At 38.7% G+C, this 72,089-nt stretch overlaps 2 protein-coding genes across 9 annotated transcripts; both read right to left on the bottom strand.

The window, feature by feature from the left end:
* Positions 1–38,624: 38,624 nt before the first annotated feature.
* LOC147525338 (brefeldin A-inhibited guanine nucleotide-exchange protein 5-like) lies at positions 38,625–60,799 on the bottom strand. 8 transcript variants are annotated; one of them, XM_086606535.1, is made up of 12 exons: positions 51,649–51,788; positions 50,589–50,717; positions 49,841–50,007; positions 49,422–49,690; positions 49,121–49,299; positions 45,173–47,602; positions 43,866–44,174; positions 41,629–41,890; positions 41,452–41,546; positions 39,305–39,373; positions 38,997–39,113; positions 38,625–38,898 (listed from the first exon to the last, which is right to left on the bottom strand). In XM_086606535.1, the coding sequence occupies exons 2-6, from the start codon at positions 50,631–50,633 to the stop codon at positions 47,213–47,215; spliced, it is 1,050 nt and encodes a 349-aa protein (XP_086462661.1). In that variant the 5' UTR covers positions 50,634–50,717; positions 51,649–51,788; the 3' UTR covers positions 38,625–38,898; positions 38,997–39,113; positions 39,305–39,373; positions 41,452–41,546; positions 41,629–41,890; positions 43,866–44,174; positions 45,173–47,212. The 8 variants fall into 8 exon arrangements, with proteins under 8 accessions (XP_086462661.1, XP_086462668.1, XP_086462678.1 ...); XM_086606542.1 differs by having other exon boundaries at positions 41,452–41,540; XM_086606552.1 differs by lacking the exon at positions 41,629–41,890.
* Positions 40,080–40,592, bottom strand: LOC147525339 (protein FAR1-RELATED SEQUENCE 5-like). The gene has a single exon (XM_086579154.1). It carries the CDS (start codon positions 40,590–40,592, stop codon positions 40,080–40,082), a length of 513 nt encoding a protein of 170 aa, XP_086435280.1.
* Positions 60,800–72,089: the final 11,290 nt, after the last annotated feature.

The following is a 72,089-nucleotide window of genomic DNA, read 5'->3' as shown; positions in this document are numbered from 1 at the left end:
ATCTTGATTACAATAGAATTTAACGTGGTCATAGAAATAAGCAGTAAGTTGTGGTGAATATGACTCGTCATCACTTACCAGTAGATGACGCCATCCTAATCCAGGAGGATCCCGTGGTCGAAAACCGGTGTCCATAGGTCTCGGTGCCCAACACATCTTGAAAAGACTGTTCAGGTATGACTATAGGAGATGTCATCACAATAACTCTTTGAACAGTTCCACAAAAATCCTGGAATGACTGTCTGAAAATTGGAAATTTCGCGTTCAAAGAAAAACTGGTAGGCGCGTCAAGCGGGCTGGCCGGTCTCTTGGTAAAAATGCGACAGATGTTATGGCGCTGGTCACGCTTTGGTATGAGGGCTGGTCGCTCTAGCTCTCAGGTCGAGAGGCTGAGGGCGGCGCTCTAACAAAATTCTTCAAAAAGTAAAGGCGCGCGAGCGCCGACAAAGCCTTACAGCGTAAAAGTTACCAAACGGAGTTTAGATGAAAAGAAAGTAAAACTTGGAGTGGATGGTGCGGGATGATGGTGGAATGTATTGTGGTTTGTTAGTGTAGAAAGAAGGGAGTTTAAATAGGTTATGATCTTCCAAAACGAATCGGGAAATTCCCTATTTGTTTGAAGGCAATTTCCGGAAATAGGAAAATTCCCAAAACCGAAAACGGAAACAAGCCATTTTCATGATTTCCTAAAAATCCTGATATCTTTCATACTGGATTTAGAATAGTAACTTCTAAACTCTCCTAGATTTCATGCTACCACCACACAAGTCATAGATATGCCGATATCGGCCAAATTATCAACCTTTCCTCCAAGACAACGTAACATATATATGATCATATAACGACTTATGCTCGGTCTAAATATTTCCACCCCCAAACAAGTCGGGAAGGTGGGATAAATGATAAAACAAGCAGTACTCGAAAATAACCAATTATATTAAAGACAAAATAAAATATAAATCCAAACAACATTAAATAAACACATTACTATTTAAATTTAACTACTTGAATTAAAATCCTTCTAATAAAACGAAATATGAAATAACAGCGAACTCCAACGGGGTGAACACCTAGTTTTGTGATGATGATGGACCTTGAGATGGAGATTGGCTCTGGGATGGAGAATGGCTTGAACCATCTGTCCTTCGGCGACGACGCTCATGCCTGGCCGGACTCGGCTGAAAACAGAGTCCTCCACGGGTGGCATGCGCGTCGAAGCATCTCTATTCGAACAAGCGTTGGGCTTCCATCTCAGCATCGAAGCAATCGATAACCGGGTTTGTTGTTGCTGGTGGATAGTCTCCATGTTATACAAGATATCGCCCGTAACCCCTTCGAGTATTTCAAATCTCCTCTCCAAGGTTCCTTGCTTCTTTTGAACTACTATCCGCTCTATTTGGATATCTCCACAAATACCATAAACGCACCGCAAGGCAGTTTGCAACACTTGCATGCGTTCTACATTAGAATTACACTTCTCTAATGCATCTTCATCCATCCATGTCATATCTTCCCTTTCATCCTCCGACTCATCCATTTTTTCTTCAGACAACGGCCAAGTCTCTTGGATGCAATCCGTATAGATACTTGCATTAGAATGCAATTTGATCTTAATAGGAGCAGATCTTGCGACAGCTCTAAAGGAGAGCATGATCTTAGTGATCAATACGGGAAGAGGCGCTAAACTCTTCCCCACTCCTTGAATCACATTAAACATTAAATCAAGGATGCAGAAATTATACTTCTTTGTTTGCAAAATCCAGAAGAACATGCACATTGCAGGCCGATATCACTGACTTTGTCTTTCCCGAGGACGTTCCTACCAATCCACTGAGCTACAGCCAGTTGATTGGTTCTCAGGGTGGTCTGGCGGACGCAATGGGATGTCGGATTGTATTCACCCTCCACGACAGTATCCTTCATCAAAGCAGGAACTCCAAAGATACTTTGGGGTTCCCCGAATTGTCGCTACTAGGTTGCTTTCAAGCCGTAATTCCCTAACAATATTAACAACCGCCGCGTTACATTTTCTCTCCGCGATTCCTCCTCCTAACTTTATGAAAATCCTATCCCCTTCCAATTCTCGCTTTTTATAAAACTGTTCTACCAAATCATAGTGATAGAACTCCTCAGCTTGAGTACCACAATCCGTTCCAATGTCTCTTGAACATCTCCGTCATAAAATGGCTAAAACCGTCGGAAGCAAACGCTTTTCCGGCAAAATTCTAATACGTCCGAAGCGCCATTGAAATTTCTTAGACTACTAATGGTTTGTAGACTGTGGGGAGGCGAAGTTTGAAGAAAACTACTAAAACGGGCGTTGGTGGTGGTGGTGGAAACCGTAAATGGTGGGTGTTTTTGAAGTTGGGTTGGTGGTGATGATTGTTTAGAGAAGATTTAAGGTGGATTTGATTTCCTTGTTGTAGGTGTAGTTAGGTTTTTTCCCTCTCTATAATTATTTATTTTTTTTTTTTTATCTTGGTTTCCAAACTTGTAACCGGCGGTTTGGGGTTGAAGTGGAAACACCGCGCGGGTGGGTTGGGAAGGAAGGAGACGCTAGCGTCGCGGCGCATGTTTGGCCCAAGCCCGCTTTGAATTTCGAAATTTTCCAATTTTCCGCAATTTCAAACTCAATTTGCCGCTTTTCATCATCGGCCCGATTTTGGCGAATGAGTTATGGAAATGATCAGTAGAGAATTTCCAATCCAATGATCTATAAAACACTCAATTCCAACCATGGGTGTCGTATAAGAGGGTGGAAGAACGCCTCGGGCGCGTGTGATGTAAGTTATGCTTAACGAAGGAAATCTAAGTTTAGATTACGCCAACCTAATTGAACTAATGGGCCTAAACAAAACCAATGGAAAGTTCGAAGCAATCCCGATGGAAAGATCGATCGTCCACCCCAAACAAATTTTTAAACACAAAATTTGTTTACAACGTGGTCGCTTAAAGTCGATTCCCAAGACTTGTTGGATTGCTATTTCTATGATTTTAAGAATTTTAATTTTAATTTGATTTGTTTATTATAAGAAACACGAAAAACAATAAATACATAATTCACTCCATGATGAACATGACTCAAAACCGAGAAAACATGCAAAAGTGGAAAACGGAATTATGTGAACTGTGGACTTAGGATCCGTACTTACAACCACACACTCCATAGGGAGGGCCCGGTTACCTCGAATGGTGTACTTATCAAGATATGGAAATGAAAGCAAGTACACCAAATGACAAGGGTTAGTCCTCATAGACAGGGTCCTGTAAAAGGACTTCCTCTACATCAGGGGACAGAAGTTTGTGAAAATGTTTTAACCGTTGACCATTAACTTGAAAGGTACTGTTGTCATTTGGATTTACTAAGGTGATTGCCCCGTAAGGGGTGACTTCAAGAACTAGAAAAGGGCCGCACTCAACGGGTTTTTGTTTGTTCGGAAAACATGTAGACGGGAGTTGTAAAGCAAAACCTTTTGACCGACCACAAACTCTTTGCGCGAAGATATGCTTATCATGAACACGTTTCATGTTAGTTTTATAATCCTTCAGCGAGATCGCATTTAATCGCCACGGATTTCTTCAAGCTCATTCAATTGCAACTTCATGCGCTTGACACCGCCTCATCAATATTTAAGTTAAGGCTTTTATAGCCCACGAGCACGGTGCTCTAATTCAACGGGCAAATGACATGGTTTCCCAAATACAAGTCTAAAGGGAGACATACCTATGTGGAGTTTTGAAAGTAGTTCTATATGCCCATAAGGCATCCGATAGACGCTTTGGACCAAATCTTTTATCGGTTTACTGCTTGTTTCTAAAATCTTTTGATTTCCTATTAGAAACTTCTACTTGTCCGCTAGTTTGTGGATGATAAGGAGTTGCTACTTTGTGTGTAACTCCATACTTTTTTCACTAGGGATGCAACAACTCTGTTGCAAAATGTGTTCCACCATCACTAATGATGGCTTTAGGAATGCCAAACCCATTTAAAATATATTCTTTAATAAAAAATACAACGGTCTTATGGTCATTGCTACGGCAAGCTAGGGCCTCTATCCATTTTGACACGTAGTCCACGACAACTAGAATATAAATGAAACCATGGGAAACCGGGAAAGGACCCATGAAATCAATGCCCCAAACGTCGAAAATTTCTACGATCAAGATTGGATTTAATGGCATCATATTACGTTTCGTAATTCGCCCAAGTTGTTGGCAACGTATACACGTCTTGCAATGCACTTGGGCATCCTTAAAAAGGGTAGGCCAATAAAATCCACATTGCAGAACTTTAGCGGCTGTTTTCATCCCACTAAAATGTCCACCACACTCTTTGTCATGGCAGAACGATAGAACTTCATTATATTCCCACTGGGGAATACAACGAATAATAACTGATCCGCACAATACTTAAAAAGGTAGGGCTCATCCCAAGAGTATAACTTAACTCGCCAAAAACTTTTTACGCTCATTCCTTGACCAATTATAAGGCATAACATCAGCCGCTAGATAATTTACAATGTCAAGATATCATGGTGTGAAAAAATGGCATACGATGCTCATCGTGAAAAGAGTCCGGTATGGACTCGAATCACCGATCGCCGCTTATGAAGTCTAGATAAGTGGTCGGCAACCACGCTTTCGACCCTCTTTTTGTCCTTTATTTCTAATGTGAACTCTTGCAAGAGAAGGATCCATCGGATTAATCTCTCGCTTAGCATCCTTCTTTGCAAGAAGGTACTTATGGTCTGATGGTCCGTGGTAAACTAAAGTTTTAGAACCAACCAAATAAGGACTAAACTTATCTAAAGCATAAATGACGGCTAAGAATTCTTTTTTCAGAAGTTGAATAATTTCGTTGAGCATCGCTTTTAATGTTTTACTAGCATAATAAATGACAAAGTGGACTTATTATCTAGTTTTTGTCCCAAGATCGCACTAACCGTGATAATCACTAGCATCACACATGAGTTCGAAAAGGTTTAGATCAATCGAGGTCAGATAATTGGTGCAGAGGTTAGCAGCGGCTTTTAAAGTTTCAAAAGCCCGCTTACGCAGTTAAAATTAAAATCAAAGATTGCATCTTTCAAAAGTAGATTAGTTAAAGGCCTAGCTATTTTCGAGAAGTCTTTAATAAATCGCCTATAAAACTTGCATGGCCTAGAAAGGTTTCTAATATCACGGACAATCCGCGGGTTTAGGTAGAGTCGCTTATCTTATCTAGTTTGGCCTTATCTACTTCGATGCCATCACTAGATACAATGTGACCTAGTACTATGCCCTTTTTCACCATGAAATGACACTTTTCCCAGCTTTAAAACGAGGCTCTTTTCTTCACACCTTGTCAAAACCTTAGACAAAGTTAGACAAACAACTGCGGAAGGAGTCTCCATAGATAGAAAAATCATCCATGAAAACTTCCATAAAGCTTCTACCATGTCACTAAATATATGAAGCATATACACCGCTGGAAGGTTCCAGAGCATTACAAAGGCCAAAAGGCATTCGCTTTATAGGCATACGCTCCAAAGGGACATGTGAAGGTAGTCTTTTCTTGGTCATCAATATCAATAATAATCTGAAAATAGCCCGAGTAGCCATCCGTAAAATAATAAAAAGCATGACCAGCTAGGCGCTCGAAAGCATTTGATCTATAAATGGTAAAGGAAAGTGATCCTTTCTTGTCATAGCATTTAAACGCCTCAGAATCAATACAGATCCTCCATTTCATAGGACCTCAGGTGACAACATAGTCACCTTTTCCGCTACTTAACCATGGTAACTCCCCGATTTTTTAGGAACTACATGAATGGGGCTTACCCATTCGCTATCGAGAGATGGGGTATATGATACCCACGATCGAAAGTAATCGTAAGACTTCTTCCCTAACCACCTCTTTCATGGCGTGGTTCAAGCGACGCCGAGGTTTCGAGAAGTCTTCGCTATCCTCCAAATGGATACGATGAGTGCAAACATTAGGGTCAATTCCTTTAATGTCAGCTAGGGACCAACCAATCGCAGACCGATGTTCCCTAATCACCCGGATTAAAACGCGGTTCTTCATCCTTAGATAACAGAGAAGATATAATTACCGAATGATTACCATCCGGATCAAGTTGTATATATTTTAACTCGGGGAAGGGGTTTAAGACCGGGTGGGAGGAAAATCAATAGATGTTTTGGTCGGGTCCCTCATTTTGCATAATGAATACTTGCTTAGGTAGCAAGTCTTCATACTCAATATGTGGAGCAAACCGGGTGTCTACAATTGGTGTGGACTCAAGGATGGTGTTGACTTCCTCTAAGTAGGAGTCATTTACAAAATCTGACTTTCCAAAAGAAAGGAATTTGTACATATTGTTTTCGTGAAACGCGGTTGTTAAAATAATCTTGAGCTAAGCTCTCGATCATGCTAACCTCCCCATCTATAGATCTAATCCGTAATCGTTTCATCATTTTAAAAACATTTACCTCAACCGTGAGATGGCCAAAAGATAAGGACATCTTACCATCGCGCAATTAATAAGTGCATAAAGTTGCTAAAAAAGGGCTTCTAAGATGATCGGTACAGAGTCATTAGCTTAACTCAGATCGAGGATAACAAAATCCGGCAGGATAGTAGAAATCCTCGAACCTTAACAAGCACGCTTTTCCACTACACCCTTAGGATACTTAATAGACCGGTCCGCTAATTGAAACGCTATTTTGTAGGTTGCATGCATTTCTCAGAGACCTATTTGTTTATACAAGTAATACGGAGTAAGTTAACACTCCCCGTGTCTAATAAAGCGGTCGCCGTGGTGGGAATCTCCTAAGGTGCATTTTACAAAAGGGATCTACTGTGGTCCTTGTACTTAACAATTCCATTATTTTCGATAAAGTGGGAATTGTTCAGCTTAAAAAGGCGCCTTTAGGTATGTTGGTCTTACGCCTAGTAGTGCACAACTCTTTAAGAAACTTAGCGTGATTAGGTAGCTTTTAATAGCTTCGGAGAAAAGGAAGGTTTATCGTTAGATTTTGAAAACGCTCCTAATCTCCTCGGGTTGGTATCCCCGGTTAGCATGGCTAATTTTTAGGGAATGGTGGTTTCACTTCTATATTTAGCGATGGCTCGACATGATGTGTAACCTTGGCTTTCTGTTTTTAGGTTGTGGTTTAACCGGTACCTCTACAAAGCTGGTAGGTTCTTCAGTTTCTATTTCAAGATCTAGTTCGACATCCGTGTAGGAGTGGATCGATGGGGTAACTATAGGCATAGTTACTTTTGTTATCAACCACCTTTCCCAGAGCGGAGAGTGGTGATGGCATTCAGGTCACCTACTATTGTCGCTTTCCGCACTAGTATTACCGTTTACCTCAAAGGTCGTGGTTTGTTGTTTTGTGGTTTGGTATCGCTTTGTCCCGAAACACGCCTTTGGTCATTGGGCTAACCGTTGTATGCCCCGATTTATGGATTGTAATATCTGTTGGTTTGATTGAGTCATTGATTGAAAAGTTGTTAGGTAACCTGTATAAAGCAAGGCCGACACGATCCGGTTGTGTAGGTGTAGTAGTCACTGTGTGGTGCGACCGAACTATCTCACGCTGATTATTTATGGGTGGGTTTTGATAGTTACTATTGTTAACCGAACGATACCTCTATTGGTATTATAATTATTATAATTATTCTCGACCTTTGTGCTACACCTTGTCGTGGTTGCGCTTTGGTTGTTATAATTATTATAATTTCCTTGACCTTGTCCCCGCCCTTGCCTAGGTGGAGCTTGATTATAGTTGTTTGTTTGCCTAACATTTTGGTTATTAAACCCCGGAGTTGTAACTTGTTGATTGTTTCGCCAACTAAAGTTGGGATGTTGTCTCCATGGGGCATTAGGAATAGGATAGTTATTAATGGAGCAAACATTATCTTGCTCGATTGTTGTTGTTCATAGGCTTAGAGAGGACAATAGAGTCGTGGTGCTCGTGGACTCAAACAGAAATTACATGGGTTGGAGTTGACATTCATGACGGGAATAGGCTTTTGTTGAATAGAAATAGCCTCTACTTTTTAGTTAGAGATTCGATTAAATTTTGAAGTTCGGGTCGGTTTCATCTCAAACATACCGGGCTGCCTTAACTGCTGAAGAAGAACTAGCAGAGCGGGGATATCATCACTCCCCCAATTGTTATTGGCGTTTAGTTTGTTCTTCTAAAAATTTATAAGCCTCCGGAGGCTCCTTTACTTAGGAAACTACCCCCATTCATTATGTCAAGGACTTCTTTATGGTGATGTTGAAGTCCTTTGAAAAAGGCACTAACTAACGGTCTTTTGCTAGGTTATGGTGTGGACACTCTATTAGCAGATCGGGTGAACGATTCCAAGCCCCTCGTAAAATGATTCATGAGGGTTCCGGCCGGAAGAAATGAATCTTGGAAAGCATTTCATCCGTTTTTTTAAAGGGTAAAAATGTTCCATAAATAGTGAACAAGTTTAGCCCACGAGTCCACAGAGTTAGCGCTTTGGGCTTAACCAAGACGCGCCTTTATCGGGCTAAGGTGAAGCGGAAATACCCTCGCTTTAATTTGTTCCGCACCAACCGTAGGATGATGGAATGTTGTAAGGACTTGTTCAATCCTACGATGTGTTGGTAAGGTTTTTCATGGCCTAAACCATGGAAAACGGGTAACAAATTAAATATGTTGGGGATTCAAAATCCCCACTAGGTCCGCTAGAACGATGCAAGATTTAGGGCTATCGCCAAAGCTTTGTAGAAGTCGGAGAGAGGAGTCTCTTTCTTCACCCATTATGTCGTATGGTTGGTGGAATAGTAGTTAGAGGTGTTATGATTGGTATACTCGATGTATGTTTGTTTGTTGACGGTTAATTACGCTCGTGTTTTTCTCCGACTAGACCTTTAATCTAATGCAAGTCTAAGTCTAAAACCTAAAACAACCCAAACAATCTTGATATATTAGTATGAACCTCTAACCGAGAGCGAGGTATGGAAGAAAGGAATACCTGAAAGCCGCCCTTGCTTCGCTTTATGAATAGCATCTTGTTTACGCTGTTGTTCGTGTAAATAACAAGTTAGAACACTGAAAAACTTTAAAAAATCGGGTTCAAACAAACCTCAGAGAAATCCCGCAAAATTTTGCTTAGGGGTAAAGCGCGCCGAGAGAAGCGGGTCGCTTCCCTAGTCCAAGACGTGAGCTGGTCGTCGCTTTGGTAAGAGGGCTGTTCACGCCAAGTCCAAGAAGTTAGGTATGGTCGCGCCAGAAGAGGGCTGGTCGCGCCAAAGTCCAGACTATAGCGCAGCGCCGCCCCTTATAGGCTGACATCAAGGCCTCGCGGTAATTTTTTCCCGAATTTTTCAACGCCGAAACTAATAACCACAAGATGAATCAAACAAGGGTGGGTGGGTTTAATGGGACTTAAAATGACTAATTCTACTATGAAAACAATGCTAAAGTGCAATTAAGATGGCAGCGGCGCCATTTGATAAAAGTAAAATAATTAGTCTACTCACGAAATGAACGATGAACTCAAAACGTAAGTAAACTAAACTACTCTTTTATGAGGCTTATATTTATCAAAGTTTTCTACTCTCAATCCTATGAGATATAGTGGAGTAGAAAGTTCGCTCCACTCCTAGTGCTCTAGCATGGAATGTTTTCTAATCTAATTAGTCGGTCTTAAGTCAATGAGAGCTTTACTTGAAGGTGATATGCTACGATACTTACTGAATTTGATTACTTGATTTTAACTACTTAATGCTATGGAAATATGATTGTTTTGAATCTAGATAAAGGATTAGAGGGGAATTGAATCCACCTCTAATCCAACTTAATAGCCTAACATAGATTCTTGTATCTCGATTCTTATGTTCTTTACGGCAAGAAATTCGAAGTTCTAATCCCTAGTGTTCATGGCATTTCTACCGAAAGTAATTAACTAGCATGTGAGGTCGCCCACCCATTCTCATGGCTTAATCACGACCTTCTAGATTGGAATAGATTCTACAATGTCTCTACACTATACCACTAAGTTTTCATCAAGGCTTCATCAACCCCTCTAATGGAGGTTTTAGCCTTGAGTCATCAAACCATCATTTCCCATTTCATTATAACTACACATCATATTAAAATTTAACTTAACTAAATTAACTAACAATGGTTCAATCTATTTAAACTAAGAAATGATAATCAACAAGAATTAAAATCAAATCTATAAATTGAAATAACATAATTCGAAATTGAGAAAACAACTATTTTATTTATCTAATCAATCAAGAACAATAATTCAAAGACTTAATCTAAAACAAGAATTGAAAATGGAACTAAAGCTTAATTTAATTAATGAAAACAGATCTAGAATTATCTATATTAATTTAGGTCTAACTAGCTACCATTAACAAAGAGCTAAACTTCTATTTTTATACTTTCAGATTCAAAAATCGTGCATGGGCTTGGAGCCATGTTTTGGGCCAGAGAATCAGGCCCAAAACCCAATTCTTTCAGTCCAAAAAGGCCTCTTCAGCTGCAGTTGGCTTTCACAGACTTTTTGTCCACTTTTGCTCCTCTGATTGGGTCAAGGCTTAAACCATTAGAAAGCTCTTTCCGAGCCGGTCGTTTTGACATAAGGTAGGCCCAATTCCGAGGTCTGAGTCCAAAGATACGGCTTTCGGAAGTTCTGTCGACTTGTGTCTCCGCTTTCACCCGCGGTCGACTTTTCAGCTTTTGACCGGCTTTAGGAAGGCTTTATCTTCTTGAATCTTGGCCTTTAATCACGGAACTCCTTAGTAACCGACCTTTTCTCCTTTATCTCACTAAAGTGGCACATTTCTGCATTATAATGGACTTTGAAGCCCGAAATGCATAAAACACGAATCAGTGTTAACTCTTAATTATTACTCACATAATTGGTCTAAAAGTATGACTGTTAAAAGGTTAAAACTACAGTTTTGGGCTCTTATCATGGCACACCGGAACTTGCGGAGCGCTGGAGACAAAGTGAAGAAAGATAGTCTAAAATAAAATCAGTAACTAAAGAGAGCAAAAGGAATTGATAAAAGAAAAGAATAAAGAGAAGAGAAAGTAAAACTCACTTGGAAATGGATCAGAACTGGAATGTGGATGGGGAAGATGTCCTTTGAGAAAGAGTGGAAGAAAATTAAGGGAATGAAGAGAGAGACAGGGTTAGAGAGGGGAAAGATTAAAAGGGAAACTTGACCAAAGAAAGAAGAGGGTTCGAAACCTTAGGGGGACAAGGGTAACCAACGGAAACAAAGACATAATATGTGTCAAGATTGGCTCTGTATCTATGGTGGTATTTGAGGGTTAAAATATTCGAAAGTTTTCTTTTAGATGTTGATGATTTCGAATTAAGCAGTAGTAGAATAGTCAAATCTATATGCCAAAATGACATAATTTTATACACTAGTAGTAGTACTACTAGACTAGTGCGCAGACTGTCACCCCAACACCAGCCTTATTGGGCTCCATTGGCTATACCGCGCTGAATACTCTGCATTTCAAATAACTACTGTGGAGTCGTCCATAACTCCATTGGCAGCTGATTCCGCCATGGTGCGAGGGCTTACCTCAAAATGTATCGGGGGGTATTGTATATAGGGATTAAAGTCCACTAGTTTCTGTCAAAATACTTCTTCATTGCTTTGCGATGCGAGACTAGCTTTCTTAGAGATGATGATCATTAAGCAGTTCTTTTTACAATATGGAGTCTCATCTAGAAAACATAAATGATAAGCTCATGTTATCTAAAGGAAAATCATAAAGTCGATCAAGAGGAATAAAATCAAGCATAGATTCCTCCGCACCACATCTGTTGCTACAGAGGACGAGTTCTTGGCACCACGGACTTATAGTCCGCAGCTCCAAGAGGGGGCAACTGTTACGGTCAAGTTTGAACCTAATGCATGGGCTTCATAGGTCTGGAGAACCTAATGGGCTTTGTAGGTCCGGAGGAATGAATGGGATATTAGGACGAAGTCCAAAGAGGAGGAGTACGCAAAAACCACAGAGCGAAGGATATCGAATAATTGGCTAGGCGGTCGATCTGTATGTGCCACATAGTAGAGGACACATGGGAGTAGCACAGTGGATGGATGAAAGCAAGATCAAAGGTTAAGCGTAGAGAGCGGAGGATCGAGTATAAGAGAGAAGAGAAAACCTAATAGAAAAGAGGAGGAAGGAACTGAGAGAGAGAACTGGGAGGAAAAAAAGGAGAGGAGGAATTAGGTTAGAGAATTAGGTCATAACAGAAGTTATTCCAGTAATCTAATTTGCCACATGAAATGTACGAAATGATCAAGTGTGAATCATGGACAACATAGAATTAGTGCATATATAATAGGCTTGTACTCTACTAATCATCGGCATTGACCTTTTTTTTTCTAGGAATAAACTAGGGTTAGGCAAACCTCCGCCTGTATTAATCAAGAAAATCTAAAATACATAGTTCCATTAGCATCCTCTTTTACTAACATACATAGTTGCCTATTTATGGGAGGACCTACAAAGGATACAAAATCAATAGGGCCCAATCCCAAACTAGCCAAATAATCAGCTGGTTTATTGGATTCCCTGTATGTACATAATTGAAGGAACAAAAGGTAAAAAGTGTGTCCACTTCCACCATCCGAATTATTAGAAGTTGTTCTCAGATGTCGAAAGTGCATAGGCAGATCGATAAAACATAAAATTGATAGTTTACCTAACAAATGAACAATAAAACTCAAAACGTAAGTAAACTAAAACTATCTTATGTGCCTATATTTTATCAAAGATTCTACTCTCAATCCTATGAGATATAGTGGGGTAGATGATTCGCTCCACTCCTAGTCCTTCCAAGATGTCGTAGGTTCTCTACGATAAGTAATCTTAACTAAAAAAAGTCTAATGAGAGATTTACTTAAATGGCAACTAGACTACGATGCAACTACCCACAAGATGTAACTAGTCCACTATTAGAACAACTATGGGAATGCTACGCTGATTCTATGATAAGGAGTTAGAGGGGGATTGATTCCACCTTAACTCGACTTAACTATACTAACCATTTAATCGTCAGAATCCGAATTGAATCGCTTCAAGAGTAACAATATGGTTACTCTTAATCCCTAATTACATATGGCATTTCTACCAATTCATAACTAGCATGTGAACGATTACACCCATTCTCATGGTGAACTAATCATTTCTAGAGTGGAAAGGAAATTACGACGACTCTACGATAATCGGAATCAAGCTTTCCTCAAGGCTTTTCAACCCCTCAAATGGAGGTTTAGCCGAGAATCATTACGCTTATCATTCCCAATGGAATTCAAACAAGACATGATATCAAGATTTGAACTTTGCTTATTTAAACTCAATGGAAACTAATCATGCAATAATTTAATTAAACTAATAATGACATCAATGAATTGCAATAGATGTTTAATGGAAAATGAAGCTAGATTATAAAAACAACTAACTTTATTAATCTAATGAAAAGTAACAATGATTCAATAATCTATATTAAAACAAGGTATGAAAACTAATTAATTAATGGGATAAAACTCAAAACTAGATCTAGATCTATCTTTTCTAACCCTAAACTCTATTAACATTAGCTTCCTAACCTAACTTATTTTCTCACCTAACTATCTACCATTAACAAAGAGTCAAGCTCTTTGTTTTTATACTTTCAGATCCAAAATCGTGCATGGGCTTGAGCCATGTTTTCAAATGAGAATCGTGCCCCAAAACTCAATTCTTTCAAATTCAAAAGGTCTCTTCAGCTGCAGTTGGTTTCAACAGACTTTTCGTCCACTTCTGCTCCTCTGATTGGGTCAAGGCTTGACCACTGGAAAGCTCTTTCCGAGCCGGTTGTTTTGACATAAGGTAGGCCCAATTGGAGGTCCGAGTCCAAAGAAACGGCCTTCGAAGTTCTAATCGACTTTGCGTCAAGCTTCGCCGCCCGGGCCGACTTTTCAGCTTTTGACGGGCTTTAGAAAGGCTTTGTCTTCTTCAATCTTGGCCTTTAATCATAGAACTCCTTAGCAACCGACCTTTGCTCCTTTATCTCGCTAAAGTGGTACATTTGCATTATAATGGACTTTGAAGCCTGAAATGCATAAAACACGTGAATCAAGATTAACTCTTAATTATTACTCACATAATGGTCTAAAAGTATGACTGTTCACAGGGTTAAAACTATAGTTTTGGTCTCTTATCAAACCACCCCCAAACAGCATTTTGCTTGCCCTCAAGTAAAGATGAGAAATTAGAATAAGTGACCAAAAATGGAGTTCTATCTACTCTTGTTTCACTGAGCGATTGCATTTATATGCAATATCTTTAAACTTTAAACCACTAGAATTCCCTAGTGGACGAAGTTATAGCCTTGTGAGAGTTTTCCATGAAGGTACTCACAAACTTCATCTATACTACAACGACTAAGAAATAAAACTATTTTGTTTCCTTATTCATGCTCTAAATTAACAATACCTCTCATTAGCAATACATATAGAGTCATCAAGTCTAAAACCTAAACTAATATATGCATAATAATCAATCATCTACAATAAACATATTTACAATGAGTAATACTATGAAATGTCTAGCAGGTTCGTTTCAAAACTTCGGAATAGCCCTTAAGTAGGTTCTCACAATAATAGTCAAGATACAACACTGATTTTTCCACTCAAGTTTCTCTCATCTAGCAGTACTGGGTACACTTTACCTTACAATCTCAATGACAACAAGGAAGCCTGAGTCGATCAAACACATCTGCCACTTACTATCACACTAACCTATTCCTAATTGAGCTAGAGGTCTTTATTAGGTGTCATGGGATTAGGAGATGGTCTAAGAAGGAAGGAAATGGATATTCAAAAGGACAAGTCCTGAGATAATAGTCTTCATATTATGTAACTTAGAGAAAACCTTGTTATTTTATTTTCCTTCTATACTTTGTTTCCATCCCTTAGCCATATTTTTCTTTTTCTTTTCTTCGATTTTGACTCCCTTTTATTCTATTTTTGGAGTTTTTATTTTATTTCTATTTTATTTTTATTTTCTTTGGATGGAAACTTCTTTTGTTTATTTTCCTCAAGCAATTAACTAACTTTTGTTTACACAGATTTTTTCTTCTTCTTCTTCACTCATTCTATTCTCGACTTATTCTAAATTGCAGGTTGATTTATTTTTTTCTATTTTGTTTTTGTTTTGTAAATGTGGTAAAGGAATTGTGGTTTATGGAAGGCTAAAGAAAGGCTCAGAGGGGCTTAATTAGCGAAAATAATTCATAGGTTTGAATTTCTGGCTATATCGATCCAAAGAGGGCCTAAATTTTTTAGGATATGGCATAGTGATCAAGCAAGTGGACGCGGTGATTTCTCTATCGGATTTTACTTCTCCCTTGTGTCATTTCTCAAATGTTTACTTCATATAAGGCTTTTAGGCTATATTCTCACAGGATTTGTAGAATAAGTACTCTAGCCTAGATTTTAAACTTCATCAAGCAACAGCTTATCGATACTCATGTAATATATTTATAGATAGATGCAAAGATTGTTACCTACATATTAACCTAAGTTTCTAAAATTATTCTAATGCAAAAGCTAATTAAGACTTCTAGATTATTAAGAGCATAGAGAAAGAAACAATACCAATATTCCTAAGTGTATAGCATAACTTATTTATTTATATTTTTGAATTTTAAAAATTTTAACTAGAAAACAAATGCATATTATACCTATCTATATCCTAACAGATGCCTTAATTACACGTGTTTCTATGCCCCCCCCCCCCCCAAACAAGAAGCATGCTTTGTCCTCAAAGCATTTAAATAAAGAGGGTAGGAAAAATACCATTGAAGCGTGGAAATTCAGGAACATCCAAAACAAGGTTAGAACGCACTAATATAGGAAATAAAACCGACGCAACTCTATACGAATTCTACCCATTATGGGGTTAACAAAAATGAAATTGCTTGGGACATAAGCAGACACTAACTAGAATTAAAACTTACCTTATCTCCCGCTTTACTCATCATCTTCCTCATCCTCTTCTTCTATAAAGAAGTGAGGTTCCTTCGCTGGCCCCGCCATGCCATGATAATTTGCCAGGCTTCCCGCCATTTATCATCTATTATTGCTAACCTATTAAGAGCCACTTACGATGGGGTGTAGGGCAACCCGATGAGGTTGTATCCTCCACCCTTTGCCAAGTCATTGCACGGAAAGATCGAATAATATTATTATTGGTGGGTCGACGATGTAAATCGTAATCCAATCCGTGAAACGTGTACAAAATCTGAGGAAAGAAACATAGCATAATACGGGAAATTAGAACAGGCATAAGATGGTACTTATGCCTCATGCTATGGGATTGAGCTAAACTAGACATCAAGGTTCGGGGAAGGTCATGACACATACGTCCCGTGGCTAAAGCAAGGAAGACGTTGCAAGTGGCATCATTCACAGATGAAAAATGCCATTCCCCTAAAATGTTTAGCATGATCCAAAACATAACAGTCCTATGTTCATGGACAGGCTACCAAAGGCGACGTTATATTCCCCTTGGTCCTCGATACGGAAAATGCCTGCCCCATAGGACTCATGCAAAAACTCATAAGTGTAGACATACATATTATCTACCCAATAACACCATAGGTCTTGTATTTCAAATGGGCATAGCAAGTCCAAGAACAAATGCTAGTAAAGAACACGGTAATTTCCATTGGTTCATTATCAATGTTGATGGAGAACACTTGTTCTCCATCCGGGTCTCTCAAAGAAAATGCAGTTATCGTAAAAATAAGATGCTAGTGTTGGAGAATAAAGTGCATCGTCTTACCATAAGCTGTTTCCAGCCAACATATGTGATCGCTCGTAAAACCAAGCCCCATAAGTAGTGCTTTGGAACAAATCTTCGAAAAGACTGTTCCGTATCAATGTAGGAGATGTCATCTCAAAATTACGCCCGAATAGCTGCGAATGACCCGCAACAACCCGCGAGAAAACTGGAATTTTTCTAGTCCACGGAAGTCGTAGCGAGTGTGTTCTCAAGATTTTGGAATTCCAGTGTTTGGAAGCGCGTCGCCACCTTTAAGCGAAAGTGCCTCGTACAAAATTCGACAAAAGTGTAGCTGAAAGTGCACTCCTGCAGCGCCATTCGGCTCAAGTGTTGAAGAGCTTAAAAATGAGGCGAAACGTGGGAAACGTGGGATTGAAAGGTGAGTGATGGAAGTTAGGTGTAGTGTGGGTTGTGAGTGTAGAATGAATGAAGTTTATATAGGTTTTAAGTTGCTAAAATGGATCGAAGTTGCCAAAAGTTTTTACGGCGGGTTTAAATACTAAAATTTCCAACCCCGAAAACGGAAACAACTCATATTCTTGATTCTAAAACAAACCTAGTATCTTTTAGGTTGAATTTAGGATAGAATCTACCTATTTTATCGAGATTTCATTCTACCATGATACTTATTCATAGATATGCCTAATCGGCTATATTCTCACCTTGACTCTGCAATAAATTCTAAAACCAGGTTATATAAAATAATCTTTGGAATATATAACACCACCCCAAACAATTTGGGAAGGTGGGATCAATATGAAACAACCACGCCACAATGAAAATAACCGCGATTATATTAAAATTTTCATTCAAGTACATTTCACTACAAAATTCAAATTCACGGAATTAAACTTACATTAAAATAAATAACAATAATGAAACTACAAATAAAAAAACGCCAAACTATACTATCCCTAACCACTTCGGGTAATCGGTAGAGGAGGGCACACGCCAGGAGATGGCTCCCGAAGTTCCCGATGGGCCGCACCATTAGATCTTTTCGGCGACGACGCCGCGTTCTCGATGGTGTGTCCTCGAAGGAGAATCCTCGAGGTGAGAATCGTGCAAGCATCGTCGCCGCCGAAACTGGCGGTGAGCTTCTAGCTCGCCTCATCATGTTCTTCCCGCACCGTCGTCCTCCCTCGGTACGGATCTCGAAATTATGGTGGATAGTTGCCATGCCGAGTCCGGAGGTCTTCGCAGATAGTGTTGAGTGAACGCATGCCACGATGAATTATGGCCATGCGTTCTCATTTCCACCGAGGCATTCTCATTTCCACCATCCTCCTCATCCTCTTCTCTATCCTCAGGCAACCTCCAAACTCGTTGGACACAATCCTTATAGATCCGAGGATTTCGGTGTAGGGTGATGTAAATCCTATCAGACGCCGGAGCTACTCTCAACTTCATCATGATCTTGGTTATTAAAATAGGGAGAGGTGTCATCAACTTTCCCACTCCCCTAATCATGCTAAGCAAAAACTCTAAGATACAGAACTCGTACGTCTGCTCCTGGAGTATCCATAAAATGTGGAGGCAGTTCAGACCGATGTCGCTAACCTTCTCCTTCCCCAGGACGTTCCGACCAATCCACTGAGCTGCAGCCAGCTGGTTGGTTCTGAGGGATGCCTGACGAACACAATACGATCTCGCATTGTAGTTCCTTCGTAATGGCTACGCGTGCATCAACGGCTCTACCCCATTATATGGGACCTCGTAACAGTGACATTCGATGGATTCTAGGCGAATGCCTAGAATCTCACCAACAACCCAAGAGTTACTTCTTCCTCCTTCGCCACCATAACTTAAAAAATTCTAGTCCCTCCACCTCCTTCGTTGTAAAACCCGACTAAGTCTTCGTGGTAAAAGGCTTCAAATGAAGCATCACAAGCTATTCCGCAATTTCATCGATCATTTCATTACCGTGAAATCCGCTGCTCGTCAAACAAGAAATGCTTGCTCCGCAAGATTCGACGCTATCGTTTACCGAGGTTAGGAATTTTGTGGGGTGTTTTTACCACGCGAGATCACCTCTAATTCCTGACGCCAGTTAACTCACCGTTCCTTACCTATGGTCTTCAAGCCAGAAGTCGAATAAGGATTCAACCAACCTAAAGTCTAGGACAACTACAAATTGGTTGTTACTCTTGGGAACTAGTGGTAAGTTTACTCTTCTTGCTACATTTCTTTCCTATACAAACATTAAAGAAAAACATTAAGATTTGAAATCATGCAATTAATACAAAATTCAATTTACTAAAGAAAGGTGGAGCTAATCCTCCTCATGTGAAAATAACATTTAGTTGTTGATTTGAAAAGGTTCATTTGATTCTTCCTAGACTCATAGATGTGACCCCAATGGAAGAAAACTTGATCCCCAACATGTGCGGCTCATTAAAGAGTTCATACATGCTAGCAAGTGGAACCAAGCAATGACTTATCTAAGCTCATTACTTTGATTTCTAACTAAACATACACCAACTATCATTTTGGGATGGGATGTAGGTCTAGTTGTTCTTCCTAACAACCTACCAAGCCAACCACAAAATATTCTCCCTCATGAGGATGGATTAACTCCCCAAAAAGAGAAGTTAGCTCATGATCCTTGGGATGATGAATTACAAGCTAGAACAAACAAGAAAAGAAGGTTAAGAAAACTAACTAAACTCACTTGCTTTTTATTTATTTCCTGAAGAAAACCAAGGTTTCCTCCATTAAAACTATTACAAGCTTTCTTACCAAACAAAAACTAAAATAATATGAATGGTAAGGAACTAAAATAATACAAGGTAAGGAAAAGAAGTCAATGGAGTAAATGGAGTGTCCCCCCTTGTTTTGTTTTCTTCTTCATTTGAGAGACATCTCATTTCCTCCCATGTGAAACATCAAACCACATTTACTCCATTTTTATCCACCACATTAAAACAAAGTGACACCTTGCCTTTTTTTCACTATTAACACCTAATCTTAATTAATTACATGCAAGGTGTCAACTTTGCACCAATAATTTGTCATTTTGTCTTGACATGCTCCATGATTGATGACTCATCCAATCTTGTGGGGCCCATATAGTGGATCCTATGTGTAGTCCCTGGCGGTCCGATATTTGGGCAATTTTACAACTTCCGCCTATCGCGTAGAGAGTTCATCATGCGATTGTCCGAGCGGCTCACTTGTCGATTTGGAGTCCACGGGTTCAAGAGGTAGGAGCGAGGAAGTTTGATGCTTATGTCGAGGCGGATTTGGAAGATTTCATATATATGTGGATTTTCGTGCTTTTATCGCGGGGTTTAAACCATATTTCCATGTCTCTGCTGAATACACACCCAAAAGTATGAAAATATATTTATTTCATGATTATTAAACACATAGTTAACCAAATTTATATGTCTCAATAGGGTTTCATAATACACTTTTGGGTGCTTATCACACAACCCCAAAAGCGAAAGACTTTGCTTGTCCTCAAGCAAAGAAGAGACATTAAACAGATAAAGTGGCCAAAGCGTGTAGTCCTAACTAAGTCGTTTCGCAAAGAATGCGGTTGCATTGACCATGTGCAACAGGCCTTTAAACCACTAGGAATTCCCTAGTGGACGAGTTATAGCCTCGTGAGATTTTTCCAGAGAAGATACTCACAAACTTCATATATACTACAACGACTCAGTGACAGAACTCGTTTCCTAAATTAATCTCAGATATCCATACATCTCCTTAGCAGGGAACGAGGATTGATTTCTTTGAAACTCAAGTTAATATGTATTCAATAATTAAAACATCTACATATGATTATGCATGCAGTGAACTTTTCATTGAAATGTACTAGCAGGGTTGTTTCTGAATCCTTTGGAGAGTGTACCTGAATGGGTTCTCACAGGTATGTGTCGAAACACAATTTCACTCAAAAAATTTCCACTCAGGTTTTGTTAACTCCAGTGTACAGTGGGCACACGTTTCCTCACATCTCAATGACGGTTAGAGAGCTTGATGTCGATCAATCACGCGTCTACTACTTATTATCACACCACCCTACTCCTAATGAGCTAGAGGTCTTTATTAGGTAGTGTGAGGCTTAGGTGATAGTGTACAAGAAAATGGAAATGGATAATTAAAATTCTGAGTATGAGAGAATAGGGTCTTCATATATTTACACTAGAAATCTTTGTTTTTCTTTCCTTCTTCTACTGAGTTTTCCAACCTTGTTCTTAAGCCTCTAATGGATTTTTTTTTTTTTATTAGATGGCTTAAGAACATGATTCTATTTTTCTTTCACGAAGCAAGTAACCGACTTTTTATTTGGGACAAGTCTTTCTCTTTATTCTTTCCACATTTCATCCTATTTCTCATACTCATCACTTAGGGTAGGTTCTTTTTATTTGGTTTAATAGATGGGTAAGGAATTTTTTGGTGAAAGTGAAAGGTTTGATGAAAGGTTAGGTGGAGTGACTAGCGGTAAAATTTGTAGCAAGGTAAGAATTTTTAGCTATGTCGATCCAAAAGATGGCCTAAATTCGCTTAGGGGTTCGGGTGGTGATCAAGTAAGTAGATGCATTGATTTTCTCTAATCGGTAAAACTACTCATCTGTGTCATCACACACAAATCACTCATGTCAAGGTTTTTGGTTAGTTTCTCACAGGATTTATAGTTTAAATAACTAACCGTTGGTTCCAGAAACTTACTGCTATGTACAATCAATGATACTCAGTACATGAATGTCCATGAAAAGATGTATAAACTATTGCATACATATTATCTTAAGTTTCTTAAAAAAAAAATCCTAATTCGGATATTAATGTGAGATTTCTAGACAATTTTCATCATTGAAAAGGAAACAAGACTTTGTCACTAAGTACAATTATTAGCATGAAATAAAACTATATACAGGGTTACAATTTGCCTAATATTTGCTCTGGGGTTAAAAGCACCCCCAATGAGAATGATGCTTAGTCCTCGAAGTATCAATAATTAAAGAGAGAAAGTACCGAGAACCGTGAGCAAAATTAGGGCTAGATTCTTTTGGAGCGAAGGTTGGAGAACATAATATATTATTGAGAAAGAACAAGAAAATGTTCAATAGCACACTAAACATAGCACCACCGAAATAAAAACAATAGCATACTTAACATGAAATACAATAGCACACCAAACATAAGGTTTAGCTAGATATATGTACAATGGCAAACTCAAGTTTACCATCCAACAGATGTGAAGTTAAAGCGCCCCTCTTGAAGGAAATGCATTTCCTTAGCATCGCCAAAAGATAATAGTCTGCCAAATTTCAAGCCCATTCTTCGTTTCCAGCTTTTCCTCAAATGTGTCTTCATATTTTCATCCTTCGAGTACCAACGAATATGCCTCAGGTACCGGCGGGGCCTTCCATTGCCTAAACCTCAATGAGCGAATGATTCTGTTTCTTTGGGCACATAGAATCTACCTTGACCTAGTCATGAAAAATAGCCGCAAACCGTGGGAAATGTGTCTTCATGATTCGCAAGCGGTGACCGCAAGAGTATATACCGATCCCGAAAAGTGCAAGCCGGTTTTAGGTTGGAGATAACACAACCTATGATGTTAAATAATGTATGACCTTGAGCTGGGGCACCAAATACAACGAAGCAACCTCATTGGCGGAGAAAATGCCAATCTCCCATAATGTTCAGGAGTACAAATAACATCATGATCCCCATGTTCATGGTCATGCTTGCTAAGGGAATGGTGACATCACGCCATGCCACATGGCCATTTCCTTCGTTTAATCTCAAGACCATCACCGTGAAGTTTCGAAATGCTTGCACCGAAAAGCACTGGTAAGAATTATGATAGATGTAATGCCATGATGGCGGGGATCGTGATATGGAAGATCCAAAGTTAGTGCAAGTTGTTGTTCGAGAAAAGATATGAGGTGTGTCACCAACTTGATTGTGAACCCGCCTATGTAGAAACCATGCGCATAGTTGAAAGTCTGGTGTGTCTTCCATATTAACATAAAGTATGCACCAAACTCGGAGAATAAGTTTGGTCGGGTTGAAGAATTAGGGAAGACCATCCGATGTTTGTAATGTAGTCACGTAAGAGATGGCCATAGGTATTGGAATCCATCATATTTGAAAAGGATTGCTCGGGGAATGAGTTTGGGAGGTACCATGTTTGATGGAGATGCAATTGATGAAGGCGCCATAGTGGATGAAGTAAATAAATAGGTAACGACAAAGGCAAAACTGGATGGATAAGAGAATAGACCCTCCCGTAAAATTACATGTTAAATTATATTAGTCACAACGCAAATGATGACAATCCTATTAAGCATTTCATACAAAAGAAGACACAAAAGTAAGACAAAATTCATAATACGACGAAAAATGTAATAACATATATGAGTATTTATTTATGGACTTAGTAATAGTAGAAAATTATGGATTGTTATGTTGATCTTGGAGACGATATCGCACCGTGATTTGTTTAGGTCTTCCATTTGTTGGCGAGTTGCATCTGAATGTCCCCTTGGTGGGAGAGAGTACATGTTTGATTTTCCATTAGAGAGCGTGATTTTGCAAGGACTCGAGAATGATTTTCCAAGATCTCCTCATGTTCAACATCATGCATTGCTTGACGATCTTGGAAATCCACAAGAGTTGTGATGATGATATTTCGACGAGTGTGTAGTTCCTCAAACCATGATGAAGAAGTTTAATGCCTTCCATGGGATTAATAATGTTCAAAGATGGCATTTTCATCAAATAAATGGTCGAATTTGAGCTTGGGTGGATTCGTTCCTCTATCAGTATCGGGGAGTCCAAAACCAACGGAGTAATCTGTTTGGAGTACTTTTATTTGTGCTCTTTGAAGGGGTGTCTCTCGGAGAAATTACTTGGATAACCCCAATGCATCATAACTGTGTTACTAAAGTGGGTAGGGCTGTTGACCTTCTTGTTTTCTTTGTGATTATGTTCGGAGGTGTTGGATTAGACAAAAGTCATCTCTTTGAGTGCGCAAAATCCAAAGTAGGTGAAGTTGAGGCTTTGTGACTTCGATTGGTGTGATGTACCTACCACATTGTGTCCCAACCCGATTGGAGCACAACACATTGATTCTGTTTCAAAGAAGCGTTGAAGAACAATGTGATGTGTATTTCCGACGTCATGAGATCTGTAGCTTCGTAGTAATGTTTTAGCGAATCAAATGATGACTCTTGAAAAAGGGACCCCCGGTATTCACTAGGATTTGAAGTATGTGGAGATCATTTCCTTAGTCAATTCCAAACGTTGTGCATAGGCATTGAAGTAGAATTTTCCATTTTAGATCCGCTAAGTTGGTAGAACATCAAAACCAATTCGGGAAATAACCGGTCTTTGAATGATATAGAAGAGGCGTCCATCCGCGACGATATGATTTCGTGTCAAAATAAGGAGAAAACCGCCATCTTGAAAGTTTTAGGTAGTCTTTTCTCGCGTTATTTTTCTTGATTGATCCATTGGTAGTATATCGAGGGAAGGATAGTGAAAATTGTTTGAATAAGAATGGCTGAAAAAGAAGAGATTTATAGCCAATCTATGAGTGTACCCATCATCGGATTCCAAGTGTAGTTAATGACCCATGTGATTATGAAGCGAGCATCAAAGGGGATCCACAGTAAGTCATGTCATGTCGATATATCAAATACAATTAATGAGATGGTTCAATGTTAGAAAATAACGGAGGAAAGTTTCCGCGAGGGTAGTTAGACTTACCGCGTAATTTCAGAAATGATGATCATAACTTCGGTAATAGAATATAGATAGAATAATCGAAGCTGCATGTGTGACAAGTGTTATCGTGCAACTTGTAGCGTCTTGGCGATTTTCTCTGAACACCATGTGTATCCATTAATTATTTTGGTGAGTTTTGGATGGCCTTTCTTTGTTATGGTTTGTTTATTTATTTACTTATTTTTTTTATTTTTTTTTTTTTTTTTTTTTTTTTTTTTTTAGAGAGGAAAAACAACTAATATACACAAAGATTTAATCTGAACTTCTCCATTTAATAATGTAACCCGCATACAAATGTGTGAGAATTATTTAACACACCATACTAATATACAAAATGAAAATCAGAAAAAGAGATGGTTACATAGATCTAGATGTTCTGGATCATGTTATGCATGAGTGATAGGAGAATAATGATAAACACTGTTATCACGAATACTGTGATAGCCCATTCGCGTTGCTCCTTTTCCCATCGCTCTATTTGATTCATTATGTTCAAGAAATTGAGACTTTGTGAAAAAGAATTTGTGAAGAGGGAGAGAAGGGAATGAGTGAAAGTGGAAAAGGAGAGTTGTATTTATAACTTGATTTTTGACCGTTGGGCATCTGACCATTGGAATCAGTCCGTTTGTTTCTGACCGTTGGGCTTTGAGAGTAGGCCCAATGCATCAAGGGACAACTAATATAGTAGGAATTACAATAATTGCATAACATAAATAATTTCTCATTTAAAACGTCTAGAGATACAAAATTATGAGAAATCAACCGATATATAATATTTTTATCACAAGAAAACTAAAATGCAATGCATAAGGGAAATAAACGACCACCGGAATCCTCGAGGTTAGTAGAATATGAACAGGGTTTCTACCGTCGGCCCTTTACGAACTTAACATGATGAGTCGATGGTGCGGAATGTGGCCTATAGATTTGTAGCAATTTATCTTGGAATTGCAGCTGATTTGCCAACATCATTCTCTCGAAACGGCCTTGGCGATTAGCATTTCTTGTTGGAAGTCATTTTGGGAAGTAATCATCTCTTTCCGACGAAGAAACATCCCGCGATACTAGTGTTCATGTATCTCAAGGCTTCCATGGAGTGTTGATTCGGTGCATGGTAGCCTCATTAAAAACGGGTGGTGAAGGGGAGGAGGAGGTACGTTATCACGCTCAATGTCATCTCTAGCCTCACGGGTCCGGTGGTCGAACACAAGTCTCGAAAATTCCAAAATTCTCGAAAGACCTTGTTGGAATGAAAGGAGTGTGATTTGGAACCTAAAATTAAGCATAATAAGCCGAGTAACAAGTACAGCAAGAGAGTGACTGTTTTGGCGGTCGTAAGAATATGGCCCGAGAAAATGGACCATCTGAGAAAGTGTGCTTCTTCTCTGGAGGATCCCAAAGGTGCAAGAATGTCTTGTTCACGTCGGGCGTCTTTGAAGTTCAATGATGTTGCAAGCCGGCCATTGAGTGATGCGGCTAGTTGGTTTCGATGCGGCGAGTCTTTGGTACACATTCGAGCCATCATTGTACTCTCCCTCGAGAAGCGTGTCAAACATCAAATCCCCGAAGTGGGATACTCTAACAATAACAGGGTGGGACTATCGAGTTTATCGGAACAATGTTTGTATTTGATATTAACTCCGGCATGAGTTCACGTTCCAACCCATCCCCCGTAATCAAAATTCATCACCCTAGAAACCTCCATTGTTGTAAAATTTCAACATTAAATCTTGAAATCTTGCTGGAATTGGTGCAATAGATATTCTCACTCTCTACTAGCAATTTCCTCATCGAAAAATGGGTGAAACATCCCGAATTATAGAGGTTTTCAAATTCCTCTCAACTGTGATTCTCCTTCGTACGCCATAGCGGTGTAGATGATATTTTAAGGGTTGAAATAGCTAGGATTGGTGGAGGAGATGGTGCTAGAGGAAGGATTTTCAATTTGGTGGAGTTTGTTCGTCGCGGCGGTTGAATTCACATTTGGTGAGTCGGCGTCTTGTGAGGGTTGTGTGGGGAGACCAAGATCCGGATTTTGAGGGGAAGAAATGAGAGGTGTGGACGGCGTGGTTGCCCAGCGTTTGGGTTTTGTAGCGGTTCAGTGATTTTGGGTTAGGTCCAATATTTTGCCCAAGCCCAAATGATTTCAGAAATTCCCTTATGTCCCGAATTGTTCGAAATTTCAAACTTGGAATTTCGATTCGTTTTAACTCCAAATTGAACCAATGAGATATCAAAGCGACGGGCATTAAAAATTCCATCCACTGGAATATGACATAATCACATTCAAACTCAAATTTTTTTTTTTTTTTTGGATTTTATTTATTTACACTTTTATATACAAATGTACAAGGCGAAAGGAACGTGTCAACAACACCGAAATCCAAATAAAACAACACATCACAACAGACTTAACTCGAGGCAACTTTCATGTTGGGCTCGGGCGAACCAATCCTGCCGATCGTGGCTTAACCTTTATGTTATAGGGGCCTAGGGTTCAGGGGCGGTACCATCCCCACGACCAATGTGCAATGGTCTAGTAATAATATTACCCTTAGTACATATGGTATAGCCTCAAACCGCCCCTTGATCTGATCACATAGAAAACCGATCGGGGTTGGCTGGTGGAATCCATTGCCCGCACGAACTAGGAAATGTCCGATGTTGCATATCACGACTTTCTTTGGGCACCATTCTTGGTGCTAAGGAAAAAACGAGTATATACATGTTGAGTCTCTTAACGTCAGATCCTCAAGACGAATGTGAGTCTTTTAACGTCAGATCCTCAAGACGAATCCCAACCTGTGGGAACAACGGGACGACGACGAAGTTTATCCTGCTGAGCTGGTGTCAGACAATAATATACCTTATACCGGCTCATCTCGGATAGAAGATCAAGACCTGGACAGAAAGGAGTTTGACAGTTCATACACCACCCCATCCTTTTCGCCCGTCGCTTTCGAGCAAAAGTACTACGACCATTACCTATTCCAGATGGGTGAGATTTGGACCAAATGATGAATTGGAGTTCGCGAGGAAGAGAATAGAAAAGGGAGGAGAAAGAAGGAGTTGAAATTTTTGGTACCCATTGTTTTCCAGGAGGCACGTTTGCTCGATTATCAGAAGACATTTATACTCAGTTCTGAAGTAGAGTTTTTGTAGACTATGGTTCCGGCGCTTGCAACCACACACTCTAGGGATTTAAAGAAAAGAAAATAGAAGAGGGCCCGGCTACCCAAATGGCGTACTTTCTCTGTTTAAACACATGGAAAGAAGTACACCATCGAATCTATTAGTCTATGTAGACTGGGTCATTGAGAAGAGTCTCTTCGACATCTGGAGAGCGCAACTCATGATAATGTTTAAGGCGTTGGCCATTTACTTGAAATTCACTGTCATCATTTACGTTTTTCAAAGAAATAGCCCGGTGATATAAGAGACTGTGGAAAGGACCGGACCATCGAATCCTTTAATTTTCTTGGAAAAATGTGTAATCTTGATTTGTACAACAAAACTTTTTGACCCACTTTGAATTCTTTTCTCAATATGTGCTTGTCATGCACTCTTTTCATGTTGGCTTTATAGGATTTCGAGAGATCATAGGCATCACTCCGAATTTCCTCAAGCTCATTTAACTGCAATTTTCTCTTCGCGCCTGCCGCGTTAGTATTATAATTGAGGCTTTTGATGGCTCATAAAGCACGGTGCTCAAGTTCAACCGGCAGATGACAAGGTTTTCCAAAAACGAGGCGATAAGGAGACATCCCTATAGGTGTCTTAAAAGCTGTTCTGTATGCCCACAAGGCATCAAATAATCTTAGAGACCAGTCTTTTCTAGATGGATTGACAGTTTTTTCCAAAATGGATTTGATCTCTCTATTAGAGACTTCTACTTGACCATTGGTTTGAGGATGATACGGAGTTGCCACTTTGTGCGTGACTCCATATTTCTTTACTAATGATTCAAAAAAATTATTGCAGAAATATTTTCCCCCATCACTAATTATAGCTTTTGGAACACCAAATCGAGAGAAAATATTTTCTTTTACTAACAAAACGACCGTTTTATGATCGTTAGCACGACATGCCAATGCCTCAATCCATTTTGACACGTAGTCAACTGCTACTAGTATGTATAGGAAGCCATGTGAATTTGGAAATGGACCATGAAGTCGATGCCCCATACATCAAAGATTTCCACAATTAAAATGGGATTTAAGGGCATCATATTGCATTGAGTAATGCGTCCTAGCTGCTGGCAGCGATTGCATGCTTTGCAATGTTCATGTGCATCTTTAAACAGTGTTGGCCAATAGAATCCACATTGTAAGACCTTGACCGCAGTTTTCTTACCACTAAAATGACCACCACAAGATTGTTCATGACAGAAGGATAACACATCATTGTGTTCCCAATCGGGGATGCAACGGCGGATTAGTTGGTCGGAACAATACTTGAAGAGGTAGGGATCATCCCAGAAATAAAATTTCACAGTGGATAAGAACTTTTTCCGGTCATTACGAGACCAAGATGAAGGGACTTCTTCGGTAACTAAGTAATTTACTATGTCAGCGTACCAAGGAGACGAAAAAATAGAGTACAAGTGTTCATCTGGAAAAGAATCACAGATAGGTTCGGTATTAGTATCAACATCACTGACAAGTCGTGATAAATGGTCTACAACCACATTTTTAACCTTTTTATCTCTAATTTCTAGAGTAAACTCTTGCAAAAGGAGAATCCATCGGATCAACCTTTGTTTTGCATCTTTTCGCTAATAGATAACGAAGTCGCATGGTGGTGTAGACAATAGTTGGAGAACCCACTAGGTAAGGAATTAAACTTATCCAAAGCATATACAACGGCGAAACTCTTTCTCAGTGGTGGTATAGTTACGTTGAGCTTCATTAAGGGTTTTACTTGCATAGTAAATGACAACTGGCTTATCTTCACGGCGTTGCCCTAGTACAGCTCCAATAGCATAGTCGCTCGCATCACACATTAATTCAAAAAGTTTAGACCAATCAGGTGGTTGAATTATGGGAGCGGTAGTTAATGCGGTTTTTTAAATTTCAAAGGCTTGTTTGCAATTGAAACTGAAATAAAAAACGGCATCTTTAAGCAGGAGATTGGTTAAAGGTCGAGCAACCTTTGAGAAATCTTGAATAAATCTCCTATAGAAACCTGCGTGTCCTAAAAATGCACGAATGTCTCGAATTGATTTTGGTATAGGAAGTGAAGCAATTTTTTCTATCTTAGCTTTGTCGACTTCGATTCCGTCCTTTGAAACGATATGTCCTAAAACTATTCCTTTTGTAACCATGAAATGACATTTTTCCCAATTAAGAACAAGGTTTTTCTCTTCACAACGTGTAAAGACTTTTTCAAGATTTGATAGACAACTATCGAAAGAATCTCCATATATGGAGAAGTCGTCCATGAACACTTCCATAAAACGTTCAACCATATCACTGAAAATGTGAAGCATGCAGCGTTGGAAAGTACCAGGTGCATTGCAAAGGCCGAAAGGCATTCGTTTATATGCAAATGTACCAAATGGACAGGTGAACGTTGTCTTGTCTTGATCAGCAGGGTCTATGACTATCTGAAAATAGCCTGAATAACCATCAAGAAAACAGTAATATGCATGACCGGCTAAACGTTCAAGCATCTGATCGATGAATGGAAGTGGAAAGTGATCCTTACGAGTAATGGCATTAAGTTTGCGATAATCAATGCATATTCACCATTTTACTGGGATACGAGTGGAAATGCATTCATCTTTATTATTTCTCACAACTGTAATGCCAGATTTCTTGGGAACAACGTGTATTGGACTCACCCAAACACTATCAGAGATAGGGTAAATAATACCCGCATCGAGTAATTTTAAAACTTCCTCTCGTACCACATCTTTCATGGTAGGGTTTAGTCGACGCTGCGGTTCACGCGACGTCTTAGCATTTTCTTCAAGGTGTATGTGATGGGTACACACAGTAGGTGCAATGCCTTTAATGTCATCGAGGGACCATCCAATAGCAGAATGATGTTGTTGAATGACATTAATTAAATGAGATTCCTGATCGTCAGTTAATTGTGAAGAAATGATAACTGGGTGACGACCATTTGGATCAAGCTGTACGTATTTTAATTTCGAAGGAAGAGGTTTTAAATCAGGGGTGGGCGGAGTGGGTATTAAAGATTCTTGAGGAAAGTCATCATCCATGCAGTAAATAGATTGATGTTCATCCAAGTTACTGGACATTACAGTCGTAGGGTCAAATAATGGTATTGACTCTAATAACTCATTTACTTCTTGTGTATAATCATCGTCCTCAAACTCAGATTCGCTAAAGGAAAGAAATTGGTACACTTCATCTTCTGGAAACGAGTTTGTTAAATACTCTTGCGGAATGCTATCAACCCTGTTCACCTCACCATCAATGTCAGGCTCTGGAATTTGTTTCATCAACTTGAACACATTTACCTCTACCGATAGATTTCCGAAGGACATGGTCATTGAACCATCCCTACAGTTAATAAGAGCATTAGCAGTTGCTAGGAACGGACGTCCTAAGATGATAGGAATGGAATCACATGCAACTTCTGTATCCAAAATAACAAAGTCTACATGATAGAAGAAGTCTTGGACTTTTACGAGGACGTTTTCCACAATTCCTTTTAGATACTTTATGGAACGATCGGCTAACTGTAGAGTCATGGTGGTAGGTTTGAGCTCATGAAGACCTAGTTATTTAAATAAGTAATATGGAAGTAAGTTCACACTAGCTCCTAGGTCTAGTAGCGCAGTAGCCGTATATTTGTCACCTAAGGTGCATGGAACCGTTGGTCTACCAGGGTCTTTGTATTTGACTATACCATTGTGTTCTATGATGGATGGAAACTGTTCGGTGAGGAACGCTTGTTGAGGAACATTAGTTCTCCTTTTTGTGGTGCACATATCTTTCAGAAATTTTGCATGTTTTGGTAATAGTTTTAAGGCATCGAGAAAAGGCAAGTTGATCATCAAATTTTTAAAAGTCTCTCGAATTTCAGCAAAATTCTCATCAGGTTTATTCTTTGCCAAGCGTGCAGGAAACGGTGCCTTAGGACGGAATTTGGAAAAGGGGTCTTCTTGCTTATTTCCTAAATTCTGAGATGTTGACTTTATTTGAACTGGTGAATCGTCTGTAGGTTCATTATTAGAACTAGGTTCATTGGAACCTTCGGATTCCTTTGGTTGATCATCTGGCATACGTATTTGATTGTCTACCGTTTTTCCAGATCATAGAGTAGTGATTGCATGCACCTCACCTTGATTGGAGGTGCTTGTACCGTGCATTAGTAAGTTCAAAGGCGCGGTTTCTTTGGTTTAGGGTTTGGAACCGCTTGTCCAGAAACACGCTTTTTACTCTTTTCATGTGCCAATTGTTGAAGTGATTGTTGGATAGGCGTTAAAATTTGAGATTTGTTGGTTCATGTAAGCTAAGAAAGTCTCATTTGTCCTATCCAAACGGGTTCGCTTGAGGTTGTGCAAAGTAGTAGTTCACGATTATTCTTTGAGAAGTTGTTGATTATAGTTGAGATCTGGATTTGCTGGAACAAGGCTGCGGTTGGTTTGATAGTTAACATTGGAATTATTTTGAAATTGACCTTGTTGGTATTGTTGATTATTTCCTTGGCGGTATGGAATAAAATTGTTGGTAGGTTTAAGCAGTGGATTAGCGAAACGTGGAGGAGCCCCCATTTGTTGGTTATTTTGGGCAAGCGAAATTCGGATGTTGTATCCACGGTGCATTGGGAATGTTGAATGCACATGCCTCCTCCGATTGTTGAGTAGGGGAAGCATATAACAAGGGACAATATGCATCAGGATGGTCAAGACTAAGACAAAGGACACATGGGGCGGTGTCAACGTTCATGACTGGTTTTGGTAGTTGATCGTTTACTTGAACTGCAAGGGCATCTACTTTTTTAGTTAGGGATTCTATCAAATTTTTTATTTCGGGATCGGGTTTTACCTCAAAAATAGATGTGGCCTTTGTAACATTGTCCTTTGATGACTTAGACGACTCAGTGTTACCCCAGTGTGTACCTTTTTTCGCTTGTTTTTCAAGAAAAGTATAAGCTTCAGTAGCTCCTTTGTCCATGAAGCAACCACCGTTCATTATATCAAGAGTTTCTTTTTGATGATCAGAAAGACCATTAAAGAATGAATGAACAAGGACAGCTTTGTCCAGTTGGTGATGAGGACATTCTAACAGAAGATCAGTTGAATTTTAACGAAAGAATTTTTCATGAGGATTTTGACGAAAGAATTGAATTTTCTGAAGCATTTCAGTTGTTTTTTTCTGAGTGTAAAACTGAAGCATGAAAGCTTGAACTAGTTTATTCCATGTTTCTATGAACTGTGGATGTTGTCCTGCTAGCCAAATTGACGCTTTTTCCGCTAAAGTGAATGGAAACAGTCGAAGCAAGAGTTGTTCCTTAGAGACTGCTGGATGGTGAAATGTTGTTGCCACTTGTTGAAGCCTACGAAGATGATTGTAAGGTTTTTCGTGCTCCAAACCATGATATATAGGTAACAAACTAAAAACGTTTGGAGGGATACGAAAATCACCGATAATGTCCTCAAGTTTGATGCAGGAAGAAGGTCATTCCTGTAATGCAGTATAGAAGTCCGAGAGGGGCTCCTCTGCTGGTGGAGGATCGTCGGCCATAATGACAGAAGTTGATGGTGACGAAGGATCTTGATGAAGGTAATTAGCAGAAGAAGAACAATTTTTAGGTGAGAACTTACGCAATTGCTTATCGTATTTTTTTCGACTATAGGTATGTTCAATTTCTTTAGTGGAACCAGACCTTAATCTCATGCAAGCATAAAATTAGATCTAACTTACAGAAGGAATTTAGTAGGACTCGAATTTTATTATTATCTTAAGCATTAGAGTTGAAGAACATATGCCTAAAGCTGCTAACGTAAAGCGATGAAGCTAGGAATACGCGGTGCATAAACCAAATGGCCGGATCACAAGAGAGATATGAGGGAGGTTTTTCCGTGCAAGCACGGTTCTAATTAAGTAACCTCAATCTTTCAAGTTTCCTAGACACCATTGGAATATGATTAAGATTTATGGAATTAAAATTTATGCAAAACGGTATTAATTTAATTTTAATTTAATTTGTTTTATTTATTTTTTTTTTTTTTTTAAGATTTATGCAAGGGTTAAAATACAAACATGCAAATACGATCTACTCATACAATACTATGTACGGTAGCATGTGAAGATACTCTACTCATACGTATAGCTATACGAATAGGCAAGCTTGTGTCATCGATAAATACTTCCATACGTATAGGCAAATATATATCAGTAATACGTATATGTACACTAATTTGTAAATCGATATTACATAAACGTATATCAACAGTAACAGGCAAATTTGAATCACTCATACGTATCTAAATACATTAGCATGCGAATATAGTATACATACGCAGATAAATACGACAAAACTAAACATGCAAAGTATTATACATAAACTAAAATACGACTCTTGTATTGCATAATAATTCGATTTTGACAATACTCATTGAGATTGCAAATGTCATATAGAGAGCAGCTTTACCCCGTAGGGTTTAGAAACAACTTACCCAACTCAGATTTTAACCCTCGTTGGAATGTTCTCCTCTTTCTTGACAAAATCGACTTATTAAACAACACCATGCCATTTTCTAAAATGATGATTTTGGAGGGGAAAACAGTTGATTTTGACCTCGAAAATGACCTCCACCGAGCAAAGCTGGGTGGAGACATCGTGCGCGCCGTAGAGATCTTTCCGAATTGAGCTCACACGCGTGATTCAGAGAACCGTAGCCAAAGTTATGGCCAAAATACCAAAACACATCCTAATTACTATGTATAACTCCTAAGTTATAGATGCTAACATGCAAATAATCACTCATTCGGTAATATATATGCTAAACATGTGACTTAGATATATATATATAGATAACCATGCAAAACAGTTCCATTTGTATGTATATATACATTAATATGTAATTCATGACCAGTTAACCGCATATATATATATTCAGCAGTATTCACATGATTCATGCATATTACTAACCTAATACGCAAAATATAGTCCATTAACTACAACATAATAACTACATACATATGAAGCATGCAAAAATATTTAAAATTTGGAACCTGCAAGCTTCCCGCAAGTCCACCAAATAAAATAAACGTGCACAACAAACCAAATGTTTCACAGTAAGCTTAGTGATTGTTGTAGCCTAGTTTCCAAGTCCTAGCATTTGGGACCTGTCAGTTCAACCAAAACCGGAATGTTTATCAGTAGCAAAAATGCGGGAAATTTAAAAAAAAATGAAGAAAACATAAGAAAAAGAAATATATGAAAGGATGAGCGTGGGGGGTTTCTCCTTGGAGCAATTCCAGTTTGCAAGCATAAGTCCTTGGGTCTTTAGAAATAAATGGTATGGCATTTTGATATTAGCTTTTTTTACTACGTTAGAGATTTGACTCTCTAATTTGATGCGAAAGCGAACTCAAAGTTCCTTACTCACGGTCTTCGTTTCGTAAAGTTGGAATAAGGATTCGAACCAACCTAAAGTCTAGGACAACTACAAATTGGTTGTTACTCTTAGGGAACTAGTGAGTAAGTTTACTACTACTGCTACGTTTCTTTCCTATACAAACATTAAAGAAAAAACATTAAAATTTGAAATCATGCAATTAATACAAAATTCAATTTACTAAAGAAAAGGTGGAGAGCTAATCCTCCTCATGTGAAAATAACATTTAGTTGTTGATTTGAAAGGGTTCATTTGATTCTTCCTAGACTCATAGACAAGCCCTAATGGAAGAAAACTTGATCCCTAACATGTATGGCTCATTAAAGAGTTCATACATGCTAGCAAGTGGAACCAAGCAATGACTTATCTCTAAGCTCATTACTTTGATTCCTAACTAGACACTACACCAACTATCATTTTGGGATAGGATGTAGGTCTAGTTGTTCTTCCTAACAACCTACCAAGCCAACCACAAATATTCTCCCTCACATGAGATGGATTAACTCCCCAAAAGAGAAGTTAGCTCATGATCCTTGGGATGATGAATTACAAGCTAGAAGAACAAAAGAGAGCGAAAGAATAAGAAGAAAAACTAACTAAACTCACTTGCTTTTTATTTATTTCCTAGAAGAAAACCAAGGTTTCCTCCATTAAAACTATTACAAGCTTTCTTACCAAACAAAAAAACTAAATAATATGAATGACTAAGGAACTAAAATAATACAAGGTAAGGAAAAGAAGTCAAGGGAGTAAATGGAGTGCCCCCCCTTGTTTTGTTTTCTTCTTCATTTGAGAGACATCTCATTTCCTCCCATGTGAAACATCAAACCACATTTACTCCATTTTTATCCACCACATTAAAACAAAGTGACACCTTGCCTTTTTTTCACTATTAACACCTAATCTAATTAATTGCATGCAAGGTGTCAACTTTGCACCAATAATTTGTCATTTTTGTCTTGACATGCTCCATGATTGATGACTCATCCAATCTTGCGGGCCCGTATAGTGGGTCATATGTATGCGATCCGATTGGCGGTCCGGTATTTGGGCAATTTTACAACTTCCCGCCTATGCGTAGAGTTCATCGCCCTGATTGTCTGAGCAGCTCACTTGTCGCATTTGGAGTCCTTGTTCAAGAGGTAGGAGCTTCGGAAGTTTGATGTTTCTGTGCGGATTTGGAAGATTTCATATATATGTCGTTCCTCGTGCTTTATCGCGGGTTTAAACCATATTTCCATGTCTACTGCGAATACCTGCAAAAGTATGAAAACATATTTATTTCATGATTATTAAACACATAGTTAACCAAATTTATATGTCTCAATGGGGTTTCATAATACACTTTTGGGTGCTTATCAGTCCTACTGGACAGGACCGGTATCCAAGTTCAATACACAGCTCGAGCCCCAGTATGGTGCAAATGGTCCAAGCCGCAACCAGGGGATTTACTAGTCAACACGGATGGGTCAGTCTTAGAAGACACTAATGGTTATGGTGGTGTTATTCGAGATGAGTTTGGTTACATCAAACTAAGCGTTCTGAGGAGCTCGACTAAAAGATCGGTTATCACCCAGGGAGTTCTTTGGCGGGTTGAAATTTTGGTATGAAGTGAGCAATCGGATAGGGCGAGGCGAATTAGTGTATGCTTTCGGACTTCGAAGGGAGCAATAGGAGCTATCTTGGTACCGGAGGAGCCGCTTTGGTGCTTGCCTTAACATAGTGGTGCTATTGACCGTTTGAAGGTACATTTTGAATGGGTAGACTTCAAGCATGTGTTCGGGAAGCAAATCGAAGTTCTTTGACTACTTCTCTAAGCTAAGCAAGGAACATGAGGATTTAATTTTGTATTTCCTACCTCCTGTAGACTATGAACTATCCAAAACAGTAAAGGAGGATGCACAAGGGAAACTGTACTTGAGAACATGAATTTTTTCTTTTAATACAGGTCGAGGTCTGCCTAACCTCTAACTGCTTCAAAAAATAAATTCGAATTCTTTCAGTTGATATTTTATTGTTTTGTACCATAGATCCTCGCTCCCATCTTCATTTTATCATGTGTGGAAAATAATCAATTTACAAATGGTAAATCATGAGAAAGAAAATTCAAATTTTAAGATATGGCTTTGGGTTCAAGTTCAAGTTTTTTATTTTTGTTTATTTTTCATTGATCGATTCCATTTTTTTTTCTATATGTTATGAATTGGAAAGATATTATTACCTGCAGAATTAGAATTATAAAGTTTTTATTTTTGTAGGAAATAAAGATCTTCGTCATAGCCCAATCAAAGCCCGAGCCCATGAGCTGAAGATGGCTATTTAAAGAATCAATAAGTGAGAGCTCATGGAATAAATTGTGCTATCAAGAATGGAAGGAAATCTACAAATTAAGGATAATTGCAACTTCCTCCATGTTGTATTACCATTTTCACCTCATGAAAACGGTTATTTTGCAATTTTTTTTATTTTTGTTGATTGACAAGTTCTATACAACAGAATTAAATATTCAAACAATTTCGTGCATATTTTCAATGTAATAAATAGCAACAAATTGGTCTATTGTGAGTGCCTTCTAGCTTAGTTGATTAAACCTTTGGGTGGTGACACCATAGGTCTGGGGTTCGAACCCCGCTACACACAATTGAGTTACTGATCTCTTTAAGAACAGCCTTGCCTACTCATCAAAGGTCTGGGGATCAAACCCTGCCAGCATCAAAGTGTTATTGAACTCATTTAAAACAGGTTTGCCAATCAAAAAAAAAACAAAACAAATTGGTCTATTTATTTATTTCGAATAAAATAAGATGTCTAGATTTTGGTTAATTTTATGCCTCTGTGTTGTGTTATATTTTATTGCGATGATACATACTATGTAACATACATTTGTAAGGATGATACATACTATATACCATCCATTATTATAAACGATCCCGGAAAATCGTTTAGCTCTATAGTCCAACGATCTAAGCAGGTCGTTAAGGCCAGTTTCGTCTGTACTTCCAAAGTATGGATGGTACATACTATATACCATCCATTATATGGAATGCTACTAATATTACCATATACCATCCTTGTGAGCACCATTATCACTTGGTTCTCACCATTCTTACTGGAACTTTTGGACTATCAAAGTAAGGATGATACATATTATATACCATCCATTATTATAAATGACCCCGCAAGATCGTTTGACTCTATAGTCCAGCGATCTTAGCAGGTCGTTGAGGCCAGTTTTGTATATACTTCCAAAGTATGGATGGTACATATTATATATCATCCATTATATTGAATGCTACATACTATATACCATCCTTGTGAGCACCATTATCACTTGGTTCTCACCATTCTTACTGGAACTTTTGGACTGCCAAAGTAAGGATGATACATACTATATACCATCCATTATTTGGAATGCTACATACCATATACCATCCTGTTAAGCAACTAAGAATGCCGCAGTTAATAAAATTCCAAAATTTATTACAAAAATCATGTCAGAAGATTTCGTAACGAATGCTTAAAATAACTTGCAAACTTCTATATTTTTCGAAGCCAAATATTCTTTTTCCCTTACATCAAATATTTATCATTCGGAAAAAGACATGTCCATCATCACTACAAAAGTTTTGGAGTCTATATCCGTCTTGAGGCTCGCACCCAACATCGTCATCTGGGACATCATCATCATCAGGGACATTATCAACTGGTAGGTAGGCCTGTAAGTTCAATATTTATATTGCATTATTTACCTTCTAAAGTCATAATCATTAGTAGATAACACTGAAAATGAGCAAAAATGGAAACATTCGCATACCTTGCAAATTAGGTTTGGGCACATGTGGACACCTACGCTTTGTATGCTCTGTAGATTGACAATTGCTACACTTTTTCTTTCCAGCTCTCCCATTTTGCTCAGCAGCTTCCACTACGACTACATAACAAGCAGCCCAAAATAAAACTTCATCTCTTCACAAAGGAAATTTCATAATCCAAAAGTGAGATCTACATAGATACGTGTTATTTTTCTTAAAACGTGTATTCGGACAACTTATCAAGAGAGATTAAGCGCATTTACTTACATAAGTAAATTTATTTAGAAAAAATACTCGTATAGGAACTTACATCCAACATCTCCGTTCAACTCGTCATCTGCAGCTCGAGCATTGCGCTCAACATTCTCCCTATTTACACCTACAATAGAGCGCACCACAACAAAAATGTGGCCAAATAAAAATCACAAGCAACTGCCCAATCAAAAATAATCAAACAAAGTGTTAACAAAATGTTAACAAACAACTGAGAAAATGGATCATTACAATATTAAACAAGGCTGTCACCAACTTATATAAACTTACCCCTACCTTTTGGATACAAGCGTGGGCATTTGGGCTTCGTGTGCCCTACGATACCACAATTACCACACTTATTTCTTTTCATCTCATTCTGACCTTTTAGTCTATTAGGATTTTTGGGCCAACCCTTGCATTTTACATATGGTGGATCATTAACTAATTGATGATGTGTGGTTTTAGGAGGAGTAAAAGGAAACTCGAAGGGAATTGGTGGGCTGCGTTCAAAAATTGATGGAGTTTCATCTATTCTATAAGTTCGATCATGAGTAGAAGGTATGTTAGAGTGAACCTGGGGCCTGCCAGCCGAAGTAGATCAAGTCTCATAATTTATTTGGAAAGAAGCTAACACGGCTTTAAAGGCTTCACTGTCTCCCTGAGTTTTGGAAGCCCACAAACATATATCTTTGCAATTGCTTGTAAGTTCACCATAACGAATGGCTATGGTAGACCGATTAGAATCATTTTGACCGGGTACTCTAACAACTGATTTAGCGACCCGGGTCCATCTCCTAGAAAAGCAGCTCTGCAGAATTTGTCGAACGTCTTCATGTTTGTAAACTGAAATTATGTCTACAAGGAAATCCAGATGACTCAAATAGTCCACAAGAGCAATTAACTTCCCTTTCTAGGACGTTGTATTTCACAATTGACTTTTTATGTCTGTTTAAATGACGACTTACAGTGTATACACGAACATTCTTATTCGCATCTTCTCTACCGTCAACAGTGTACGTCACTTCCTGCTTTAACTCCTTCATGAAAACATCAAAAGAAGCTCGAGTGTAGATAGATCCAGCCTGTTTTGCATATTCATCTAAGTGGGTATCAATAACAGGCATGCTCGTTATAGTCTTCACCTCTTCCTCATGCTCTCTCTGGCGGATATTCCAAACTGCAATTTCTAATTTCCCAAAAACATCAAACAACCGCATGCCAGGCCTCACATGTTGCCGTATAACATAATTTATACTCTCGCACCGCTGGTTGATTTTACAACCAGCAAAGAAATAACCATGAAGATAAGCTTCTAACCACTTTTCCCTTTTCTCATATATCATTCCCATCCAATTGTGCTTATCAACCTTGTAATTTTACGAACTTTTCCCATCTTTTATCAAATTTATTGCGGGAGCATTTCAAATGCATCATCGAGTTGAAGGCTTTTAAAAATCTTTGCTTAAGGACATTCTCGAGGCAATTATTCGTGATGTGCCAACAACACAAACGGTGCTTCGAATTTGGAAGAGTCAATATCAAAGCCTCACTAATCGCTGGGTCACCATTAGTAATCACAGATTTTGGGTGTTCTCCGTATATTGCATCAATAAATGATTGTAATACCCATTTATAAGACTCCACCGTCTCACTTGTCATCAATGCAAAACCAAAAATTACTGTCTGTCGATTGTTGTTGATCCCAGCAAACACTACAATTGGAATTTTGTATTGATTGCTCCTGTATGTTGAATCAAACAACAACAAATCACCAAACCAACTATAATCAATACGTGAGGTGGAATCTGCCCAAAATATCCGAACTAGCTGCCCGCTCTCATTTAATTGGTAATTATGGTGAAAGAAAAGATCTGCTTTTGTCTTGCTATCCATGTAACCCAGCAGAGTGTTGACATCGCCATCAATACAAAAAATTCTCCTATCATACCCTAATTTATTATACAAGTCTTTCTTCAGAAAGCCAATATTTGAGAAATCTCTAGCTCTATGTACAAAGATATCCATTATTTTGCAATGACGAATATCCACATCATTCAGAGTCCTAGCATATTCCAAATCATGTTGAGGCACTTTTCTATGTGATCGATCGAACATCGAGCTTGGATACGACACAAGTGAATGTGTGTGATCCCCAACAAAATCTTTCACAATCCACAACTTTACTTGGAAATCATAACCAACCTCAAAACGAGCTTCACATTTAAATCTAGTGATTGCTTTGGGTGCTCTTTTGCGTTTCCTCAGTATGAGACGCTTTGGATCTCATTCACCTGCAGCTGAGCACAAAAATCTCCGCTTAACACGATCACCATTTTTATGAACTCTAAAAGTATACTTACGAACACTAAAACCCACTACCTTGGCATAATCATTATAAAATTTGTACGCCTCTTCCAAAGTTTTGAACTGCAAAGAATAAAACGTTGTTTTGTCTTTTTCATAAAGCCTAGCAGCCTCTAGCCTACTCACGGATGTATCCCTGGTGTCTGTAACTTCATCATTTTCACTATTCACCATGGAAACATTTGATTCATCCACTTCCTCACACCTAAAACTGTCAGAACATGTATTTCTAAGCCATTCTTCATCGTCCTTAGAGATATGATTCATGGTAGGATCACTACATAAAACAAATGGAGACTTTTATGACAAATTTATACAGTTCTACACCCTCTAAATAGTAATACTTGTAAGACATTAGAGAGGGGGCACGACCATTTACCCCCAACAAAACGGGTTGGCACCCACTTGGTAAAAAAGGCAGTGTCATAATGGTTATTCCACCAATTTTCTTTCTTAATATGGGTTTACAGCCCCGTCCAGGCATATTTCCTTTTTTGTTGTCCAACAAAGATAACAAATGTTATCTATCATTCATTATTGCCTCTAGAATGTTTCTGAAGTCTGAACTATTCATTACAATGATATATTACATGTACCATTTCTTCTTAGGAGGCAAATAGATAGAATGCACCCCTCCTTTTTTGGGAGAATGTTGTCTAACAATATTGATACTTGTCATCTATCGTTTATCTATTTTTGGGAGAATGTTTATGAATTATCTACTAGAATGATATATTATATGTACTATTCGTTCTCATAAAGCATATACATAAAATGTCATTCATGGGATGGGAATGAATCTCCAAAATTAATAAATAAACCCTAAGAACTCAACACATTATAACACAAATTGCAAATTAAATTGCAAACGCGTTTCAAAAATCTTTCTTTCAGTTGAGGAACCAGTTTACTAATCTTATTGTTACTGTAAATATTGATAGTGTGTAAGAATGTAAGATGAACTTTTGACCAGTAACCGCGAATTGAAATTGATTTAATTAACAAGTACATGCAATTTCAATTAACAAGTAAATGAAGTTAGGGGACGAGGAAGACTTCTAATTTTGTTATGTTGAAATGGTTCGTGAAGTATCCAAACCAAAATCTAATCTAATTTGAAATCTAAAATCTAAAATCTAAAATGTAAATTACATTTTCGCCTTTTTAATTAATTATCATTAAACTTACATACCCGGTTACCAAAAATAATACTAGAAAAAAAAAAAAAAACTTGGACAAGAAGCCTGCATACCGGTGCAGCAGGCTTACCCTAGATTTTGGATTTTTCTAATATAGTAAGATATACTAAGTGTTAGCCATGTTGACAAATCCGAAGCTCAAAACCTATCAAACCTAGAGCTTCGAAATATCAACAGGGGAAACATAGTAACATAAACTTTTCTAAGAAATTTGGATTAAAATGAACGGACATAAAAAAAATCAACTTGAGATTTTGAAAAAATGATGAATCTAATTTAAGATATGGGGGCTAATTACAGGGATGGTGGGTGAATTATTGATGTTTTCGTAAACACGAGAATGAAAAATACAATTTACAGTTTTAATACGAAACTTGAAGAATCAAAGACAAGAAAATCCATTAAGCATCAGCGGGCTTCTTTTTTTGTGTTAGAAGTTGAAGAAATCGTACAAATTTTAATATTTTTTGTTCTCTCTTGAACAGATCTCTAAGTGGATGCGAGAAGACAAAGTATCACGAAAAATTATGAATTTTGAATGGAACATAAAAAAATGTGATGGAGTCTATAAGCTCCCCAAAAGAAACCTTCAACGGTGGTGGTGGTGGCAATAACAATGACAACATAATAATAAGAAAATAAATAGCTAGAGGGAAAGATAAAACAGGCAAATTGTTCCCCAGTAACATAACAGATGCAACAAACGACATGCATAACTGTACCATATCCAAATGTGGTGGGAGTAAGGCTTTTCACTTCATGACGTTGTTTAAATAATTAACTAGAGTTTGAGCAATTTCATTTAGCAGAATCTATTTTGTTTGATTTCAAAATCCTTAACAAGTTACAAGAGTCATGCTAGAAAGGGACACAAAAAGGTAAGAACAAGCAATCAGAAGATTTGTCAAACAATGGATGAAAAAAAATAAAAAATAACATGGAATATCGAAATCATAAGCCGAACTGTTTTAAAATCTTCATTGAAGAAAGACTAACAGAATTGAAAATCAAATACTAAATGAAGACAACATCGTAAGTGATATTATAGCAAACCTTTTCTTGAATTCTTCCTCTCCCTCTGCTGTTTGGCATCCCATTGGTTTTTCAAGCTTGTGAAATGTGTTGGGATCTGCCAAATCCAGAGTCTCACTCTCATAATCAGCAAGGACCCATGGAAATACAGGATACTGAGTGAGATCACTATATCCACGCCCTGCAAGAGTATTGAGGTGCATTAGGTACTGAAAATTGCTTATTTCACCATTTTGCCATCTCTTGGAGAAGGACTTGGCCATAATCTTGAAAAGACGGCTTCCCTCATTGCTTTCTTATTTTGATGATCCTGAAATAGTTGTGTCCAACCTGTTGCAGAAACGGATACAAAGATTAGAGACAATCTAAGGTTAATCTCTAACACAGATAAAAGGTCAAATTTAAAACAACACATAAAAAGAAAATGTGAGTAGTAAGATAAACCAAACTACTCATCACTCTGACTACTTTTGGCTTCGTCAGTTTATGACAGAAACAGAGTCATCCTAAAACTATTTCCATTACACGTAAGGTTCGGATCTGGTGACACTATTTACATGACAAATCTAAGTGACAAAACAAGTGATGGAGCCCATAACAGAAGAGGTAAGCACTGAATTGTTGTGAAGATTATCTCCTGACAATAGGGCAGTGGGCATCATCGGAAAAAACTAGATCGTTCTCATTATGATTTATCGATTTCATAAAATGAGAAGAGACAAAACTAATGCCTTAATACACTTTTGCTGAAATTTAGCACTAGAAATGAACAAAAAAAAAACAATCTAGACTTATGTAATAGGCATAGAGAAAACATGTTTGTTTATTGCTTATATGACTCTACGTCAACATGAGAAGAATAAAGATTTTAATAATGACTAACAAAAAGATCAAGCTAAAAAACAAACAACCAATCACGAAGCTTCTAACCACATGAAACATGAACTCATAATTACACTGAAACACATTTTCCAAAATATTTGTATGTCTAATCTATTATCCGTAGAATTTGAGATTTTTAAAAGAAAAACAAAGAAATGGTGGTCGGTGCTTCTTATGAATTTTACAGTGACCTGATAACCTATTGATAGGGATGTCATGAGGCAATCATCCTCACCAATATCCCAAGAATTCATCTATCATAAAGGAGAAGATTGAACATGTATTTTCCTCCTTTACTTTTTCCCCTAGTAAGATAAGCATCAACGAGACTGGTATCTAAGAGAAGATCCTTCATTGAAACCCCAAAGTCCCAGGACTCCACATAAACCAAATATGCCAAAATAGTCTTTTAACATTAATTATTTATATGAAGTAGAGATTCATACATGCTGTTCCTTGGGAGATTCATTGCGACCAAGTTTTTGAACACTTCCTCTCTCTCCTTTTTGTGGAAAACCAGAAGATCATTACAGCCATCCATGCTAAAGATTTCCACAGCAACAGGACGCAGCTGGTAGTCGCATTTTAGAATCTCATGGATGGTATCAAACTTCCACATTCGCCATAGATGCGGAAGATTACCACTAGTAGACATTTTTTACATTTTTTCCTTTCCCCAAGCACCACCATTGTAAGCCCACACCCTTCCCCCAGACAACACTTTAACTGTTCCACTCCATGAGGAAGAAGATTTTGATTGGAAGTCCATACTGCCAATAACATCTTTCTTAACACCCAAAGCCTGATCAATTACTGAGAGTTCATCTTCAAACTGCTTTTCGCATATGCATCCAGATTCATCAATGTAGAAATTCTCAATAACATACAAACATAGAAATATGCCATCATGCTTGTCAAGACCTACAACACGCTCACAGTTGTATCTGAACCTGATCTTTTCAAGAGGTTCTAAATAAGGTCTGATTAGATATTCCCCATTATCATATACTTCTTTATCCAACTTATCCTCATTCGATTTCATTTCATCATTTTTTCCAGAAGAAGATTGCCTTGGTGAACCAAAATCAGATCTCCCGTGGATGCTATCAGTAATAGGAACAGAAACAGCACTAGACTTGACACCAAATTCAAGAGCAGAATGAAGACTTTCTTCATTTATACTGCTAGCTCTGTCATCATTCCAACCAATCCTAGCAGAAGTTGCATCACCATCTTTAACATCATCAGTGTCTATGAAAAAGGACTCGTCATACTCACCACCACCAAAACACTTCCTTTTGGTATCATCAGATAAGAGATGAAAAACTGAATCGGAGTCCGCTTCAGAAGCATCAAAACCATTCTCAATTTTTCCTCTAATGAGATCAGTTCCACTGGGTTCAAATTGTTCATCAAGAACATTTTGAATTGTATCAATTTTCAGTTTACAACACTCAAGCTTTTTGCGCATTCTATACGGCCCTTCAATGGGGGCAAAGCTGCCATTCAGGTTCTTCATTACTTGGGGATTTCCGCATTGGGAATATTCCTCGCTCATGTACAAGTTGTTGGAGGTGTGCCTGCCACTCACTTTCAGTATGGAGAACCCATCCGTACTTATCCTGACAGATAACTCTAAGCTCGGTTGACATTGCACCGCGAACCAACTCAAGTGCATATCTGCCCTCACCTATCTGTTCCCAATGTCTTCAGTCCAGTTTTGAAATTGCCTGTGATCTTCGCCCCATTTCTTTCCTACGACGATCCTCCATTCCTTTAATCCTAACCCCAGGAAATTTTGCTGACCCAGCAATATACTGTAACCACATGATAGCAGCACACTGCTCCAAAACATTGTTGATCACCTTTTCAGAACTATGAAGCCATTCGAAGAACACAGATAAGTTCCCTGTCAATAGCTTGTCAAAACCACCGTGTAGAACATCCAAATGTTGACCTTTGGTTTGCTTTAGAAACCAGCAATTCCTCTAATGCAGCACGACGATGCACTAATAAGTACTTTATGACATCCCCGCCCAAAGTCTGTGCAGATAGTCTTTGATCACGGAGGAGAGTGATTAAATTTAGATACAGACAGCAATTTAGATCAGTATCAAGATTGCTCGGACAAAATATAATTCGTTTATGAGAAATCAGCAACTGCAAGACTGTACAGATATCAATCCCTGAACTTTCATGTGAAGAATTCAGATATGAAATCTTTTTTCGGTTCCATTTGTAACACTATTCCTGAAAGAAGATCATCCTCCCCAATGGTATTCAAAAATGATGGTAGGAAACAATACATTATCATGCGATTTGTATTTTTCAGAAGAGCATGTACATATGTCTCAAGTTGCCTGGTTCCTCTTGCTATAGATAAAAGCCCTTTTCCAGATGGAGTTGCTTCTTCAATCCGACCATCTTTATTAGCCAACTGTAACAAGGATAGCAAGAATTCAAGAGTTCCGAGTACAGCACCCGGCTTAGTCAAAGCACCCATATACACGATCCACAATCATCCAGCATAACTGATCCAAGTTCAGAGACCAACGAGTCTTATCCAGCTTTTTTTCATCTTCCTCGTCATAACGCAAAAGTCGCCTTTCAAGAAAGTTCATCAGTCTACTAAGGCATAAACCCTGAAAAATTAAAGCACAATCCACATCCACATACAAAGGAATAGTTTCTAAAATGCTTTCTATAATCAGAGCTTCTTTAAACTGCTCCGTTACAACATCAGCAAGCACTTCTGCCATGAAATCTAGAACAGCAGTAGCTCCTCCAGAACAAGGACCCCCACCATAACCAGAATCATCAATTTCTAGTAGCAGCTTAGGATATAAAGCGAAAAATGTGTTTGCAGCAGCTAATCCCTGTAGATTAAATTTTGAATCATGAGATGCATCAAACTCACTGATAGACACCAAGGATGCCATTGAGGGGGTAGCAAATGATTGAGATTTTACTTCACTATACGCATGAGACGTGACAATTCCAAATCCCGAACTATGGTGTGGACTAAAGGGGTGAAGGCTGCGCCAGAATTTTAGATCCACCTCAGTCAGATACTCAGGTTTTATCTCAAACGCCAAAGTTCTTAAGAGACGACCAATATTCTACTTGCATCAAAGCATTTTCAGATATCCATCACACTTCTGATGGGGGTGGTTGAGTAGGAACGCTATTGGAGGTGTAGGGAAGCAGCACCTATAGCGATGGGGGACTTCGATACACCAAGGTTGTGTCCTTGAGGGTATATTGGAAAGGCTCGTAGCCCAAGGGGTGAACACTTGGCCTAGGAGTTTAGACCCACATTACTTAGGTTCCATCCAAGCATGGGGTTCTTGAGTAATTCTCAGTCTCTACTTAACACCAATACCTTTTCAGAAACCACAGGCCTTGACCCGGCAAATCTCCAATAGATTCAAAACTAAAAGGAACAAGCCTTAAAAATAAGTTACAGAGTACTTGCGAGACCTTACCAATCTATTTAAGATCACCAAGGTGAAATCAAAAGGCCTATAATCCAGCATAAAAATGACTCAAAAACAGGGCTGATCAATACCCACCATTTGCAGAACCGGTCCCATTTTCCCACATGGTAAGATAATTGCTAAACCAAGTTTGACCATATTGGTTTCAACATTACTGTTAGAACTTTTTACCCTTCTTGACTAAAACCAATTTAAGTATATTCAAAAGCACATTCTAGGGTCTCCATTCACTGTCAAACTTACCGCGCATGTCAACATGATCTGGGTCAAGTGATCCCGAGAAAGCATGTATTACACCTAGGCACTCATAAGAATATCACCAAATAGTGCTTCAAAGTGTTGTTAAGCCATTCAAGGCTTTAGTCTCAATCTCGGCCACATGAGCATGACTAAGACATTCAACAAAACAAACTTACAAGTCAATTAGAACTGCCGTAAACTCAACCTATACCTCAATATCCTTCTTCAAGGTTATTCACACTCGCCTCCAGACTTCTTGATCACTGACAACTACTTTGTCTCAAAGCCCAAACTATAAGGAGGTTTATCTAACTATGAGCAGACACCTAAGAATAGCCCAAATATATGGCTGGAGTGCTAACTCAATCTCAACCTCTCAAAGAAACGAAGGTCTAACTTGAGGCAGGCACAGCCTAATGAGCCTACAAAGTCCACACTCCACAGTAGTGTGCATACACCCCAAGAATGAAGACAAGCGAAATAATCAAATTGATGAACGGCAATTTGGAGAAAGAACATGTGTTTCTTGAAACTGTAAATTCTGTGACAGCTGCCAGAAAAAGAACTAGTCTTGAAAAAATCCTTAGCAGGCGGGAAAATTTTCTATTTGACTAGAATGCAAACAAGACCAAAATTGATAATCAACACACCTAATACCTTGACAGGAGAAGATGGTACCAAAGCATCTGAAGGACGACTACTCGATTTAGAGGTTAGACTTCTGACTAAAAGGTTGTCCATCATATTACCCATAACCCTTTGTCCTAATGTTTGAGTCCGTTGCAGATAACCAGCTTGAGCAGTCTTTTGACCTTGTCCTGATGGTGATGGCACACCTGAAATAAATCGGAAGAGGATCAGTAACACATTTTACTAATTAGTAGATATTTCAAAGATAAATCGAACACCCATCATTCGTGCAGGTACACAATCAAGAATTCAGGTTGAAGTCGCTAACCTTCAGATTCCTCCAAGTTCGAATGCACCTCAATGTTTTGATAACCATCTGGTTGGTGTGAAGTGCTAGGATGTTTTCCAGGAATTTCGTTATCAATACGTGGGAATGCCTGATTGAGGATCTTTCCATTGTCACCATTATCAGGCTGATGATGATCACCTTCGCCCACATTGACCCCGGAATCTTTCATTAGCAATATATGGTTCTTAGAGCTATCAAAGCCCAACGAATTGAGAAGCTCCACATGTTGAGTTGTGTATGAAGCATCCCTTAAATAAGAGTATAAGATACAATCACCAGTATTGCAGAATACAGCAGACTGACCACACACACAGGTTTGTGTGTGAAGAATTCCTTAAATAAGAATGTGAGATACAATCAACAGTAGCACAGAATATTGCACACAAACACAAATTTACCTTATGCTTTTCAGTAGCGTATCCCAATCACTGTCGCTAAATTGATGGCCTCCTACTTCAATAAGATGAACCAAGGCACCAAGGGAGATTGAAACTACAGATTGATCCGTCTTTTTGGCACAATCCAACAGCAAACCAAGCAGAGGTGGCAACATAAAACAGACCTCCTGTACAAAACTAGAATATTACTTTTTTTAAATAAAAAAAATGGATATAAACTATAAAAGTGCAACATGATCCACATAATCCAGAATATTACATTTAATTATTAGGCATCAGCAAACAGTATATACACATACTTCATGTAGTTAAGAAATTTGAGGTAGCCAGACTTTTCAAGAGGATTAATATCAATATAATCTATTTAATATTAAATTGATATGGTCCTACTTTTAAATTGGATATAAATACTGTGTAACCTATTTAACGGGGGTGGGGGTGGGGGTGGAAAGGGAATTACAAGAGCGTGGGTTAGTCATGATTAAAAAAAGTTAGATGAAGAAGAAAAGAAAGTGCATGCCTTGTAGAAGGTGTTGAAAAGCTTGCAAAGCAACTGAAGCAAGTGAATGCTGGTTTCACGAAGCCATTCATCACCAGAAGAAGACAAGCTGTCTTTCCCAGCATGTCTCACGTGATCAAAAATGGGGAAAAGTACACGGTGAAATATACTCTCCCAAAATGCTGATAAGAATTTACAGCCTCTTTCGTTCAACAAATCAAAAACCACTTCAAGTGCACAGTTTCAGACCTCCGATCTAGGATCTGACGTTAAGTCAGATAAACCCGCCAGCATGGGAAACCAATAGTGCTCAGTCACATCAAACGTTGCATCAGCATTCACATCAATTGGTTTAAGGACGCCACCTGGTATAAGACCCTGAAAAAAAATGACAAAGGGGAAACACTTACTAACAAGTCAATCTGTGAGAAAAGCGTTCAATACTATTTTTTTTTTGTCAGTTTTCCAGGCAGCAGAAGAGCTTTTGATGAGAAAGGTGCTTGCTTGAAATTATAATATTAAGATTATTTAGGGTTCCCCACTGCAGATTGGTAAAAAAACAACATAAACAAGAACACAACAATGGTTGAGGAGGATAAGAAATGAACGCCTGTTTGTGATGAAACTAAGTTCAGTAGTAATCACGCATCGAATGTGAAGCTTCAAAAGTTGGTTTCCAGGAAATGGTTATGGTTATAAATAATAGAGTATTACAAGGAGATGCCCGTCATTTAAGGCCGCACTTGTTATGGTAGAATCCCTAGGATAAAAATTCCACTTTCACCCTAACCACTGATCCTCATCTATAGGTAAAATGTATGAAATGGAAGAAAGAGAGAACTGTGGCCAATATAGCACCCAAGGTTATAGGGGTTGTCAGATGGAAGATTATCAAATGTCAGTTCAAGTTTGTTTCATAATTTAAAGTCCTGCAGAAAATTTTGGATGGCCATAAGGCTCTATATATTGTTTCATGGGTGAACAAATGAGTTACAACCTAAGAGAGAAACATTATGCTCCATGCAAATCATAGGTAACAGATAACTAGACAAGTCATGTAATGGTTTTGTATATCTGAATATAGCTTTGATAATGTTTCTGATATATCCGAATATAGCTTTGATTTCTTGTTCTTGAGAGAAAAAAACAAATCCCACGTTAAAAATCGATAACTTCGGATCTGCTAATTCAGTCACAAAGTATTAACAGTTTCACGCGCGCACACACACACACACAGTGACACAGAGGAAGGACTGAAGGAGTCATTTTAGGAGACGGCGTGGGTGAGTAGAAAAAGTCAAGAACAAACCTCTGCTAAGCGATCTTCACATATAGAAGGAGAGCAATAGCCTTCAAACTTATACGATGAGAGGTTTTATTATTGGCAAACCCAATAAGACAGTCGACACAGTCCATGAAACAGTCTCCAACAACCTGATCAAAATGCTCCAAGATAACTGCAAAGAATTTAATGTTAGAAGGAGCAAAGGAAAAATGTGCAGAGAATATTGTTTAATGAAAGAGGAAGAGGTGCAGTAGAGGAGAAAACAGGGTGCTCACCTTGCTCCACATTTTCAACTGCACTTTCAACAATAGTTTCCGATTCATCATCGGCTGCAGCTGTGAATATCATAAACACGCTTCGCCATCCTGATTTTATGCTTCCAACCTTTGATTTTATCATCTGGTTTTGACAAGCAATGATCATGTTCTGAGAGCCAAAGTGCGGTTAAATAAGATAGAAATTCAAAAGGACAAATGGTCAAGTTTCATAAAAGGTCAGATAAGTCAATTGAGCTCACATACTTGAACAATGCAGTCGACTATTAGAGCACGTATAGATTCACTTCGACTATTTCGCATAAGAATAACAAACGGTTTCAAGATGTCATTCTGGAACGTAAAATTGGTGAGTTCAGCACGCTCCAGATACTTCATACCAAGCTGCCTTAGTGAGTCGATGGCATACATAGCAATTTTCTCATTGTCATGGCTCCCAGCCGAAATGAAATGATTAGCCAAAACTGACCATATTCTAGCCCAGACCTGAAGGATGTTGTGACACAAACATTGAAGACTTAAAAGTTGTAAAATATTTACTAAATAAAACCAACTTGGATGGCACTCGAGTACTTGACATATAGTTGCATACACGAAAGGGAGATCATATTGCAGCAAACACATGAAACTGCTACAAAATCATATAGCATAATTCATCTCTAATAGAATGGGACAATTCCAAAGAATAAGAATGAGCACACACATTCAGGCAATTTGTACAAAGTGCATTGAGATTATTAATCCCGCATTGGGAGTCTAAAGCCTAGCCAGTCAATACATAAATCCCTATGTTACATGGACACGTATATTCTAAAAATAATCCGTGTCGGATACATATCCATGTGTCCGTGGCGGACACACACAGAGACATATGGTATGTGATAAATTTTTTATATTTCACTGTGGCAGACACTTCGTTTCCGTGTGTCGGATACGGACACACTTTCCTGAAAAGCATGGCAACAGTTACAAACATCATACTTTACTCTACACATGTCAGACAAATATCCAACACTGTCATTTACCCTATATGTCATATGCATAGGTTAGAAGAAGTATGGGTCAATACATTAGTGAGCAATAATGAAATCACACTGGGGTAATATTAAATGTACGGGACCTTCTTAAAAGGGATTTCTTCCAATATTCTTCCAATTATTATTATTATTCTTTAAAATATGTCGGTCATTGAGTTGATGATTCCTTTTTAACAATAAATAAATAAAACATATGCAAATCTCTTATGATTCGTGTTGAAATTTGAGATCATCGGAGAAGAGTTGTGAATCCCAAGTATAATCTAGCTTTGTGGGTGGACAATGCAAGGACAATTAGGCTCAAAGGAGACTCTTTAAAGACCCAGAACCAATTGAACTTGTAATACAAATGATACCTCAAACACCATGAAATAAACAGAACCCAAAAGCCAATGCCCAAGGGCTACACAATCAGTTCCACTTAGCTACAAACGCCTGAAATCCCTATATATGGGATGTCCCCTGGACAAGTTATAGACTAATTCACATTGATATTGGTAATGAGATTGTCAATGTTCATGCTCTGTAGAACTGAAGATACTATAGTCCTCTTCTTCCATATATTACCAAGATAGCAACCTCCACATGCTCAAACAAACTATGCTCATCGTGTGGATGCACATAAAAGCCAATACCAATAATCCATCTGGATAACGTTTTCATCATTTGATCTCAAAAGGTTTTTGACTATTGAAAGATCCTCGTTATCTATCCAACAAGTGTTGCGTCATGATTCTTGACCTCTTGTTGATGGGTCATTTCATAAGGAAACCATAGGTCCAAATCCATTGAAAGTGGTGTCTTGCTAAAGGTCTAAATGGTTACTGAAGTTACAGATAATGCAAAAAGAAGTTAATATATCAGATGATAAACCATCAAGTTGGCATCAGACCTGGGTATGGCCATCGTTCGTTGAAAATTTTCAGATAGCTAATTAAGGACACTGTTTACAGCATCAAATTTCAATAAAATTTCAATTATTTAGTCACTGTTTAAATAATTAAGAAAATATATAAAACCATTTTCACACTTTCCCTAATTAAACTGTGATTGTGATATAAGATATATCACCAAGCTTATCCTTAGTATGTGTGGGGCAAACAGAATGAGAGGTGTGAGTTATGAGTTATGAGTTATGAGTTATGAGTGGGGTGAGAGCATAATTTTGGCCTAATCACGTGCCTTTTTCGGAACCACACCTTCCTTAGTAGCTTGCTAAGGCCTTATTTAGCCTTTTTGTATCATTGGGCTTACCTACATCTATGGTTTTGCAAGGGGTTTTGCAAGGGGTGTTGGCGAGTACTTTCTACTGTGAAGGTTTTTTTATCTTGTACTCAATGACTCTATATTAAATTTTAAAACAACAGATTTTCAGTCGGCACAAAATTTTCGGGTAAGGATTTGAGTGAAAAGTTACCATGTGAATCCTAGCCATGTTGTAGTAGCTGATTTCAACAAGTTTCTGCAAACTGAAAACACGAGCAGGCGTTTGTTTCAATTCTTCAGCTGATACACCACAGAGAGCTGTGAAGAACTCTACAACAGAATCCCTGTTCAATTTCACACTGCTAACAAAAACTTGTTCAGCTGGCTTCCCAGCCAAATCCCTCAGGGAAAGAAGTACCGCATCCCTGGAAATTTGATTTGACCCTTGCATTACAATTGCAGCAATGGCTGGGGTTGAAGTGATGAATTCTAGCCGAGAAGCACACTCCAAGACAGCATTCCATGTGTCCTGAAGAGAGTCGCTCTCAGAGTCGGAGAGAGAGAAGAGTCCGCAATGCCTCCACATTTTTAGTACGCATTTCCTTTGGGGCATGCAAGAAAGTAAATCTGGAAGCCCAATGAGAAATCATGAAAATTATGATAAGGATCATGGCACTGCTCCATAAATTCTATGTTTCACTATCGTTATATATTTTTTAATCGGCAATTAATGCCTTAACTGTTAAAAAGAATGATATAAAAGAATGAACTAAGCATATGAACCTGTTGTGAATAATTAAGCTGAAACAACGCGTTCATTGACCAAACGGATCAATCCTACAAAGAAAGATTGATCTTTACCGATAAAAGACTTCAACACCCTCCAAGCGAATATCCCAACACTTACCGATATCAAATAATGGCGATATGAAATAAAACAATCAATTTTAAAGAAGAACAAACCACAAGGCGAGATATATCGTGGTTCGAATTTGCCTACTTACTTCCACTGCGCGAGTTCCAAGCTTTACTTAGATGTGCGGAGTAGCGATTACAAGTCTCTCTCGATTCACTCACAAAGGATGAACACTCAACTCACAAAGAATTGTTCTCTTGTAATCACTCTCTTTCTTGGTTTTGGAAAAGTTAGGTTTTCCAAAAAACTGATTTTGTTTTATACTAAAACAAAAATCGCGGATTCTTGTATGGCGAGGCCGCAAACAAAAGACACGGGTAGGCTTCCCTTTGGCGGTTGGCGCCAAAATCACTGGAGCACCGGCTGGCGCTGCTTTGGCTGGTCGCCAAACATCTTGGAGCTCGGCGGGTGGCGCCATTCCGATACGGCAGCGGCGTGCTCGATCGCGGAAAAAGAAAAAATCCCTTTTTCTCTACATTCTCCACCTCGGTGAGGTTTTAACACATAAAACCAAGCCGAACACATCCAACAAGATCACATCCAAGAGGGAACACCTCCGGGAAAAGGAAGACTTCGCGGTAATCGCCTCGGGCGGCTATGCCCACACAAGGCTCTTCCAAACATGTAGGATTTGGAGCAAGTCCAAACAGTGTTGGAACTTAACTCCGGTGACAACTTTCGTCAGCATATCAGCAGGATTGTCATGGGTGTCTACTTTCTCAAGTGCTACATCACCATCCTCAACGACATCCCGTATAAAGTGATAACGGACATCAATATGCTTGGTCCGAGCATGATGAACTTGGTTCTTCGCCAAATGAATAGCACTCTGACTATCACAATACACAACAACACTGTTCTGCTCAATACCCAAATCATCTAGAAGACCTCGAAGCCATAGTGCCTCTTTCACTGCCTCTGCCACTGCCATATACTCTGCCTCAGTAGTAGATAGAGCAATTGTAGCCTGTAGCATAGACCTCCAACTAACCGGTGCACCATGCATCATAAACACATAACCAATAGTCGATCGTCGTCTATCTAGATCACACCGCATAATCGGAATCCACAAACCCATCGACATAACAAGTGCCTCCACCATAAGCTAATCCCACATCCAAAGTACCCTTCAAGTACCTTAGTACCCATTTCATCGCCTCCCAATCTTCGCTTCCGGATTTGCCATATACCGCTCACAACACTAGCGCTTTGTGAAATGTCCGGGTGTGCACACCATAGCATACATCAAACTACCCGCGGCACTTGCATAAGGAACATTAGCCATATGCTTTTGTTCCTCCAATCAACTAGGAGAGAACTTAGCTGAAAGCCTAAAATGCCCAGCTAAAGGTGTAGAAACCGACTTTGCATTCTCCATACCAAATCGTGAAATTACTTTATGAAGGTATTTCTTCTGAGATACAACTATCCGTCGCTTCTTCCTATCTCTGTCAATCTCCATGCCCAGTATCTTCTTGGCTCCACCTAAGTCTTTCATCTCAAACTTAGAGCTAAGTTGAGATTTCAACTTGTCTATCTCCACCATGCTTTTGGAAGCAATAAGAATGTCATCCACATAAAGCGGGGAGATAGATGAAGTCATTACCCGAAGCCTTCTAAAGTAGACACTTGATCATACTTGCCGGGTGTACTCATGTTGCATCATGAATGTGTCAAAGCGCTTTGTACCATTGCAGGCGATTGCTTTAACCCATACGATTGACCGATTCAATTTGCATACATGATCTTCTTTTCAAGAACGCGACAAACCGCCCGGGTTGTCTCATATAGATCTCTTCTTCCAAGTCCCCATGCAAGAAAGCGGTTTTCACATCAAGTTGCTCTAACTCCAAGTTGAAGTGAGCAACTAAACTTCAACAAACACGACGAATGGACGTATGTTTGACCACCGGGAAAATACCTCATTGTAGTCGACGCCTTCCTACGTGAAAAACCCTTTGCTACCACTCTTTGCCTTGTACCCGATCTTTGTCGATTTCGGGAAGGACCTCTTTCTTCGAACACCCATTTCCATTTGCCGATAGTCCTTTTGCCCTTTGGCAATAAAACTAGGTCCCATGTGTGATTTTTATCAAGAGATTCCATCTCTCGCTTGCATAGCTACCAACCAATCTGCGTAATGAGCATCTCTAACGGCTTCCTTGAAGCTATCGGCTCATCATCTTCGATATTCGGTGCATATGCCACTAAATCCACGACCATAGTGTTTCACGGGCTTCTCATGCCCATACTTGTGCACTTCTTTAACTTGTCTCGTGGCCTGGGTCGGCCACTACAAGTTCGCGGATGCTCATGCTCTTCTTCCGTTGTTGTTGTGGTTCCATGATTTGGTACCTCATCATGATCTAACCGGTCATCTGGCTGCAGATCGGATAAACTCAAGCTCGGTAGCTTGAACTTCTATGACTTCACCATTCGCTTGCCCTACTTGGAAACATTGAAGATAACCACGAAAGTCTCATCAAAAGTAACATCTCTGGCGACCGGGAACTTGTGGGCTTCTAGACACCACAATCTGTATCCCTTTACCCCATTTGCGAAGCCTAAGAATATGGCCTTCTTAGCTCAGGATCTAGCTTGTTGTCCCTCACATGGTAGTAAGTTGTCGATCAAACACTTTCGCAAGATACTATAATCGGTGGGTTTACGACCACACCTCATAAGGTGTCCCGCAATCTATAGCCGGGTAATCGGTGACCTATTAATACGAAGTACACGCCATGGACACCGCATCGCCCAATACTCTTTGCCTAGGCGGCATTAGACAATAAACATCTTGCTCTTTCAAGCAAAGTTCTATTCATCCTCTCGCCATTCCATTCTCGTGGCGTGCCCTCGGTATCCGATTAATGCGGCAATTCCCATTATGCGCCTGAGAACTCTTGGAAAGGTCCATAGGTATACTTTCGATTACCATTGTCGGACCGTAATGTCTTTACCTTCCTATCGTGCGATTCTCAACCCTTGCCTTCCACTTCTTAAATGTCTCAAACACTTCATCTTTTCGATTTCATCATATACACCCACACATAGCGAGTATGATCATCAATGAATGAGACATAATAGCGGTTACCTCCTTTGAAGCCACCACGGAGGGTCCCCAAACATCCGTATGCACATAATCAAGGATGCTGTTGTTGTCGTGTGCTTGCTTGACTTGAACTTGACTCTGCTTCGCTTCCCGTAGGCCTTGCAATGCTCACAGAACCCCATACTTGGCTTCTTCAAGTTCTTCAAGAACCCTCGCTTGCACAACTCAGACAAACCCTTTTCACTCATATGCCCTAAACGCATATGCCACATCTTAGTGCACTCAGAATCATTACTACATGCACCCACTGCTACATCGCCTATCACCATTACTACCAATCGAGTATACAAGGTTCCATATTTTTGACCCTTCATAACAACTAAAGAGCCATTAACAATATTTAGGACTCCACCTTCGCCCACAAACTTGCTGGTGGCCTTTGGAATCCAAGGTACCAAGAGAAATAAGACTTTTCTTTAGCTCAGGAACATGTCTCACATCGGTTAAAGTCCTCACTACACCATCATACATCTTGACCCGTATAGTTCCAATTCCTACCGTCTTACAAGCAACGTCATTACCCATTAAAAGCGGAACCACCATCAATGCTCTCATAAGAAGTAAACCACTTTCTATTCGGGGCACATATGATAGGAACATCCGAATCAAGAATCCACCTCTCGGTCATATAGTCTTGTGTGGACACACGTAAAAACCGAACTCATCCTCTTGAGCACGGAAGCATAATTTGCCTCAAATTTTGTCTTACCTTTCTTCGACCATCTCTCTTGTTTCTCTTTCTTGGGGTGAGGACAATTACTTGCGTAATGTCCTTTTTCATTGCAATTGTAGCAGTACATGTTTTAAAGGCTTCTTTGACTTGGACCTAGAATTATCATTACTTGAATAATTGCGTTCGGCACGAATTTCCTCTTGCCACTAGCCCCCCGACTTGCATCAATGTTATTCTCTACACGTGTCTTCTTCATCAACTCATAAGAAAGAAGTGCACTCTGAACTTCGTCAAGATCGACGACTTCTCTGTTCATGAATGTAGTCATTAGATGCTCATAGCTTTCTGGCAAGGAGAATATTAAACATGCCGCTTGATCCTCATCATCCATCTTCATACCAACATTCAAATAATCCGCTAGGCGTCGGAACTCACTAACGCGTGCTCTTGCATCGTTGAACCATCGACCATCATGTACCGATAAAACGACGCTTAAGGTACATCTTGTTAAATCATGCTCTTGGTCATATACATAGACTCTAGTTTGAGCCAAATACCGGTGCGGTATTTTCTCCCATCACACTATACATGACCTCATTAGCAAGACATAACCGGATTGATGAACAAGCCCAAGATCGAACTCTTCCCAATCATCATTACTTCATACTTTCGCCGCTTTAGATTTAATCCCCTTCAAAGCCTTGTGCAAACCTTGTTGGATGAGGGATGTCCTTTACTTGGACTTGCCAAATCCCAAAGTTATTCTTCCCATTAAACTTTCTACTTCAAACCTTGCGTTTGACATCTTGGGAGCCATCTTTCAAGTGACACACAATAACCCAAAAGAAAGCGGTTTCACCTCGAATTTAATCGAAACACCTTGTCTACACAAATTTTTAGTACTAAACTCAAAATCCTAGGTCGATACCTACAGCTCGATACCAATTGTTGTGAATAATTAAGCTGCGGAAACAACGCGTTACCCACACCAAACGGATCAATCCTACACAAAGATTGATCTTTCTCAATAGACAAGACTTCAACACCTCCAAGCAATATCCCAACACTTTACCGATATCAAATAACAAGCATATGAAATAAAACAATCAATTGTAAAGAAGAACAAACCACAAGGCGAGATATATCGTGGTTCGACGAATTTGCCTACTTCCACATCGCGAGTTCCAAGCTTTACTAGATGTAAGATGGCGATTCGACACAAGTCTCTCGATTCACTCACAAAGGATGAACATTTCAACTCACAAAAGAATTGTTCTCTTGTAATCACTCTTTTCTTGGTTTTGGAAAAGTTAGGTTTTCCAAAAAACTGATTTTGTTTTATACTAAAAACCAAAAATCGCGGTTACTGTAGCGAGGCCCGCAAACAAAAGACTCGAAATACGGGCAGGGCTTTGGCTGGCTGGTCGCATAAAATCAACTGGAGACTGAACTGGCGCGGCTGGCTTTGCTGGGTCGCGCCAAAAATCATGGAGACCGCGCTGGCGCGCTTGCGCTGGCGAATTCGCCAAAAACATCTTGGAACTGGCGGGTCGCGCTTTCGGAGCGCGGGCGCGCTCTGATCGTGAAAAGCAGAAAAAATCCCTTTTTTTCTCTACAGAACCTTTTACCTGACAAGAGATGTCAGAAAAGCATAACGCATGGTGTCCATTCCAAGAACACGAGTAATGTGTATACCAGCTCTGAATCCCTCCATACAGAGAAGGACCGCTTATTGTCTCCTTCCTCCATGGTAACAGAGAATGTCGCGAGCAATGGCCAACCTACAGGTTCGACCATGGACCTAACAAGTTCAATCTGCTGAGCTTTATAGAAAATTCCTCTTTTTACACCTTGATTTCTGAAAAAATCTTGGGTCTGTTTAATGATGTCTTCACTCTCCAACTTAGTATTAACTGAGTTTCTTCAAGGGAGGGCCAAATTCAGAATACTGACAAGACGACCGCTTTTTTCTGTTTCTGGCTTTTGTCTGCTGCTTTTACCTAAACCAGTTATTTTATTTTTCATTTTTATCTCCTCCTTAACAATAGATTCATAAATCTCTTCTAGCAGCTCCTTTGGAGCACACTCCTCTGCATCAGTTGTTGCATTCATGCGTACGAAGTCAGACTTGGACATTTTAGGCCATACCATAGGATTGTAAGCATCAGTATTCAACATGATAACTGCATATGCAAGGACATAAGCAGTGTCTGCATTCTTAAAAAGTCCTGGGTTGTCAGCACAAAAAATGCAAAAAACCATAAAGCAGAAGACGTAAAAAAAGCCACCAAATATCAAAGAGTACATATTTATGGCCTTCTCGGTCGGACATAACTGACAAATACTAATTAAAAGCTATAAAACAAGTACCCACTGGAATATGAAGTGCATGGATCTGAAACCTACATTTACATCTATCACTTCACCTGAGCTATCTGTCAAGTGGACTACTGTGTAAGCAGCACATTTTGTTGGAATCTCTTGTGTATTTCTAAATACTAGTGTGTGTGTTTTAAGTGGAGGAGATGAACAAATGGTGTTCTCTCCACTTTAGTGCATAGTAGATAGTCCCACATTGGTTATCCACCACATCGGGTAGGGTTCGGGCCTGGGCTTGGGCTTACTGTTGTGGGTAGTGGTTTGACCAATACTTTAAACTTGTTTAGCCTTTTTTTCTTGGCGACAAGTTTTGGTGTTCTATTAGGAGTTGGTCTCTCTTCCTCCTAACCTCTATAAATAGGATTTGTGAGTCCATAGAGAATAGACTTGATCGAAACTCAACTTCGAGAAACGTAAAACTCAAAGCGATCCTTTTCTTTCTCTCTTCTTTCCGCCGCCTTGAGAAAGAGTTATATTTCTTTGTTTCTAGAGGGTAGTCCGTTTCTAGTGCAAAGTCGGTGCTGTTAACCATTGAATCTGTGAGGAAGACGCCACTGTTGCCTTTCGCACCATTGGAAGGGGCGAAATCTTTTCTTAAGATTGTTAGAATAGTTGTATGAACACAGCAACTAAAGATAGCTGCACCTCTACTGAATCCATAGTCCATTTTATAATGAGATAGTGTATTTTAACTGCTATGTACACTTGATGGATATCCACCTACGTGAATGTAGAACTGGGTCGGTTCTTATGAGTATACGGGCAAATACTCTAGAGCATTCATGGAACACAGGCAGCGCAAGGGCCAAAAAGCGCAACACCGCAGAACAGGCATATAATGAAAGAGCAATGTGGGTGCATGTCCTCTATTTTACTACAAGGGAATGTTGGTTCAAAGATTTTTTAATCCACCACTTTCACGTATTATAAGACATGTTACCCTATGGTGGTTCAAGCTCGAAAAGCACCGATTATCTTATGCATGTTTTTTTCGATTCTCTCGGCATTTCGTTAACCCTTTTCTTTTGTAATATCCTATTCTAAAATAGTGGGGACTATTAGTATTTTGAAATAGTGGGGGATTGTTGGAATCTCTAAAGTGTATTTGAAATACTTGTGAGTGTGTGCAAAGTGGAGGAGATGAACCATATGTGTTCTCTCCACTTTAGTGCATAGTAGATAGTCCCACATTGGTTATCCACCACATCGGGTAAGGTTAGGGCTTGGGCTTGGGCTTCTTGTTGTGGGTAGTGGTTAGACCAATAGCTTTAAACTTGTTTTGCCTTTTTCTTGGCGACAAGTTTTAGGTGTTCTATTAGGAGTTGGTCTCTCTTCCTCCTAACCTCTATAAATAGGAATTTGTGAGTCCATAGAGAGAAGAGACTTGATCGAAACTCAACTCGGAGAAACGTAAAACTCAAACCGGTCCTTTTCTTCTTCTTTTTTTTCTGTCGGCCACCGAGGAGAGAGTTATATTCTTTGTTCTAGAGAGGGTAGTTTGTTCTAGTGCAAAGTCGCCATGTTAACCATTGAATCCTGTGAGGAAGACGCCATGCTGTTGTCTTTCGCACCATTGGAAAGGCGAAATCTTTCCTTAAAGGACTAATCAGCGCCTTGGTTATTCCCGATTCACTAGCGTCCTTGTTTCTTCATTGCTACTATTCATACATTTCTACTTTAGTTCTTTGTGTTCATACAACTATTCTAACAATCTTAAGGAAAGATTTTTGTAGTAGAACAAAGGAGAGTGCTTTAATACGACAATCAAAAGATAAGTCTTTTACTTTGAGTTATTGTTTGTGTTATTGGGTTATGACTTCAGAAATTTTCTAATAAATTCGTTTTTGGTAGGGAAACTAATTAAAGATTGAATATTTATTGATCTTTTGTGGTTTATCAAACCCTATATGGTCGTAGACCTTTCTCCTACGTTTGTGGGAGCCAAATATGAGATTTCTATCAAGAAAAACGTCAAAGTTCGTCTTTTTGACAGCTGCATCACTCGTTACGGAAACTGCTATAACTTTCAGCTCAGACCTCGGTTTTGCAATCCGCTTCTTGTGTTGGATAGCTGATTCAAAGAGATTTCCAGTGGTATAAGGCTTGATACCCAATTCATCCTGAGCTGGTTTAGAATTACAGTTCTTTTGAACTGTTTTTCTATAAGGAGGAAAATATGGTAATCCGGTTTTTCAATCGGTTAGGTATCGTATTCTTTCACTCTTTGCAATTCTTTTGGTTTAATTATATGGTGATATTCTTGCCTTGAGTTGCATGCTAGTTTTCTTAGGAGGAAAATCCCTAAGCTTAAACTTCTTTAATAACCTAGTCAACAAATTATACGTGTTTATCACTGAGGAATTAATTGGTTTAACTAGAAGTAGTTTGATATTAATTTTCTTTGTACATATGTAGATGTATGTAGATGGTCTAAGAGAGACCTTAAGATAGTTAATATCAACCACATTCAAATCTTGGATAGTAATTATAATGTATCCAATACATAATTGCTTACCTTTATTGAGTGAACGTGTTGTTAGACGATGGTTATAATTGTACTATTGTGAAAATACATGTTAGATGAAGTAATGTGTAGCTTATATCCAATATAACATATGTTAAAGTTGTGTAGCATGCTAGTTACCAATAGCCTAAACTTGTTTTGCCTTTTTCTTGAGCAGCAAGTTTCAGTGTTCTATTAGGACTTGGTCTCTCTTTCTCCTAACCTCTATAAATAGGACTGTGAGTCCATAGAGAAAATAGACTTGATCAGAAACTCAACTCAGAGAAACAGAAACAAAAACCATTTCTTTTCTTCTTCTCTTCTTACTGCCGCCAGAGAGAGTTATATTGTTGTTCTAGAGGGTAGTCCGTTTCTAGTGCAAAGTCGGTACATTTGTTAACCATTGAATCTGTGAGGAAGCTATTCTACGGTTGCCTTTACGCACCATTGGAAGGGCGAAATCTTTCCTTAAGGACGACTAATCCGCACCTTGGTTATTCTCATTCTGGCGTCCTTGTCTCTTCATTGCTACTGGCATCTCTTGTTCCTTCGTTTCTACTATAGTTCCGTGTTCATACAACTATTCTAACAATCCTTCCAATGGTGCGTAAAGGCAAACAATGGCGTCTTCCTCACAGGATTCAATGGTTAACTGTAGCCCGACTTTGCACTAGAACGGACTACCCTCTAGAAGCAATATAACTCTCTCTCGGTGGCCGGCGGAAGAAGAAGAGAAGAGAAGAAGAAAAAAGACTTATCTGTTTTCTCGATTAGGTGTAGGGTGTGATGAAGGGACGGTATCCACGAGTTACGTTTTACATTTTGGCTTGTGTATAGAGACGGCAAAGACGACTTACGTCTCTCTCTCAATATAGAGGCGGAAAGACGACTTACGGTATACACGAGTTCTCTCTATCGCGTCTCTCTCTCTCTCTCTCTGTGTTCTATGATTGATCTCTCTCTATGAACACAGCAGTGTTTATATAGAGGTATGATCGGTTATCATAGAGGGAGAAGGACACCTTACTATGAGACAGAATCCAACTGGAAGTGGGACTCCAGCCGAAACTTGTTCAAAAAGAAAAGTTTAGGCAATTGGTAATTCACTACCCACTAGACAAACAGCCCAAGCCCGAACCCGACACGACGCGACTCGGCTCGGTGCGGGGCGGGCGGGCGCGCGCGTGTGTGGCTTTGGGTGAGTCCTCCCTCCTAACACAAAAGCCTTTGTACCCTAAGGGCACGCCCTTATGCTAGAGGATCACCTCATATACCTCACTTGCTAGTGGTGATTCACCAATGTGGGACTAAACAACACACAAGTGTTTTGAAATACACTTGGAGATTCCAACAATCCCCCACTATTTCAAAATACTAATAGTCCCCCACTATTTTGGAATAGGATATTACAAAAGAAATGGGTTAACGAAATGCCGAGAGAATCGAAAAACAATGCATAAGATAATTGGTGCTTTTCGGGGCTTGAACCGGTCATAGGGTAACATGTCTTATAATACGTGAAAGTGGTGGATTAAAAATCTTTGAACCAACATTCCCTTGTAGTAAAATAGAGGACATGCACCCACATTGCTCCTTCATTATATGCCATACCAGCGGTGTTGCGCTTTTTGGCCCTTTACTTGCATTTTGTGTTATGTGAATGCTCTAGAGTACTTGCACGAATACTCATAAGAACCGACCAGGTTCTACATTCACGTAGGTGGATATCCATCAAGTGTACATAGCGGTTAAAATACACTATCTCATAAAAATAATGGACTATGAATTCCATTAAGAGTAAAATAACTCATCCTTTTTCTCATTGCTATTCAAGTTATACAAAGTATACAATAATGCTATCTAGTCATAGGGTGGGACGTCTCAAAGAAAGACAATAGCATACCAGAGCGACGAGGTGACTTGTTTTTCCCTTTGAACCTACTTCATGGGATCTCCAATCACATAGGTGGGGTTGCCGTCAGTGTCGCCCTCTATCTAAGGCAAAAGTCCCATCCCCCTCGACGTATCAACCACTTGTCTCCTGTTAAGTGGTTTTGTCAGAGGATCGGCCAAATTTAACTCTGACCTCACATAATCTAGAGCCACAACTCCAGATTCCAGCAGCTGCTTTATAGACTGTAGTCTCAGACGAATATGCCTGCTTTTCCCATTATACAATTTGCTCTTTGCCTTTGCTATTAGCGACGATCCAACAATGCATGGTATGCGGTGGAGGTGGTTTTGTACCAATAGGAAGATCGCCAAGAGGTTTCTAAGCCACTCGACCTCGACTTGCTTTATCTAAAGCAATAAGCTCGGACTCCATGGTTGAGCGAGCTATCAAGGTCTGCTTAGAAGATTTCCAAGCGATCGCACCTCCACCTAGGGTGAAAATATAACCACTAGTGGACTTGATATCATGAGAATCGGATATCCGGTTTGCATCACAATAACCCTCTATCACGGTGGAGTTTTTGTCTAAACCTTATGCCGTAATTCATTGTTCCTCTCAAAGTACTTGGCTAGTCTCTCTAAGGCACTCCAATGTTCTGGCTGGGACAATGAGTGTATCCGCTTAGCACGCTAACTGCATAAGCAATGTCGGTCTAGTGCAATTCATCAAGTACATGAGACTACCAATAATTTGGGCATATCTAGATCGAAGGACACCATGTTGAGCATTTTTCGAAGTTCACTATTTGCCTCATAAGGTGTCGACGGGCTTACTATCATAAAAGTTAAACTTCTTCAAAAACTTCTCAACATAATGCTCTTGTGAAAGCATATAGCCATCACCAGTTTCTGATGATCTTGATTCCAAGAATCACATCGCTTCTCCCAAATCCTTCATTTCAAATTGGGAGGATAAAAACATCTTGGTGTTTCTCACAACATCAAGGCTAGGACTCATGATTAACATGTCATCCACATATAGACAGATAATCATATATGTATTCACATTAAAAGATTTAAAGTAAATACATTTATCAGCATCATTTATGTGATATCCATTAGATATCATGACACTGTCAAACTTTTCATGCCATTGTTTTGGCGCTTGTTTCAACCCATATAGCGACTTAACTAACTTGCATACCTTATGCTCATTCCCGGTACTATATCGTGCCCTCGAGTGCATCATATATATTTCTTCATCAAGATCACCATTCAAAAAATGCAGTTTTTACATCCATTTGATTGAATAAATAAATTATGAATAGCAGCTAGAGCCATTAGAACTCTTATAGAAGAAATCCTAGTTACAGGAGCATAAGTATCAAAATAGTCAATGCCTTTTTTTCTGGGAGAATCCCTTGACTACAAGTCTAGCCTTGTATTTCTCAATGGAACCATCTAGTTTCAATTTCTTTTTGAAGATCCACTTATAACGTATAGGTTTCGCCCCATGAGGTAGATCAACTATCTCCCATGTGTGATTAGCTATAATCGAATCTAGTTCTGAGTGTATAGCATCCTTCCAGAAATGAGCATCTCGAGAACTGATTGCCTCATTATACGTCACAGGATCATCATCAAGAAGAAATGTGTAAAAGTCATCACCAAAAGTGGTGGATTTTCTGTCTCTTTTACTCTTTCGAATTTCTTGTTCAGAAATTTCAGGATCTGTTGATTGTTGTTCACTAGGAGCTACCAACCTCTCAATGCCAATTTTCAAAGGAACAAATTCTCAAAGAAATCAGCATTTTGATATTGAGATTACTTATCTTAAGGAAAGAGTTTTGTAGTAGAACAAAGGAGAGTGCTTTAATACGACAATCAAAAGATAAGTCTTTTACTTTGAGTTATTGTTTGTGTTATTGGGTTATGACTTTAGAAATTTTCTAATAATTTCGTTTTTGGTAGGGAAACCAATTAAAGATTGAATACTTATTGATCTTTTGTGGTTTATCAAACCCTATATGGTTGTAGACCTTTCTCCTACGTTTATGGGAGTCAAATATGAGATTTCTATCAAGAAAAACGTCAAAGTTCGTCTTTTTGACAGCTGCGTCACTCGTTACGGAAACTGTTATAACTTTCAGCTCAGACCTCGGTTTTGCAATCCGCTTCTTGTGTTGGATAGCTGATTCAAAGAGCTTTCCAGTGGTATAAGGCTTGATACCCAACTCGTCCTGAGCTGGTTTAGAATTACAGTTCTTTTGAACTGTTTTTCTAGAAGGAGGAAAATATGGTAATCCGGTTTTTCAATCGGTTAGGTATCGTATTCTTTCACTCTTTGCAATTCTTTTGGTTTGTTTATATGGTGATATTCTTGCCTTGAGTTGCATGCTAGTTTTCTTAGGAGGGAAATCCCTAAGCTTAAACTTCTTTAATAACCTAGTCAACAAATTATACGTGTTTATCACTGAGGAATTAATTGGTTTGACTAGAAGTAGTTTGATATTAATTTTCTTTGTACATATGTAGATGTATGTAGATGGTCTAAGAGAGACTTTAAGATAGTTAATATCAACCACACTCAAATCTTGGATAGTAATTATAATATATTCAATGCATAATTGCTTACCTTTATTGAGTGAACGTGTTGTTAGACGATGGTTATAATTGTACTGTTGTGAAAATACATGTTAGATGAAGTAACTTGTAGCTTACATCCAATATAACATATGTTAAAGTTGTGTAGCATGCTAGTTTTGAATATTAATCATCGTGGATTTACTTTAAACTTGATAATAGTTTATTGGTAAATTTTTCTAGTTGAAGACATTAATGGGTTGAGCCATTAGATGTTGTGGTAGTACTTGAGGTCTTGTTGATATGGTATTCTATCTTACTTGAGCTCATGTAATAAGAGGAGGTGGAGTCCTCAGTTGTTTTGCATATTCAGTGGCTAGATTTGCTTAAATATCGTATACTTTTTGTTGTGAGGGGTACAGTTAAAGTTTACTTTTCCTGAACTTATGATATGATATTTACCATGTTTGGCATGAATGCATTATTTAACATTGACATGAAGTTTAACCATGTCATATATTAAGTAATGAGCATCGTTGTCTATGAGAGGAAACAATATGGGAAACAATCAATATCCTCTTAAACCTAATTTAGTCAAGGAGATGTAAGGTAATGGTTTGTCTTCTTAGACAATATCCTCCAGTGACTATTTTAGACAAGGAGATGTAACGCTTGTGGATTGTCTTATTAGGCATTATCCTCCTATGACTAAGAATAAATAGCCAAGGTGATGTACAAGTGCGTGGATTGTCTCTCTATGACAGTTGGAATGTTGAATGATGAAAAGAAGGATGATAATGATATTATCTCGGGTAAAACCCTTTTCATCTAATTCTTCTATTCTTTAAGATTCATGAGAATCTTTTGTGGATTTCCTTTCATATAGATAACATGAACATAATATGACTATGTTTAATATGATCTAGAATCATAGACTTGAGTAAAGTATATTCTTGTCATAAGAGTGCATTTTATTGTTGTTGTTTCTTTTAGTGTTTGTAGCGGTATAATGTGTTTTGCATGTAAGTTTGATTAGGTTGAGTAACTATTGAACTGTGGGGGGTGGTGACCCATATGCATAACACTGTTTTACCATAGTTCATCTCACAAGATAATTGGAAAGACACTGAACTACAAAGTATGGAAAGGTCTTGGGCCTATCCAAAAATATTTCAAAATGTGGGGGGTGTCTTGCCAAGGCTATTGTAAATGAATCTAAAAGAAATATTTTTTTGAGACCTAGAACTATCTAATAGATGTTCATTGGTGAAACTCATAATAGTGATGTTTGTTTTAGTTGTCATGCGTGATAACAATCTTGTAGATACCACACTATTATTGAATGTCTTATATGCTAATTTTATTTGAGGTTGTGCTTTCTGAGAAATTGGCATAGAGTGGTTGAATGTTCATAATGAACTACATAAGATAATCCCATTATTTCTGCACAAGAAATTTGGAAGACTATCAATGAGTATTTCCACCATTAACGGTGATGATGTTTATATGTTTCTTGAGGAAGATTCATTAACCTATAAGGAAGTTGTCTGTCTATGAGAAGTGTCCTTTTTGAAGGATACAACTCCTCTAAACTGGACTCTTGATTTATTGGGGGATCTATAGGTTGAATTTGATCTTCAAGAGAAAACTAAAACGTGATAGTTGTATTGCAAAATACAATGCTAATAATAATAGCCAAGGGGTTTCAATCAGAGACAAGATTTATACTATTTTGAAACCTTGCTCATATAACTAGAATTTCTTCTACATAATTCTAAAGACTCTAGTTGAGTAGTTGTGCGAAACTACAATACCAAGTAGTACCAGGTGATGAGCTGAAGGTATACAATTTAGTTAAATCTTTGTATGAGTTGATTCAAGCGCCTATAAATAGCATGAGCAATTCAACAACATATTAGTGTCATATGGATGTCAAAGTACCGTTGTTGATATAAAAAAAAAATGTGTACTTTCTTTAGAGTAAAGCAAGACATATGTGTTAATCTCTCTTTGTTTAGATGATTTAACATCATGAGTGCTAGCATTGAGAATGTGTATGAGACAGAGAAATTCCTATTTGAAACACATCATAAACCGTCATTGAAAATAATAGTTTATTATGTTGTTAAACTCATTTTCAGAATCGCTATATATTAGGTTGTCAAGATGTTGGCGTTTGAATATGGTTGAAGCCATGCATACCTTAAACCGGACCGATCCGGATGGTATAGGGAATTTTGGGCACTCTGAGAATTGAATGGTGGTGAATATAGGAATTAAAACTCATGTTGGTCTCATTATATTGTTATAGCACATAGTAGAAATATTTTTCATTGAAAAGTATGGGTATTATTATGATAGTAAGCATGTGTTAACACCTTTTGTGGCAAATATCCATCTTATGAAAAATAATCTCCTTGTGTTTTCTCATACTAAATATGTCAATATCAATGGTAGCCAATTGTACTTGATGGATAATGTATGTGAGACATTACATTGCCTACATTAATGGCATCTTGATGATAACCCATTGTGTCCTTATAAGGAACTTTGATGTATATTGTCGATTATCCAAGTACTATAGCGAGCCATTGATTATGGGTGATATTTAGTAGATTTCCATCATTGTTAGAAGGGTAATATGTTATAAACCTGGATCCGGTAATGTTTATGTGTTTACCTTTGGTGGAAATTGAGTGTCTTGGATATCATCCAAGCTAATCGCCTTTAGTAAAGGCATGTGATGATCTTTGAGTGGGTTAGCAACCTCTTGGCAAATCTTCCCATTGGCTCTAAAATGACCTCGATGTGTATATGCTTTGCAACTGTCTCATTGCAATAGCTAAGACATGTTATCTTATGTCAATGGGAAAAGAATACATGTAAGTTGAGATATAACTTAATCAAGCGGTTTTGCTAGAGATTATGTTAGGTTGGACTTAATTTGGCCACATGTCTAACCGCACCACTTCTTTGGAGGCAAGTGGGTTTATCGTCGAGGGGATGGGACTTTTGCCTTAGATAGGGCTACACCGCGGCGGCAACCCCACCTATGTGATTGGAGATCCCATGAATTAGGTTCAAAGGGAAAAACAAGTCACCTCGTCGCTCTGGTATGCTATTGTCTTTCTTTGAGACGTCCCACCCTATGACTAGATAGCACCCTACACGAATTAGAGAAACAGATAAGTCTTTATTCTTCTTCTCTTCTCTTCTTCCTGTCAGCCGCCAGCGACTATTAGTATTTTGAAATAGTGGGGGATTGTTGGAATCTCTTGTGTATTTCTAAATACTAGTGTGTGTGTGCAAAGTGGAGGAGATGAACAAATGGTGTTCTCTCCACTTTAGTGCATAGTAGATAGTCCCACATTGGTTATCCACCACATCGGGTAAGGTTCGGGCCTGGGCTTGGGCTTACTGTTGTGGGTAGTGGTTTGACCAATAACCTAAACTTGTTTTGCCTTTTTCTTAAGCGGCAAAGTTTAGGTGTTCTATTAGGAGTTGGTCTCTCTTCCTCCTAACCTCTATAAATGGGAATTTGTGAGTCCATAGAGAGAATAGACTTGATCGAAAACTCAACTCGAGGAGAAACGTAAAACTCAAAGCAGTCCTTTTCTTCTCTTCTTCTTCCGTCGGCCCGGAGGAAAGAGTTATATTCATTTCTAGAGGGTAGTCCGTTTCTAGTGCAAAGTCAGTGGCATTAACCATTGAATTACGTGAGGAAGACGCCATTGTTGCCTTTCAAGACTATTGGAAGGGCTTAAATCTTTCCTTAAGAAAACTGACCTAATTTTATGCGATTGGTTATTCAAACCTCACTAGCGTCCTTGTTTCTTCATTGCTACTGTTCCTTATGTTCTACTTTAGTTGCTGTGTTCATACAACTAT

This window comes from Coptis chinensis, chromosome 1 (genome assembly GCF_015680905.1).
Source record: "Coptis chinensis isolate HL-2020 chromosome 1, ASM1568090v1, whole genome shotgun sequence".
Taxonomy (NCBI): domain Eukaryota; kingdom Viridiplantae; phylum Streptophyta; class Magnoliopsida; order Ranunculales; family Ranunculaceae; genus Coptis; species Coptis chinensis.
Note: the sequence above shows the minus strand (reverse complement) of the source record. Positions and strands in the feature narration are given on the sequence as shown.

Bases quoted from the DNA above. Each gene is read 5' to 3' on its own strand.
- LOC147525339 (XM_086579154.1), bottom strand. From the start codon at position 40,592: ATGATATATGAGAAAAGGGAAAAGTGGTTAGAAGCTTATCTTCATGGT.
- LOC147525338 (XM_086606535.1), bottom strand. From the start codon at position 50,633: ATGCTGGCGGGTTTATCTGACTTAACGTCAGATCCTAGATCGGAG. The intron at 50,008-50,588 runs GTCTGAAACTGT...AGTTTTGTACAG, and splicing joins CGTCAGATCCTAGATCGGAG to GAGGTCTGTTTTATGTTGCC. The intron at 49,300-49,421 runs GTTAGCGACTTC...GATTTATTTCAG, and splicing joins GAACTTGGAGGAATCTGAAG to GTGTGCCATCACCATCAGGA.